Source organism: Pistacia vera, unplaced genomic scaffold (genome assembly GCF_008641045.1).
Source record: "Pistacia vera cultivar Batoury unplaced genomic scaffold, PisVer_v2 Contig75, whole genome shotgun sequence".
NCBI lineage: Eukaryota > Viridiplantae > Streptophyta > Magnoliopsida > Sapindales > Anacardiaceae > Pistacia > Pistacia vera.
The window spans coordinates 38,025-110,113 of NW_022196612.1; the positions used below are offsets into that span (position 1 = coordinate 38,025).

General features: G+C 38.9%; 1 protein-coding gene and 1 pseudogene across 1 annotated transcript; one reads left to right on the forward strand and one right to left on the reverse strand.

Moving 5' to 3' along the window:
• The first annotated feature begins 37,596 nt into the window (after positions 1-37,596).
• LOC116115674 lies at positions 37,597-40,331 on the forward strand (annotated as a pseudogene).
• A 13,023-nt stretch (positions 40,332-53,354) lies between these two features.
• On the reverse strand, positions 53,355-59,568 carry LOC116115675 (endoglucanase 16-like). The gene is given in 9 exon segments (XM_031401804.1): positions 53,355-53,678; positions 53,776-53,939; positions 54,033-54,141; positions 54,219-54,368; positions 54,501-54,578; positions 54,675-54,713; positions 54,992-54,997; positions 58,880-59,248; positions 59,347-59,568. Coding segments are annotated over 9 exon segments (1,461 nt in total).
• Between the last annotated feature and the right edge of the window lie 12,521 nt (positions 59,569-72,089).

A 72,089-nucleotide genomic window follows, 5' to 3' on the forward strand; every position in this document is an offset into this window, starting at 1 on the left:
CTTGAGCTGTAGACCTTGGATTGTGCTGATTCTTGAACTATAGAAATTTAATTGAAAGGACTACAATTTATATGTTTAACACTTTTCCAGATTCAGACTCTATCATGCTAAAATTTGGCTCGAAATTTCCTCGCCGCGGCGAAACCTGCATCAGTTGTAAAAATAAAACGACACGTTTTGGCTTGCTAGGGCTTCATCCTTAAGTGAGAGAGGTATAAATTAGAGCCAAAAGAAAGAGAAAAGGAGCTTGGTTAGTCATTTGGGAGGCAACTCATGGAAGGAGAAAATTATTGAAGATTTGGGCTTCAAATTAGAGAAGATTTCTCCATCTTTTGCTTGTTTTTCAATGATGAATCTTGATTTAAGTTGTTTTTGTTATTTTATTTCGTTTTTGAGTATGAACTGAGTTGTTTAGCTAGGGTTTGATGTAACCTTGATACAATGATTCAAATTTATATGAGTTTATTTACTTTGAGTTTTAATTTCATGATTGAGTGTTTATCTCTTTGCTTAATGACTTTTGGATGTTTGATCACCATTCAAATGTGTGTTGTTCACAATGAGACTGAGAAGTGATTTATGATTGTGCCTCTTAGGATAAATACTGTAGATTAAGCAAACGCTAGAGATAGGTTTTGCAATCTATGAAATCTTGATAGAATTCCATAAAGTTTAAAAGACTTTGAATTATTAATCTTCATTTTGTTGGGTGCGGAAGCTTAATAGGGATAAGTATGGAAATGTAGCCTGAGAAGGTATGTTTTATAACTTAAGAAATTCGATTTTCAATCAAGGAATTAGAACTTGGGTAATAGATTCTATGATTTGAGTTAGCGTATCTAGGTAAATTCAACACCCTAGCAATTTTTAGCATTGTTTAATTAGTTAAATTGTTGGGTTTTCCTTTAATTTCATTTTCATTCATTTATATTTTGTTAATTTGTATTTAGTTTGATAATTTTCCATCAATCCAATTTATTATTTCTTCAATTAGGACTTAAACTAGAGAAATTGGTACTTAGTAACACTATTCTCGTGGGAACGATACTCACTCATCACTCTATTACTTGTGCGACTAGTATACTTGCTACATTTGCATGTTGTAGGAAACACGCATCAAAAATCAACTTCTTAGAATCTGAAAAGGATAAACAAAAAATGTATTCCAGCCGTAAATGATGGTGACATAAAACCTAACCCAATATTATGATTTTTTTTTAATGTAAAGTTTTAACGCCTGATTAATGTCCAACATTTCTTCATCACGATTCAAGAACAACAAATCCTCCGAAGCTAAAGATGTAGAGAGAAAATTACTTAGAAAATTTTTATATCTTTTTCTTCTTTGAACCTTCACTCTCAAACTAGCAAATTGATCCTATGGGTATTCTTGTCTTTGTGTGGATTACTGTTAATTTACTTCTCCTTTTGAAGTGGTAGCATTTTCTATAATCAAAATCGAAGGAACCACCAATCGAAGGTTTGATTATAACATTTTTAATCTTTTATAGATATGTTTGTTTTCAATGGGTTATTAACATCAATCTATGATTTGGGATTAAATAGGTTTCGAACAAACTTTTTGTTTATTACTCTGTACTTTATTCGATTAAATCTCTATAGTTGTATCAGAGACTTGGATTAGATGTTGATAATCTATGGAAATATATATATATTTCCTTTGATTGTGATGAAAAGAGCATGCATTTGATTTGTTGATTGAAATAACATGTTTTGGGTTTTTCATCATATTTGTTGATTTTCTTGAAATTGATTAATTTTTTTTTTTTTGAAATTGATTAATTAAAATTTTGATGTATTGGTTAGTGGACTAGGGTTTGAAAACCCCTAAATTTTTGGTGGTTGATTGTGGGACTGTGCAATGCCACGCGCAACCACTGTCCATGGCAAACCACGACTGCACATTGTTGTGCACAACTGCTTGGGTGATCGTGGTTGCGTGTTAAAGTGCACAGCCTAATGGGAGCAGCCCATTTTTAGGTTGTCGAGAGGTTGTCAGTTGTTGCCAACAATAACCCATTCGACTGGCATTTTCCCACGAGCTTTTGTGTGGAATTGGGAGGGTAACAAAACTTTTCACATTGTTGTGGGACAACAGTCTTTTAGGGATAGTAGAGCGGGCATTTTCCAAGCCATCAAAAGGGAGAAGTGGGTGCTGTTTTGGACTGTTCAATTTTGTTTGAACTGGGTAGGGACTAAACTGCAAAGTTTGCAAGTTTAGGGACCATTTAAGTTTTCGACATTATTCAAGGGTAATCTATAATTTATCAAATACCAAAAAAAAAAAAAAATCAGTTTTTATTTTTATTTTTATTTTGATTGATAATATGAAAATTCCATGATGGTTGACATTGCATTATGTTGGTACATGAGCCTAGGACCTATGGGATTATTTTAATTTTGGGAATGAATGGTTGTAAAATATTATTTTATTAAATAGGACTTGTGTATCCTGTATTCTTCTAATAATCTCTTTGTGATTTCTTTCCTTATCTGATTCCCTTCGATTGTAAATCGAGGTTTCTATCCTTTGTAATTGTATTTATGATGTAAAAAAATTGAGAAGAAGATGAAGCCAATCTTGAAGATTTGTTTTAACAGGATCCTTAGGTTTACCAACATATTCCCCTTGGCTCATGGAGATCGGTTTTAGATAGGCCATGTACCAGAACATATTTATTATTGTTGTAGAATGCATGCTATGATGTTTTCACATTTTGGAAAGCATGCAGAAAACAACAATGTATGATAGATGTGATAACAAAGCCCTCATAAAAGATATTAAGTCAAACAAAAAAACCAAATGCCTTCCATCACCATAAATTTAATCAAACAGTTGTTTGTCGTTACCTTGTTTGCTGTTAAAGTAGGTGCCCTTGAGCCAATCTTATTGTTGTATGTTAACTTTATGGATCATGATTATTCAATCTATAAAGGCATTGTTTATATTATGTAAAGCATATTCCATATGTATGCATTAATATATTCCCTTCGAGTGGTTAAACTATGATGAGGGAATCAAGTAGTGATAAGTCTTGATTATGAGATCCTTACGATCACTTATGGTGACCATTCTAGAAATGTATGTAGCCCCAGTATTATCTTGACCTAGGGCATAGATAATATTGTGAGGCTATCATAGCGTCGAACGACTCTACCGGAAGGTGATGATAGATCTCACTTGTCAATGTTGTTTGACAACTTGGTGCGATGCATGGGTGCTTGTTATTCAAGAGTTAACTGGACTAGCCCATCAGATGATTCCATATAGATGATAACACTAATGTCCATGGAATTAGAGCTGGGCATTTGGGACCGGGCCCAAAAGCCCAGCTCCAAAAACCAGTCCTAGGACCGGTCCTTGGGAGGACCGGTCCTAGGAGGCCTGGTCCCAAAACAGGACCAGGCCTAAGGAGGAGGGCTCGGGCCCTCCTCCAAGGCCCGGGCCTGGGCCCAGTCCCAGGCCTAGGCCCAAAAGTTTTTTTTTCTTTTATCAATTTAATCCTTTGTAAAATTATGTTAAACCCCCTAAAATAAGTATAAATTGAAGGACTAAAATGAAATTTTACAAAATTTATTAAAAAAAATAAATAAATAACCGTTGGCAGCCAACGGTAACTGCCAACGGTTACATTTATTATTTATATAATATAAGTTTTTTTTTTTCATTTTCCCCCCCACAACTACACTATAAATAACCCTAAAACCTTTAATTTTTTTCACACCAATCTCTCAATCTCTCATTCTTTCATTCTCTCAATTTCTCTACTCCAAATCTCCAATCAATTTCTCATTCAATTTATATTTATTATTTATTTATATTATTCAAATTTTTTTCTATTTTTCAATATCATCATAATTTCATATTATTATTTAATTTCTTTTCATTTTAATTATTTATCATTTTATCATAAATTTATAATGTCTTCCCCAAATGAGTTTTACGTTCCATCCACCGAAGAAATTGAAGCCTTCAATCCATTTTCACCATTTCCTCTAGAGGATGTAGTTGTAATTCCACAACCACATTCGGCCGGGACGAGGTGTAGCCAAACACATGTGAGCTGCGAGTCAACGGGCACGGACATAGCCCAACCCCCCCGACCGTCAAAGAGGGTCGTGTCCGATGTCTGGCGATACTTCACCAAATCAAAACGGCCAAAGACAAATGGGGAGGGGGAAGAATCGTGTGGGATATGTAATTTATGTGGAACCATTATTGGGGCTGAGAAGGGGACTTCGACGATGCGACGACACGTAGAGAAGAAGCATCCCCAAATAAATGCATCTTCAAGCGGATCAGGTAGACAAATTCAAACTCAACTTAATTTTAATCCACAATCCTCAACTCTCTCAACATGGCAATACAATACACATGTTGCACGAGAGGAAATAGCAAGATATATAGTTGCTACAGACTCTCCCATTTGTTTATCTGAAAATCCTTTTTTTGTTAATATGGTTAAAACTGCATTTTGTCCAGCATATACCCCTGTTAGTAGAACTACAAGTAGAAGAGATATACTAAAACTTTATAACAAAATAAATAATAAACTTAAAAACGAATTTCAAAATTTTAGGAATATATCTATTGCACTTACATCAGACATATGGGCTTGTAGATCAAAAACCGATTTTTTAACTGTTACAGTACATTTCTTAGATCATAATTGGGGTTTACAACAAAAATTGATAGGTTTTAAACCATTATATGAAAAACATAGTGCTGAAACTATTTATTTTACAATTCTTGAAGTTTTGCAAGAATATTTATTAACTGATAGAGTTGTAGCGCTAACGCTTGATAATGCAGCTGCTAACACCGCGGCAATATCTTTATTTGAAAAGAAATTGGATCCGCTTGGTGAAGGCAAATTTTATCACCAGAGATGTGCTTGTCACATCATCAATTTGATAGTTAAAGCAGGTTTAGATGCTATACATTCAAGGATTGAGAGGGTGCGTAGAGCTATCGGATTTATCGTCGGCGGTAGCAATAAAAGATGGCAGGAGTACGTCAAATATTGTAAGCAAGAGGACCCACCGGTTCGACCTTTGAAGTTATGTACATACATGCCTATCCGTTGGAACTCTACCTACTTGATGTTGGAAAAAGCTTTGCCAACCGCGAAACAAATTACAGATTTCGTCAACCGGAAGAACTATCTAGAGGAAGTTGTCAACTATGATGATTGGGCGGTTTGTGAACTTTTTTATTCATTTCTTAAAATTTTTTATGATGCTACTAATACATTAAGTGGTATTTATTATCCAACTACTAATTTAGTGTTAGATATTTTAGTTCAAATTGCTAAAACTTTTGATCAATATAGATATGATAACATTTTTAGTGAAATTGTTTCAAGTATGGAAGAAAAATATAAGAGATATTGGTTAGATATTCCATTCTTATATGGATTAGGCCTTTTTCTAGATCCTAGGTTTAAATTATCCGTAGTTAACGGTGTAATTACTGAGTTAGGCCATTATTTAGGACATGATTATACGTCTTATTTGACTGACTTTAAACACAAATTGGATAGGCTTTTTTCTTTATATGAGAACAGATACAATGGAAGTAGAAGTGGAAGTGGAAGTGGAAGTGGAACGTCTAGGAGAGGCGATCAGGACCTTGATGTAGCCCCCCCTCAAGGATCGAGCAAGTGGGCGTATGTGGGACGTGGCGGAAGCTCCAGCTCTAGCTCCAGCTCGTACATACATAGACCAAATGAGATGACTCGCTACCTACAGGTGGACTTGACCTTTATGACGATGAAGGAGCAACTTGACATGGATATTCTTCAATGGTGGAACCAACAAGAAAGTCAATTCCCCATTATATCCCAAATGGCACGTGACATTTTATCTGTGCCGGTTTCTACAATTGCATCCGAGTCAACATTTTCAACGAGTGGTCGGATTGTTGAAGACAGAAGATGTTCTTTAACCGATGAGATGATTGAAGTGATAACGTGTTTACGGGATTGGACTCATGCAGAAAGAAGACTACAACAGCACCCTGAAGATCCCGAACTACTCGAACTCTTTAGGAATACAGATTTGAATAATGTAACTAGTGTTGACGATGAAATTGAAGATGAATAATTTAATAAAAAAATTATTTAATTGTTTATTTGTGAAGCGTGAATGTGTGAAATGTGAATAAAAAATTTATGTTAAAAATTAAAATTAACTATTAATTTATTATTTTTTAAAATTAATTAATTTTTAGAAACTTACTAATCAACCCCTAAAAAAATACTAAAAACCCCCTATAAAATTTTATTTTGCCCCCAAAATATAAAAAAAATTGAGGGGGGAAAATAAAATTTTCCAAACCCCATGGGACCGGTCCTAGGACCGGTCCTGGGCCCATGGGACCAGTCCGGACCAGGCCTAAGGCCTGGTCCGGGTCCTGATTTTTCTCATGGGCCTGGGACCGGTCCCAGGCCCATGAGAGACTGGTCCCATTTGGGACCAGTCCCAAACGGGCCCAGGCCTGGGCCTGCAAGGGACCGGTCCCTTGCCCAGGTATACATGGAATACATCCTCTAACAAATGGTGCTACATGTTGTCTTTAGACTTAAGATCACTGGAGCGTCATGTATTAGAGTAGGTGCCTAAAGCCAATCATATTTGACTCTTCAAAATATCAAATAAAGGCATTTCTCTATATCGTTTAAATCATATTCTTATATGGTTTGATATATGTCCTTAGATTGGTAAAATCATGACGAGGGAACCAAGTGTTTTAAATCTTGATTGGCAGGACCCTATGATCACATACGGTGGCTATTTTAAAAATGTCCATAGCCCTAATATTATTATGATCTAGGGTACAGATAATACGGTAAAGCTATCATAGCATTGAACGACCCTAGTGACAGATCTCACATGTCACACTTGTTTGGTGACAACTTGGTGCAACGCATGAGTGCTTGTTGCTTACAAGTTTACTAGACCGACCCACTAGAGGATTCCATATGGATGGTAACCTAGTGTCTATGGAACAAATTCTCTAATGGATGGTGGTACAAGTGATCCTTAGACTTGAGATCACTGGAGCATTTTTGTACCTATTGGTGTAGTTTGACACTGGCCTAACATAGTCTTATTTAGGGCTATTAGTACAGTAGTGATTGGCTATATTAAGAAGTATATTGAGGCTATGATGGATCAATATAGAATTCAACACTCTTGAATATAGGAGAGAGTTATCCCATAGTGCAGTTTGGTTAAGTGGACACGACACATAAATATATGGCCATAGTGGGATTGAGTCATTGCTCAATCCAATTTTAATTTGGTTGTTGATCCTATAACTAGATATTAACACATCAGGATAACATCTGAAGTTGACACTATTTATATGCTTCAGCCTGATGGGATAATAGTAGATGAAAAGATTTGTATTGCATAGGAACCATACCATTGACAAGTATCAGTTCTTCACTGATCTCTACTTGTTGGGTGGCCATGATGCCTTGTTAGAGGCCAATCTTGGTCTGTGAATAATGAGACGATCAATTGGTGGTTAATCGCAATATTGCTCATTACCCTCATGATAGAAAGCATACAGGTTACACACATAAGGAGAGTTGATTGCAGAATGTATATTTAATCAAAGAAGGGTTATAGGCTATTTTGTCTTTTCACAAAGACAAGGGTAATAAGGTAATTCTACATGGGTAGGCACCTATGTGTATTTATTGTGTAATAAATAAATTACCTAATTGATATTTAATATATTTATTAAATAAATTAGTATTAATCGTATTAATTAAATTACCCTAATTAATAATTAATATTTATATTTAATATTAATTGAAAAATAAATTCCTAATTAGTTGAGTAATATATTTGATATATTAATGCTATTAGGAAACCTAATTAATACAATTCTTATTTGGTTTAGGATTAAAACCAAACAAGGGAAAGAATAGTATCCTATTCCAAAATTGGAACAGGGCTTTAAGTTGCCTATATAAGACAACTTAAAATTAGGTTTAAGTGAGGAATTCATTCAATCAAAAATTAAGAGTATTTTTTCGAGAGAAAAAACCCAAGCTGCCATACACTCCCCCTTTAGCAATTGGGATTTTCTTTGATTAATCTTCAAGGCTCTTTGTGGACACTAAAGCGCAATTCTACTCTTGAATCGGATTACAAAGAAATCATGTTCTGGTGAACAGTACCTGTGAACAGTGTCCATGCACAGTATTGGCGAACAGTACCAAAAATTATACATGAAGGAGCCTCCAAACATTAGTATGTAATCAAATCCTTGAATGGATTAAGTTTTAATACATGTAAACGTAATAATCTATGCCCAAATTCGTTGGGTTCATAGGTTTAATCGAAAAAAATTTATTTTCCGCTGTGTTCTCAACGATTAATTCCTTACAGTATGTGTACCTATTAGTGTAGTTTGACACTAGCCAAATGTAATCCTGTTAGGGTTATCAGTATGGTAGTGATTGGCTACATTGAGAAGTACATCATGACTATAGTGGATCAACAAAGGATTCATCACTTCTGGGTATAGGAGAAATTATCTCGATGATATTTTCAGTAAAAGACAACAACCTTGAAATCTGTGACCACATTGGAATTGAGTTGATGCTTGGTTAGTTGATTGGTCCAATAACCAAATTTGAATATGTTAAGGTGGTTTATACTTGAAGCTGACATTATTTCTATGCTTCAAACCTTGAAGAGATATAGAATATGAAAGGATTTGATTGCACGGTAACCATACTATTGACAAGTAGTGAGTACACTGAATGTGAATTTGTTGGGTGGCCATGATGCCTTACTAGAGGTCAATCTTGGTCTGTGTGTAATGAGACGATCAATAGGGTATTGATCGCGATATTAGTCACTACTGACATGATGAAGAGCTTACGGGCACACACATAAAAAAGCAATTTAAAGTAGATAACAAATGAGGAGCATTTTCATCATTTGTTGACAAGGGGTATTTTGGTAAATCTTACAAAGCAATTAAATTTGCTGGAAATGTTGTTGCCTGGATCCAATCCTATATTAGATTTAATATGTAAGATTGGTTTTTTATTTAATTATGTATATTGTTGTATATCTATTATAAATAAATAAATCGTCATTATATATCTATTGGTGTATATATGTTTCAAATATTGAAAAATCATTATTAGATGAATAAAATAATAATGGCCTAAAACGCAATTTATGATTTCTTTAGGAAATCATGGATATTAATTAAAAAATTAGTGGAAGGGTATATTTGTAATATACTAATCAAGGGAAATTAGGGTGTGCCTATAGAAGAGCACTTTTCCCCAAATTTCCCAAAGAGAGCTTCATTTGGCTGCCTAAGAGGAATTCCTTGAGCAAGTTTTCTCTCAATTTCTCTCACTCACCTCTTCTTCTATGAACTTCACAAATCAAACTACTAAAGTCATTGTGTGTTGATTCTTGCCTTTGTGTGGATATCATGGTTCACTCTTATCCTTGAAGTGTGAGTGTTTTTCAATAGTTGATAAAGAGGTGGAGCCATCAACATGGGTAAGAATCTAAAACCTTGTATGGGTTTTTGATGATCTATAACATGTAAATATCATAACCCTCATATATGGATTTTGGGGATTGTAGGGTTTTAATTGATAAATATCTGTTTTCCACTACCTATTTCTTTGATTAACTCCTAATATTTGCCCCAGCGAAGAGTATGCTTCTACCACTGGAAGGTTAAAAGGTCATTGGAGTTTTTCCTTAATGGTGACAGGTCTAACTTAACTGAGTGTGTTTTGCTTGTTTGCCACAGTAAAGGTTGATAAGTACACTAGAGGCATAATAGAGAAGTATATTTACCAAAGTATATGTGGGGCACGTAGTGTTAGGAAACGACCCATTGAGGCAGTGGAAAACAAAAACAATAATAACAAGGATCATTCCCATTGAGCCAAGATCAAAGGTACAATTTTACAGTTTATATAAATACAAGAATCTGCAGAAAATAAATCATGAGCTAGAAAAACATACGCACGTTGGAGGCTCCTCCAAATTTGTCAATGAACATTTTGCTACCGATCCAAGTATAGGATCGAACCGATGTAGTCCACACAAAGACCATCGCAAGGAATTAAGGAGGGATTTGCTAGATCCTCCTTAGCCTTAAGAATCCAAGAAGAAGAAAACAAAGGAATTTGATTTAGGTTAAAACCCAAATCTGGCATGAGTGCTTCTTTCAAGGGGCTACTGTGTGTTTTTTTTGTTTTAATGAAAAAACCTTACTACAATTTCAGACACACTTTCCTTTTATATTAAAACTTAATTGCCCTATTCCCATATGGAATAGGCTTGGGCTCCAACCCAAACACCACATGTTACCAAACACTCCTAATTAGATATTTTTTATTTCCATCATTATCCCAATTAAAATCAATATATATATATATATATATATATATATTTAATATATATATTAACATTTAACAATAATGATAATATATTTAAATATATGCGAACACATATTTAAACGTAATTTCACTAATTTAATTTTTCTAACAAATTAAATAAAGGCTACGACCTCAGTAAATTTAATTACACTATGAAATTATCAAAATACCCTTTCACCCCAAAAAGATGAAAACGCCATTCTTTCTTCCTGGCTTTTAAATTATCTTTTATGTGTGTGACCCATAGGCTCCTCATCATATCGACAGTGTATAGTATCATGATTAACGCCAATTAATCGTCTCACTAATACACAGACCAAGATTGGCCCCTAGCAAGGCATCATGGCCACCCGATAGATTCAGATTTAGCAAAGTAGCTACCTGTCAACGATATGGTTACCGTACAATTCGATCCTTTCATCATACGTTATCTCGACGAGACGAAGGCATAGAAATAGTGTCAACCTTCGGTTACTCTCGATATTATTTATTCAGTTTCTGGACCAATGACCCGTATTATAAACTGGATAGAGCAACAACTCAATCCCACTGTGGCCACAGTTTTAGTGTCATTGCCATATACTGAATTGCGCCGTGAGATAACTTTCTCCCGTACCCGGGAGTGATGAATCCTCTGTCAATCCACCATAGTCTTGATACACTCCTTGATGCAGCCAATCACCACCGTATTGACAGCTCTGAAAAGAACTGCGTTAGGCTAGTGTCAAACTACACCAATCGGTGCACAAGGCGCTCCGGTGATCTCAAGTCTAAGGATCACATGCACCACCATTCGTTAGAGGATTTGTTCCATAGACACTGGGGTTACCATCCATATGGAATCCTCTGGTGGGTCAGTCCAGTGAACTTGCTGTGGTGTAATCGCCTACAACAAACACCCATGTGTTGCACCAGGTTGTCACCAAACAACCTTGACAAGTGAGATCAGTCACTGCCTTTCGACAGGGTCGTTCAACACTATGATAGCCTTACCGTATTATCTGTGCCCTTACTTCAAAATAATACTAGGGCTACGGACGTTTCTAGAATGGCCACCATATGTGCTCATAGGGTTCTCACTATCAAGATTTGAAACACTTGATACCCTCGTCATGGTTCTACCATTCTAAGGACATATATCAATACATATTGCAATAATAATGATTTACGCGATATAGAATAAAATATCTTTTATTGATTAATGAATATTATTACAATGAGTCAATTCTACAATAGTTGATTGGCTCTAGGGCATCTACTCTAACACGTAGTGTCCACTTTATTTACACAAGAGTTACACTTGAGGATGATGGTTGGTGCCATCAGATTGTGTACCGGGTTTGTTGACTCAATTTATGCTTGAGATTAATGGTTGTTGCCATTAACTAGTATAAGATTGAGTTTGTTGGCTACCTAATTAACCCATTCTAGCTTGTTTGCCATAGCGAATGTATGGAATGGAATTAATGGGATCTCAACCCACTAGGAAGTCCAATGGACCTTCCCGAGTTTGATAGTGAAGGCTATTGAGACTTGAGTAAAACAGTGGGAGTAATTATTTATAAATTAGACCTTATTAAAAATTAATTAACACGTTTTAAGTTTATTTATTCTGCACTTGTAGATTCAATTAAATGAGCAAACAATAAACTTGTCACTGTGATTAATCATTGAACAGAAAACAGGCTAGATGGTAGTAATTTTATAGACATCTGTTGAGATCTTCATATTGTACTTGAGTCTGAAAGTAAGTTATACCATCAGGTAGGCTCTGTCTCAAGAGCCAGGTGATGACATCACCCATGAACAACAAGATAGATGAGGGTGCCAAAGTTGGTCCTCACCTACTCAAGATGATTGGGTATATTGATAGATTTGAGATTTTTGATTTTTGATTTTGGTTTGGCCAATGACTTGGCAATCAACTTAGTCTTGTAGTCTTTAACTGATTCTTATTTCATAGATAATATGAAAATAAACGAGAAGACCCTAAGCTCTTTTAAAGACTATAAAGCAAAACATTAAAAGATCGAAGTCAGTTGTGATAGTAGCTGCTAACACTAGTAAAGAGCATGCAAAAGTGAGGGTAACGCTAACACCAAACCCAAACCCAAGTCCAAACCTCAGGATGCTCTTAAGTCTGGGTATGACATCAGGATGGGAAGGTAGTTTTCTTCTATTGTGGCAAGCCTGGCCACTGGAGGAAACATTGCAAGGCCTTCCTAGCAAGAAAGAAAAAGATTGCATCATCTTCTTTAGGTATGTTTATGATTAAGATAAATTAATTTCCTATTACATCTTAGGTCATTGGCATTGGATGTGGTTCTCACATTTTTATTAATGTGAAGGAACTGTAACAAAGAAGAGCGCTCGATTGAGGGGAGGTGGACCTACATCTTGGAAATGGAGCCATAGTTGTTTTATTAGCCATAGGAGTTTATTATTTATTGTTGCCTTTGAACGTTATTATAGAACTGTAGAACTATTATTATGTTTCTTCTGTTTTGAAGAATATCATTTTTGTGTCCACTTTGGACGATTATGGATATCATTTTAAGATTGATAATGGAGTGATGTCTTTTAGTTTGAATGGTATTCATTATGGAACTGCTAGATTACATAATGGTCTTTATGTTCTTGATTTAAACAATAAAGAAATTCTTAATCTTGAAAACAAGAAAGCCAAGCATGGAGATATGAATCAAACTTATCTTTGGCAATGCAGACTTGTTCATGCGAACTAGACTTGCATTGCAAGACTCCATAAGGACAAAATCTTGGACCCATTTGACTTTCAATCTTATGAGGCATGTGAGTCATGCCTGTTGGGCAGATGACAAAGTTGCCTTTCTCTGGAAATATTGAAACGGCTACAAAACTGTTAGGCATCATCCATAGTGATGCATGTGAACCATTAACAATGCAAGCCAGAGGAGGGTACTCGTACTTCATCACATTTACTGATGATTATAGCTTGCTCCCTGTGGATTCGATCCTGCTTACCGCTACTACGGTATTTAGGTTTAATTTTTAGACTGTGACGATCGGTCTAAATGCCTAGAGGCCTAATTGAGGACGTTTGTTAAGGTTGAGGAACTATATTTTCCGGTGGATTTTCTTGTCTTAGACATGGAGTATACGAGCAGTGGAAGTATGCCACCGATTATTTTAGGGAGACCTTTTCTAGCAACGACAAATGCTTGCATTAACTGTAGATCTGGAGAGATGGAAGTGTCTTTTGGGAATAGGAAATTGAGACTTAATGTGTTTAATGCTGGGTTAGGACCAATGCGTGAGGACGATAACGAGTGTTTCATGGTTGATGCTATTGAAAGTCTAGTGGAGGCTCACGCCCCACAGATGTTATGTGATAATGCAATTTACACTCTTATGAATCCATTTGTTGAAGAGATATCTAGCTTGAGTGTAGTATCTGAGATTCAGGAGGTTAGTGCGTATATAGCTAGGTCGCCCACTCTAGAGCGTCGACCTTGGAACATCAAGTATGAAACCTTACCACCTTTGTCTAAGAAGACACAACCGAGGTCCATTGAGTCTCCACCAGTCTTAGAGTTGAAAGCCTTGCCTGATACTCTAAAGTATGTTTTCCTAGGACCCAACAAGACCTTACCCGTGATCATTGCCGCCAACTTAGATAGTGAGCAAGAGGAGAGATTAGTGGCGGTCTTGATAGCACATAAGGAAGCAATCGGTTGGTCGGTAGCCGATTTGCGAGGGATTAGCCCTTCTTTGTGCATGCATCGCATATTTTGTGAGGAGAATGCTAAACCGGTGCATGAAGCTCAAAGAAGGTTAAACCCGAACATGAAGGAGGTAGTGAAGAAAGAGGTGATCAAATGGCTTGATGCGGGTATCATTTACCCTATATCCGACAGCCAATGGGTGAGTCCAACCCATGTTGTACCTAAGAAGAGTGGCCTCACTGTTGTTGAAAATGAAAAAGGTGAGCGAATTCCTACCCGTACTCCCACAGGATGGAGAGTTTGCATTGACTATAGGAAGCTCAACCTAGCCACTAGGAAAGATCATTTCCCGCTCCCATTTATTGACCAAATCCTAGAAAAACTTGCAGGGCAAGCTTTCTATTGTTTTCTGGATGGCTATTCCGGATATAACCAAGTACCAGTTGCCCCCGAAGACCAGGAAAAGACCACGTTTACATGTCCTTTTGGCACGTTTGCCTTTCGTCGCATGCCCTTCGGGTTGTGCAATGCACCGGCAACGTTTCAAAGGTGCATGTTATCGATATTTTCTGACATGGTGGGTCAATTCCTTGAAGTCTTCATGGATGATTTTTCTGTGTTTGGTACATCTTTTGATGATTGTCTCGAAAAACTTGAGTTGGTGTTAAAACGTTGCAAAGAGACAAATCTTGTTCTTAGTTGGGAAAAGAGCCATTTCATGGTTCAAGAGGGAATTGTCTTAGGTCATGTAGTTTCCAAGGAGGGGATATCAGTGGATAAGGCAAAGGTAGAGTTGATTTCTCAACTACCCCCGCCTTCGTCGGTCAAACAAATTAGATCTTTCCTAGGCCATGCAGGATTTTATAGGCGTTTCATCCAGAATTTTAGCAAGATCTCCAAGCCTTTGTGTGATTTGCTTGCTAAAGATGTGCCATTTGTTTTTGATGACTCTTGTATGATTGCCTTTACCATTTTGAAGGAAGCGTTGACCACAGCACCCATTATGCAACCTCCTGATTGGAACCTACCTTTTGAAGTGATGTGTGACGCGTCGGACTATGCCATTGGTGCAGTCCTTGGCCAACGGGGGAATAAAAAGCCCGTTGTGATCTACTATGCAAGCAAGACCCTCTCCGATGCTCAATGTAATTACACCACCACGGAGAAAGAGTTGCTTGCAGTAGTGTTTTCCCTTGATAAGTTCCGGTCTTATCTTCTTGGGTCTAGGATAGTTGTCTTTACAGACCACGTTGCAGTTAGGTATTTGTTAGCCAAGAAAGACACTAAGCCTAGACTAATTCGATGGATTTTGTTGTTGCAAGAGTTTGATCTAGAAATCAAAGATAAAAAGGGTAGTGATAATGTGGTCGCCGACCACTTGTCTAGACTCTTTACAGAGTTTGTCCCTGGTCAATGTTTGAATGAATCTTTCCCGGATGAGCAATTGTTTGCGATATCCCAATCCAAAGCACCTTGGTATGCCCATATAGTCAATTACTTGGCCGTAGGACAATTACCATTAGGGTGGACCAAAACTCAGAAAGATCATTTCTTTGCAACCATCAAGCATTATTTTTGGGAAGACCCGGACCTTTTCAGGGTGTGTGCAGACCAGATAGTTAGGAGATGTGTTCCCGACCATGAGTTTAGTAGTGTACTTGCATTTTGTCATTCTTATGCTTGTGGTGGTCATTATAGTGGCAAGAGGACCGCTTTAAAGGTCCTCCAGTGTGGTTTCTATTGGCCCTCTCTTTTTCGTGATGCATTCTTTTATTGTCGTGCTTGTACTTCATGTCAAAAAGTAGGGAATATTGGTAGACGAGATATGATGCCCCTGAATCCTATTTTGATTGTGGAAGTGTTTGATGTGTGGGGTATTGATTTCATGGGTCCATTTCCCTCATCTTTTGGCTTTGAATATATCTTGCTTGCAGTTGATTATGTGTCTAAATGGGTAGAAGCCATTGCCACTAGGACCAATGATCATAAGGTGGTCGTCAACTTTGTTCAATCGCACATCTTTAGCCATTTCGGTCATCCGCGCGCCATCATCAGTGATGGTGGCTCACATTTCACCAATAGGCACTTTGGCTCTTTATTGAAAAAGTACTCAATCACCCATCGAGTTGCCACACCTTATCACCCTCAAACTAGTGGACAAGTGGAACGTGCTAATAGGGAAATTAAGACTATCTTAGAGAAAATGGTACGGCCCGATCGTAAGGATTGGTCAATGCGTCTGAATGATGCACTTTGGGCCTATCGAACCGCATATCGTACCCCTATTGGCATGTCCCCTTATCGGTTAGTTTTTGGGAAAGCATGCCATTTACCTGTAGAACTTGAACATAGAGCATATTGGGCCACAAGGAAATTCAATTTTGATATGACCACGGCCGGTGACCATAGGAAACTCCAACTTTCAGAGTTAGATGAGCTAAGACACGAAGCTTATGAGAACTCTCGCATCTCTAAAGAGAAAACTAAAGCTTTTCACGATAAACACATTGTTAGGAAGTCATTCTCTCCTAATCAAAAAGTGTGGCTCTTTAACTCTAAGCTTCGCCTCTTTCCGGGGAAGCTTCGGTCACGATGGGATGGCCCTGTTATTGTTCTTAATGTTTTCCCTCACGGAGCTGTTGAAATCCGAAACACAAAAACGGGACAAGTTTTTAAGGTGAATGGCCAAAGACTTAAACCTTATGTCGATGGCATTAATGATGGAGAGGTGATTGAGGAGTGTTCTTTATTAGAACCACATTAGCCATGTCAGTGCATTGAGTCTAGTTAAAGACTTTAAACTTAGCACTTGTGGGAGGCAACCCACCTTTGTAAATATGTTTTTATTGCTTTTATGTTTTTGTTGTTTTTGTCTTCGCAGGATTGTCATGTTTGGGAACTCATTAACTAGTCCAAGGCTACGCTTATGCATGCTCCACAAACTCTGTTGATGACAGCCCCACCATTGTTCCTCAGGTTGTATCTCTCCACCTTATATGCTGTTATTATTAGACTTCTTGTTTCTCAAATATGTTGGACAATTTTTATATGATTGGTCATATTGCCATTTGAGATCATTTGATGCTAAGTTGGGGAGGATGTTTGTAGTTGTGGGTCATTGAGGACAATGACATTTGAAGTTGGGTCCACTGGGTTGCCGTGGGATGCTCGGGTTTCAGACATTATTCGGGATGGTTTGTGGGACTTTCCTTCGGGCAGTGCAGACCTTCAGCATATCTGGGACTCTATTACAGTGCAGCCTTCAACGAGTCATCCTGACCATCTTGTGTAGAAAGGCCATCCATCTAGACGTTTCTCTATTGATTCAGCCTGGAATGTGTTGCGAGACAAACGAGTTATGAACTCGATTCATCATCTCTTGTGGTTTCCCAGGCATATTCCACGTCACTCTTTCATTCTCTGGCTCGCTTCTCTTGGTCAGCTTCACACCATGGATCGGCTCAGCTCTCATGGTGTCATTACGTCCTCCCGATGTGCTTTATGCATATCAGCTACAGAGACCCATGAGCATTTGTTTTTCAGTTGTGACTTTTCCAGTTATGTTTGGCAGGAGGTCACTACCAGGACGCTTTCTACATGGCCTACNGTTTTAATTTCACTATTTCATTATTTGCATTTAGTCTATTTAGTTTCATCAATCATTTTGCCAATTTCATTTCCGCTACTTAAAATAAATTAAGTTGTTAGTCTTGCTCCATGAGGATTAGATCCTACTTACAGCTACTACGGTATTTAGGTTTAATTTTTAGACTGTGACGATCGGTCTAACACTAACTCCATACAGGATCAGGCCTAATATGCTGATTTTCAACTACAAGTTGGTCACGCCGACTCGTACACAAGGCTTAATACTTTGAATTTCAACTACAAGTCGTCACGCTGACTCGGCCACAAGGTTTAATACATTAATTTTCAACTACAAGTCGATCACGCCAATTCGGCCACAAGGCCTAATGCTTTGAATTTCAACTACAAGTCAGTCACATTGACTCAGCCACAATGCCTAATTCCTTGAATTTCAACTACACGTCGGTCACGCCAACTCGGCCACAAGGCCTGATGCTTTGAATTTCAACCACAAGTCAGTCACATCGACTCGATCACAAGGCCCAATGCCTTGGGAGTTCAACTACAAGTTGGTCATGTCGACTCGACCATATGACCTAACACCAAGGTTTTCTATTACAAGTCGATAACTCCTCCCAACCCAGGTTGCTCGAGCGAGTCTCCATATTTCTCCCAACCCCGGTTGGTTGTGCAAACTTCTTCCAACTCCGATTGATCGAGCATTCACCTCCCAACTCAGGTTGGTTGAACAAACTCCTCCCAACTCAGGTTGGTCGAACAAACTATTTCTAACTCAGGTTGGTCTAGCGAACTTTCTCTAGATGACGGTCCATCCGACCTAACGAGTTGCTACCGCTGATCCGCTCAATTTGCACTCATTCGATTAAATCTACTCTCTAAGCTAAATTCCCTTTAACTTAGAGAGTGAGGGGCTGACTGTATGGGCAAAAAATCGTCTTGGGCCTAACGAAGTCCAATAACAAAATAAACATGTCATGGCCTAAGGCCTTAGCCCAATTCCGATTTGGCCTACGCTTAAAGTCACCTTATGAACTACCTACTCTATAAGTTGGGTTATCCTACAAGTTAAGCTAAACTGGGTTCCGGCACATTAGCCTACAATAGTCCATAAATAGGAAATCAAAATCTCATTATATTTCCTCTTCTACTAAGATTCTGAATCTTACTCAAACTAGTAAACTTAATCTGATAAAGGTAAAAAATCATATTTCTTTCCTAATAGTGATTATCTCCCAAAATAGGACTCAGTGTCCTACTAGGATTCTAACCCATTGGGTTCACTATATAAACAAAGGTCTACCGGCTCATGAGGGAGGGAATCTCCACTACTCAAAATCACCAACTTGCTCCTAAGTTCTTGCTCTAGAGAATTTTACACCCTTCGTCGTAGTCCTAGCCTCTGACAAGACTCTGGTAATACTTCTTTCACTTATCTCTTGTTAAAAAACCTCTTTCAACCCTATAGCAAACACCATCTAGTGTTTCCTGTAAGCTTCATGCTTGTCTCTTTATATGTGCAAGTCCAACGGATTGTCAATGGTCTCAACCTCATAAGATCATACCCTATTTCTGTAACAATATATTTTTTGCATCTACATAATGTTTGCGGGATGAATTGTTGTGGGCTTCAACATGGTTGTACCTTGCCACCAAGAATGCTAAGTATATTCACTACATTAGAGAAGACGCCATCAGCGCTGGTGTAGCCGAGTTTAGCTGGGATCTTAAATGTGCTGGAGCCCAAATTCTGCTCTCCGAGGTTTGTTATCTTAAACACTTTGTCTGGGATTGTAATTATAACTCTATTAATTTCTTTCCCTTAAAATGCAGTTCTTCTTTCAAGGAGACAAGACCTTGGCAACCTACAAGAACCAAGCTGACAGTTTTATTGGTTCAAATCTTCCTGATAGCCCTTATCACCAAACTTTCATCAGTCCGGGTACATAGTACATTCAAGATCTTCTATGTGCCAGCTGATTAATTCACCTGATTGGCATCTATTAATTTAAAAGTTTCTTTAGAGTAAAGGTGGCATGCTTAACGTGAGGGATGGGGCCAACAGTCAATATGTTACAGGCGCAGCTTTACTGTTTAGCATATACAGTGATACACTTGCCAGCAGGGGCGGACCCAGCCCTCACATTTTAAAAAAAAAAAATTATTTATATAGACCCGTAAAAAAATTTATATATATATATATAGATCTATCTTCAAATTTAAAAAAAAAAATATATATATTATACATATATCCAGGCTCATAAAAAATTTGTTATTAATATATATATTCCACACCTACATTATATTAAAAGTTTAAAATTCTCTTCACTTTTTTCTACGTCTATTCGTTTTTTATGATTTTATCCCTAAAATTCTTTATTCTTTCATTCTCTCTTTCACTTTTTCAATGTTATTCGTTCTTAAAACTTTTAAAAATTGAAATTGTTGAAACTTTCACACATCAAGGTGTCACAATTAGCTTCGTTTTCCATTTTCTCAATTTTAGATATGTGTATTACTCATTTCATTTTAATTTATCTTAGAGTTGAATCATGTTTAGTTTTTAGAGGTTTTTTTATTTTAATTTGATGGAAAAAGATATAGATCTTGTGAGTTTATTTTGTATTTTATGTTTAAGAACGTTCATGTTTTCCCAAATTAAACCTTAATTATTTTTACTAAACGTTATTCTTCGCCCTTCACCCACCACTTTCCAACATTTCAAATGACACCGTTTAGCTACTCAAAATTATTAAAGAAGTTTGAGTTATTATCTATGTTTATACTAAAAAAAAATTCCCTTTTTTTATTAATTCATATTAAAAGTCAAGACAACGTCGACTTAATTTAAGTTTTGGTTGACTTTAGCTTATGCTAGACCTGATCAAAATCATGAAAATTTATATTATAATCTTTGAAAAAAAAATTAAAAGGAAAAAAAGGAGGAGAAATAAAAAATTTTTATAGAACATTTTTGGTGGATTGTGATTATTGTAAAATCTTTTAATTATATTGGATTTAAGTAAATCGTTAGATTCTCATGGTATTTTGCTCTCTTTAATTAAAGAGATTTTTCTACGTAAAAATTTTCTTGTGTTTCCTTGTGAATTGAATGTTATTTTCAACATAATTTGCTCAAGGTTTTGCTTTTCATAAATTTATTCAAGTAGTAAAGTATTGTGTTGTTACATTATTTTCTTTCAGATTATTGATATTATATTATTTCTTTTGCTTAAGGTTTGTTGATTTTTTAAAATTTTTCACTAATTATTTGACAAACAATGGTGGACCCACGGAGACCCCTCGGGCAAAAATCTTGGATCCGCCACTGCTTGCCAGGCAACCAAAAGGTAAATTGCGGCAGCAAACAATTTGACTTTAACCAGATCATGGCTTTTGCTAAGCAGCAGGTATATATATACTCTAAAATTGAAGCACAAAACCGCTCTTACAATAGCTATATAAACAAATAGTAATTTGATAAATTATTTGAAATTGCTGATGGATTACATCCTAGGGAAAAACCAAGAAAGAAGATCACACATGGTTGGATTTGGCAAGAACCCACCAACACAAGCGCATCATAGGGGAACTTCAGTCCCAAAAACAGTTGTAGACTCGGCCGTGATGTGTTCAATGAGCTTTTCAACTTGGTTCAATAAAGACGGGCCGAACTTTAACTAGCTAACAGGAACCATTCTGGGAGGACCAAACCAACATGATAAGTTCAATGACAAACGTTGGGATTCATCAAACACTGAGCCATGCACTTATGTAAACTCACAGGCAGTCGGTGTCTTGGCTAAACTTGGCAGCTCCACCCAAGTCTTTTAAGTCTTAATTAATTTGATTAGTTGTCTTTTAGATTGATTATTCTAATACCAACCAATTAAGGACGCCATATGCAGACTTTCTACTCAATCTTAAGAAGCTCTCCAAGTGTATTTTTTATGTAGGAGCTTTGGATTGTAATTTTCTTTTAAAGTGCATCCAATTAATATTTCAGTAATTCATTCCTCAGCGGAAAGTTAGTTAGAGATGATTAATAAAACTTTATTTTGTTTCAATTTCTTGGACTGTTATATGGATATGCAAAAATATTATTTGTAGTATCCAAATTTGGCAGGGTACTTTTGGTAAAACCAGGGTGTTAGGGCCAAAAATCGCCCTTGGCCCAAATAGGAAAACGGGCTTGATTGTGTGGAAGAGGCCAGGCCCAATCCTGGCGCAAGCCCATTTGATTCGAGATACAGCCGACCCAAACCATCTGGGCATAAGCCTCCCAATCCCAGCTCACTTCTTGGACCTATGAGCGAGTTCAGAGCCCACGGCCCCCACAGATCATTTTCTTATTCCAAATCAACCTCCTATTCGATGTCACTTTCCTGTTCAGACCACTTTCCTACTCGAAGTTACTTTCCTGTTCGGGATCACCTTCCTATTTGAACGCTGGTAAGACAGCTCACCACCGCCCTAACTCCTCTAGGGTTCATATCAGAGTCACACTAGGACTCATACTCCCACCAGGATTGGTAGACCAGACCAGACAGTCACTATATAAGCAGGGGCCAGCCCTCTTAGAAGACACATGACATTACACCTTCTCACCCGAAGCTCCTACTTGAGAGCTACACATCACTACCATAGTCACAGTCCCTGACTAGACATCTGGTAATCTCTCTACTCCCTAGACCTCACTAAATTAGCCTCTTTCAGCCTTACTGACTTGAGCGTCGGAGTGCCTATGGCAAACACCACCCTGGTGTTTTTCGTTCGCTTCATGCGCTTGTTTCTCTACGTGTGCAGGTGCAGCGGATCGCTAGTGGCCTCAACCTCACGGGATCAGACCCCCTTTTCATACAAGTAAATTTTTACGTCTACAGTTTGGCGCCCACCATGGGGCCTCTAGCAATCATTCGGCTCGACGAACCTTGCTACGTAGAGGAACGTTCCATGGCTGACAATTTGGACAACGCTAACTCCAGCCTCGAAGCCAGACTGGAGGCTCTGACCGCTCTCATGCAATAGAATTCAGACAAGGTGACCGCACTGGAAGCTGAGAACAATGCAATCCGGACCAAAAACGCCTCCATCAGGGCCGAGAATCAGTCTCTAAAAGAGAAGGTGAGTCAGTTTTACGATCTGGAGCTTTTTCCTAGCCAGGTACCTCCCAATCGTTTCCGCACCCCAATCCCATCCATGCAACCTCTCCAAAGCCTAGAACACAGACCCTCGACCTTTGGTAAAAGGCCGCGTCCATTAAGTTCATCGGCGGTCGACGATTCGGTCCTGACTCATAGAGAAAAAGATATGCCAACAAAACCCTATTCAGCGGATCCATCTTAGTCTCGGGATCAAGGCGCCCCAGTGATAGAAAGCTCGCACCAGCAAGACCAGTCCCTTCTTACCATCCAACCTCACCTCCAGTCAACCATCCCCACACAAACGCCATTCAGCTCGGCTCACCCTCACGGGTTGAACGGCCAACCCAACCTGACCACAACAATCGAGCCCACCCATCCTGACAGACCGAATGACTATCAAACAACTCCCCTGACCATCCATGTAGGGTGAAACACCAGATCAGTTACCATGGGAGTCATCCGACCGGAGGGAGTGGATGGAGAACCAGGCTACCAGGGTATACACGAAGGAATGATCCACCAAATTACACCGCGTGGCATAAGCCAACGGAATATGCTGAGGACGAATGGGATGGCTGATCCAGCCACACGGGATGACCTAGTGGTCTCCCCTTCCCCTATGGAACACGTACTAGCAAAAAGGTTGGCTGATGTAGAAGCAGTGATGAGACGCATCCCGGGAATGCCGGTCTTGACCAAGAAGAGCAGGCCTTACTGTTATGCAGATTCACCCTTTGTGGAGGAGATCGCCCTCGCCGACATGCCCCAGAAGTTTACTATCCCTAGCATGAAACCCTATGACAGCACGACCAAACCAGATGATCACATAGCCTCGTACAAGTAGCGGATGTTCACCGTCTCAATACCCCGACCGCTAAGGGAAGCCTGCATGTGCAAGAGTTTTGGTTTAAGCTTGTCTGGTCCAGCACTCCTATGGTACACGAATCTTCTGAACGGATCTATCGACTCATTCGCCCAACTCACCGACACCTTTGTAAAGCAGTTCGCCAATAGCAAGAAGCTCGAGAAGCTATCGGCCAACCTATACAAAGTATACCAGAGAAGGGGAGAGCCATTGAGAGAGTATGTCAGCAGGTTCAACAAAAGAGAAGATCTTCATCCCTTCGTGCAACCCCAAGACAACTGTGGACGCCTTCAGGAAGGGCCTCCTCCCGGACAGAGAACTTTACAAAGAACTTACAAAGTTAGGTTGCACCACGATGGAAGATGCTCTGGCCCGAGCACTGATTCAGATAAGATGGGAGGAAGATGAGATAAACCGAGCAACTCACGCCAGATACGACCCGAGACGAAATGACAGGAAGCCAGAGTACAGATCGGTGGAACATTGCTACCAACCCCCAACGCGTAATACGAGTAGAGTCAAAAAGCCGTATGATCGCCAACCAATGAGAATGGACAACAGATAGTTCGGATCGAACTGGTATAAAATGCCAGAGTATAACCTTAACTTGAACCGACCCAAGTCGTCGCAATAATTAAAGGAATGGGATCCACCGTTAAGTGGCTAGGCAAGCTCAACCTTGAGGCAAGGAGAGATACCACCAAGTTGTGCGAGTTTCACGGCGACCATGGACACAATACCACAGACTGCATCGCCTTACGGCTAGAGGTCGCTGCACTTCTGAAGAGGGGACATCTCCGAGATCTACTGACAGATATGGGGAAGAACACCATTAGCCAACAGAGCTCTAAAGAAACATCACCACCTCCGCGGGAACCCACACTGAAAAGACTCTGTTCGCTCATCTCCGGGGGATCAGAGATCAACGGGGTCAGTTACTCGTCAGCCAAGCGACATGCCAAAGCCAACCGCCACCATGAAGTCTAGTCCATCCATCCAATTTCAAAATCTCATACCCATCAGGTAATTCAGTTTGAAGATGACGAGCCGGTCACCTTGGCCGCTCCTCATCACGATGCTCTAGTCGTCTCCCTGCAGATCGCTAACATCCTAGTGAAGAGGGTATTCATAGATGGAGACTCCTCGGCAAACATCCTATTCCTTGAAGTAGTGAAGGCTATGGGTTTAGAAGAAGCAAACATCAACAGACGGCTGACACTGCTGGTTGATTTCAATTCAGAGCAGAAGTACACCATCAGAGAGATCATCCTCCCCATTTATGCTAGCGGAGTGAACAAACAGACCGTCTTCCTGGTGATCGACTGCCCTTCACCATACAACGTCATCTTGGGCCGACCCTGGATCCATGACATGCGAGCAGTCCCTTAACTTTCTATCAGACGATCAGGTTTCCTACCAAATAGGGAGTACGAGAGATCAAGGACGACCCTAAAGCTTCCAAAGACTGCTACAAGAATGCCTTCAAGGGTAAAGGTAATACTTCATGGCAATTACAGTCTCATCTAACCCCTCTAATCGAGCCGGACCAACCATCTATGGAGAAGTTAGATGAAGTGCAGATACATCCGGACAACCCTGAGAGAAAGACCCACATAGGTTCCCGCCTCAAGCTTGATACAAGAGAGAAGCTGATAGAATTTCTCAAGCAGAACCAAGACTGTTTTGCCTGGTCCCACACCGACATGACCGAAGTCAGTCCAGAGACAATGGTCTACCAACTCAAGGTTGATCCGAATCACCCACCAGTGAAGCAGAGGAGAAGGAAATTTGTACCAGAGTGTTACCGAATCATCAATGAAGAGATAGAAATGCTCCTGAGCAATGGAATGATCAGAGAAGTCCACTACCCCGAATGGCTGGCAAACATCGTGGTGGTAAAGAAGAATGGAAAGTGGAGAGTATGCATCAACTTCACAGACTTGAACAAAGCCTGCCCCAAAGACTCCTTCCCGCTCCCGCATATCGACATGATGGTTGATGCGACCGCAGGCCATGAGCTCCTTAGTTTCATGGACGCCTTCTCAGGGTATAACCAGATCTTAATGCACCCAGACGACCAAGAAAAGACAACCTTTATCACAGAAAGGGGAACCTATAATTACAAGGTGATGCCATTCGGTCTCAAGAATGCCGGGGCCACCTACCAGCGACTAGTCAACAAGATATTTGTCAAGCACCTCGGGGACACTATGGAAGTTTACATAGACGACATGCTCATCAAGTCCTTGATAGCCGAACAACACCTTGACCACCTCAGCCAGGCATTCGCCGTCCTCAGAAAGTATAATATGAAGCTGAACCCAGCCAAATGCTCATTCGGTGTCTCATCAGGTAAGTTCTTAGGATACATGGTAACTTAGCGAGGGATAGAAGTCAACCCCGACCAAATCAGAGTAATCCTCAGCATACCATCTCCAGTTTGCATCAAAGACGTCCAGTGCCTAGCCGGACGGGTAGCTGCCTTAAGTCGCTTCATCTCCAGATCCGTCGACAAGTGCCATCTCTTCTTTCATGCCCTCAAGAAATCCAAGAAGTTCAAGTGGACCACCTCTTGTGAGGAAGCCTTGTAACAGCTGAAAATATACCTGACCTCCCCTCCCCTCCCCTCTGCTCCTTTCCAAGCCTGTGGACGAGGAGAAGTTTTACTCTTATCTGGCGGTCTCAGAGACAGCAATCTCAGCAATGTTAGTTCGGGAAGAAGAGACGAAGTAGCTACTGGTCTATTATATCAGCAAGTCACTCTTCGACGCCGAAACACGATACAGTCAGCTGGACAAACTGGCTCTCGCCCTCATCCATGCATCCAGAAAGCTCAGGCCGTACTTTCAGTGCCACTCTATAGTTATACTCACCTCCTTCCCACTCAAGAAAATACTGCACAAACCAGAGCTATCAAGCCGACTCATGCAATGGACAGTAGAGCTCAGTGAGTTCGACATATCATACCAACCTCGCACCGCCGTCAAGTCCCAAGCGCTAGTAGACTTCATTACTGACTTCACCCTGAGTACCACCACCCATACAGAAAAAGAGCTGTTATGCATGAACGGCGGATCACCCTCCAAATGGACTCTTTTAATGGATGGCTCGAGTAACGTGAATGGAAGCGGACTCGGTTTAGTATTGATTGCGCCAGAGGAAAATATCATCCAGCAAGCAATACGGTGCTGGTTCAAGTGCACGAACAACAAAGCCAAATATGAGGCCCTTATCGCTGGACTTTCCTTAGCCAAAGAAATTAGAGCAAAGAGACTGGAAGTAAAGTCCGATTCCCAACTCGTGGTCAATCAACTGCAAGGCACGTGTCAAGCACGCGACTTGAAGATGACGTCCTACTTGAACATGGTCAAAGAGTTGCAGGCCCAATTCGAGGAGTTCTCTAACGTCCGAGTCTGTAGAGCAGAGAACTCTCACACTGATGCCCTTGCCAACCTTGGCTCAGCGCTCAAATGTTTTTCCCAGTCATCCATCCCTCTATTATTCATGCAGTGGCCGGCCAACTGGAAGGAGCAATCATCAAACAAGTCACCCGGGGAAGCCATGGGTGTTGAACTAGCCGACTGCTGGATGACTCCGATAGTGAGATACTTGGAACACAATGAACTCCCAACTGACAAGAACGAAGCACGCTGACTGAAGGCAAGAGCTGCTAGATTCACCATACATAAGTGCCAACTCCTAAGAAAATCATTCTCAGGTCCTTATCTCAAGTGTACGAGCCTAGAAGAGGCCCAACGTGTACTCGCTGAATTACATGAAGGCGAATGTGGAAACCATGCTGGGGGACGCAGCCTCGCACACTAGGTGATCACTGTTAGGTATCACTGGCCGACCATATGCACCGATTCGGCCGCTTATGTAAAGAAGTACGACAGTTGTCAGAGGTTTGCTCATGTCTCACACCTCCCACCGGAGCGACTCCATTCCATCCTCACACCTTGGCCCTTTATGAAGTGGGGAATGGACGTAGTGGGAAAACTATCGACTGCACCTGGGCAACGAGTCTTCATGTTAGCTGTGACAAACTACTTTACCAAGTGGATCAAAGTTGAAGCCTTCACTCAAGTCAAAGACTAAGAGGTAAAAGCTTTCATCTAGAAGAATGTCATTTGCAGGTTCGGGATACCGAAGGAAATCGTCACTGACAATGGATCCTAGTTCATCAGTTCAGGTTTCAGGGATTTCTGTGACATGTAGGGAATAAAACTGAGCTTCTCAACCCCCCGCAACCCCCAGTCTAACGGCCAAGCCAAGTCATCCAACAAGCCTATCATTCAAACTTTAAAGAAGTGATTACAGAAAGCGAAGGGCGCATGGGCAGCTAAGCTACCAAGAGTCCTATAGTCATATCAAACCACAGCCTGCTCGTCAACAGGCGAGACCCCCTTCTCCCTCACATACGATTCTGAAGCAGTTATCCTAGCTGAAGTATCAGTCTCGTCCACCAGGCTCCAATGGTCAGACGAGGAAACAAACAATCAAAACCTTTGCCAGAACTTGGACACCCTTGACGAGCTACGCAAATGGGCGAGCATCCACAACGCAATCTATCAGCAACAGGCCGCCCGACACTACAACCGCAACGTGAGGATCTGAACTTTCAAGATAGGCGACTGGGCCCTCCGCAAGGTCTTCCAAAACACCAAGGAGATCAACTCTGGCAAACTCGGCCCCACCTGGGAAGGTCCATACAAGATTACCAAAGAAGCAGGGAAGGGCGCTTACAAACTCCAATCCCCCGAGAGCAAAGACATCAGTAACAGTTGGAATGTCGTTCACCTCAAACGCTATTACTTCTAGGTGAACTTGTTTCTTTTTGGTTTCTCTGTTTTCCCTTGTTTTCATTTAAAAATGATGAGTGAGCCTATCCACCTCCTCATAGATAGTTGGCCTAATGGCCAAGTATTAATGAAGTATTATTCAAAAAATTATGACATCTTCATATCGACTTTGTTCGATCAATGGTTCATCACACCTTCGAATCGACCCTGCTCGGTTCACGAAAACACCTTCGAATCGACCCTGCTCGATTCATGACAAACACCTTCGAATCTACCTTGTTCGGTTCACGAAACCACTTTAGAATCAACCCCACATGATTCACGATAATACCTTCGAATCAACCCTACTCGGTCACGATAACACCTTCGAATCGACCCTGCTTGGTTTACAAAAACACCTTCGAATTGACCCTGCTCGATTCATGAAATCACGCGCTCGGATCGACTGTGATCCGCGAAGTTACACTTTCAGATCGGTCCTGCCCGATCTAAAAACCCACACCATCGGGTTGACCCCGCTCAATCCACGAAGCCACATACTCGGTCGGCCAGACCGAGTTTCATATTCATATACCCTCGATCAGGAAATATAACCAATAGAGCCCAACAAAAGGCCTACGTGCCTTAGTCACTAGGCCGCACTAAAACCACAAAAACTACATAGAACATCAACAAGTTGAGAAGCAATCAAAAACTCATTCATCCATGAAGAAATGATCAAAAGTTAGAACAACCAAGTGTAATACATACAGCCTTAAACGGCTCAGTTCAGAGTACAAAAAACAAAAAAGAGGGGGCACAGACGCCAAGGAAAAGGGAATCGCAGGCCCCAAAATACATAAACAAAAAAAGCTAAGCTAAGTATCTTCAGTACGAGTCATCTCCTCCATCTCCGATTCGGCTGCCCTGCCTGTACCACCCGTCCTCGCAGCCTGGTCGCTCGCATCCCAGGCACCCAATCGGCCCTAGCAGACCAGCAACATCAGGCATCTGTTCCTTAACCTGCCCCCCCCCCCCCCCCCCCTTCCCCCCCTCCCCCCGGATAACCGTCTCCTTCTTCCAGCAACTCTCGCATTAGATGGATGTCTTCATCTGCATCCTAGTGAGAGGTCTTCCCTTTCTTGAATTCAAGCATGAGTTCTCCCCGGGCCTTGATAATAGCATCATCTGCAATGGAAAGACACTGCTCCTTGAGAGACTCGACCTCTGCGGTCCTCTTGGCCAACTCACCCCTCACTCTCTCCAACTCACGCTCATAATCCCGTAGCCGCTGCTCATAATCCCTCAGACGTTGCTGACTCTCTTGCTCAGCCTTCTGGGCTGTTGCCTCTCTCTGGCGCAAGCTAGTGTTTGCCTTGGACACATCTTGTATCCTCTTCTCCTGCGCCACCACAAACTTCCTCAGATGAAGACTGCTCGTGAAGGCCTGCACAACAATACACCGTCATCAATACCAAAGTTAGAAACAAAATGAAACAAAACTCCTGTCATACTTGAAAGGCGCGGGATACCCCTTAGTCAGCAGCGGCAACTGTGCCCATCTAGTTCAAATACGCCTCATCCGTCAGGAATAAGAATGAGTCGGCCAGCTTGCTCATGGAAGTCGCATCAGAATAGGTCGACGCGGTAGTCAGAATCTTGAAAGTAATCGTCTCGGCCTCCTCATCCATGACTGCCGTCTAGAATGCTCCAGCTCCGACAGCGGGCTGCTGACTCGACGGCATTGCCAACATATCCTCTACTCTCCTATCTTCTCTGGCCGAGGATTCCCTCCTCCTCTTATCTCGACGCCAAGCGATGGACTGGCTCGCATTGGGGACGGACAACTTCTTCATCAGTGTCTCTGAAAGTGCAAACTCTCCAACGGTTAGTGGGTTCAGCCTTGACTCACCAAAAATGATATGATTACAGTACCGAGTCTACTTCAACGAAGGAAAGGGAATACCTCGCTGAATCGCCTCTACTCTGACCCAAAGATGGCTGGTCCTGAGGTTGGACTCTGCCAATACTACCTGTCAATCCCTCTGCGTCTTTGGAATGGCTAGCACCCGCTGGGTCACCGCATCCAAGCCGTCTCCGCTCTGCCCAGCCCAATTGTACTCAAGCTCTGCAAGCAAAAAATACAATCAAGATTTAGTAATCAAAGTGCAAAAAACAACAAAGTTCTCACCAGTAGCTCGCCAACTGCTCGGGATGTCGCCCTGTCCTCTCTCCCCAAAAACAGCCTGACCCTTCACAAAGAAGTATCGGTCCTTCCAATTCTTGTCGCTGGACCGCAGGTCGGTCACTAGTTGAGACCAGTCATGCCTCAGGTTAATTAGATATCTGCCCTTCTCTTTTTCATTCTCCTTCAGAAAGTATGAGTACAACAACTCGTGCAGCCTGAACATCACCTGGTGCTAGATACAGAGGTCCTTCAGGGCCATAAGCAACCTCCAACTGTTCGGCATGAGCTGAGACGGGGTAATCGTAAAGTGGTTCAACACCTCCCAGACGAGGCAAGGAACAGGTAACCTCAACCCATCATAAAACCACTTCTCGTAAACACTAACCCAGCCTTGGGCCTCCCAGTCGACCCGCTCGTACAATCGTGGTGCCCGATCTTAACCAAAATCAGAATGTGATACAAAGTCTGGATGCGCCAAACATCGCTATCCTTAAGCACGGGAGGATAATCCTTGGTCAAGATCCCACTGCCCTGTTGGCTCGGCTCTTCCTTAGAGCCACTACTAGATGAAGACGAACTACGAGCCGCTCCGGAGTCTTCCCCACTTCCCCCATGCCTGCCCGAACCACTCGGGCCGACAGCACTCATCCCTGGGGCAGCTACACTAACTCCAATCGGTACTCCGATCGGAACGCCCCCCTCGGGCATCATCACTATGGTAGAGGCACGTTCGTACTCGTTAACAGTATCTGCCACAACCCCGCTCGAACTAGCCGACTCAAAGTCAGACATATTGACCTACTCGTCCGACCCGACTAACCAACTCGATCCCAGTTTCAAAACTCTCTAAAACCTAAGTATCAAGCGACCACTTGCCCTGACCTACTGACCGAGTAAGTCTATAACACCCACTAATTACTCGTCCTTCAGAACCGGTCGACCTGTCACCATCAAAATTGTCAACTCCTAAACTCTGCTCGACCTTCGCTACCGACCAATTGTGTCCCAGATTCAACAAAGCTTTTTCTCGCTCGCCCCAAGCAATCAACCTATCTTCAAGCTCACCTCTGAATCAACCCGTCCTTGGTCAACAACTCGCCAATCCAAACATTCACCGTACCACCTACTCGGCCTAGGTTACCGATCCCTTGTCCAAGTTGACCCTTCCCACAATCAACTCGCCACTCGGTCGGATGGACCGAATGACCTACCCGTCCTACTAAACCCTCAGGTTATCCCACTATTCGGTCATTCAGACCGACCAAGCCCTGTTCGACTGAATCAATCATATGATATCCTTCCTACTCGGTCGGATGGGATGGACGACCGACCTAGACCACTTAGATTACAACTGTCAGCCCGTCGCTCGATTCGATCGAATAGACCGACTGAGCCAAAGAGTTACGTAACCCGGCGTCTCCCTTGTGCCATCCAAAAACCCAAAAAATACTAAAACTATTGGCAACTCGTCGGAAATCCACCGGAAAACCCAAATCTATGCCTATTCTAAGAACCCTTATTCTAAAACACTTCAAAACCCAACCAAAACCTACTCAAAACTTAAAAAAACTTCATCCTATCTTCCAAAAATTCAGCAAACAACCCAAACAAAGCAGAAAATATGCCCAAAGAGAAGAATGTTTACCTTGAAAGACTGCAGAAAGAGAAACCTCTGTCGCTCAAGAAACTGGAACGAAAAGGAAGGAATGAAGGAAAAGGAAAGAAATTTTTTTTAGGAAAATAGAAGGAAAACGCAAATGGAAGACGAACAGTCCGTTCCTCAAATTTTATAAGAAAAAAAGGGACACGTGGCAGCTTGCAATTGGTCAATGGTTAGGGCGTCTTTTCGTTTTCCCGCTCTCAAAAAGACAGGTCGATCGCTACCGTACACATGGCAGCGATCCAGGGCACCTAGGAAACCATAGCATAGTACGAAAGCTACAGCTCAGCCGTCCTGTGCTTCTGACCGACTCAGCTCGTGACTTCTGAACTGGACCCGACATGCTCCCAGGCTTTACAAGCCCAGGAGGTCCTCCCAACTGGTCGATCAGCTTGGAACGGCCCAGCTCGCGCTCACTCTCCAGACAATCAAACCAGGATGCCTTGCTCTTTCGGTCATCTATAGCGAACGAATGGACAACCAGAGGTCGAACCTCTCGCATCTCACCCACTCGACCACCCGAGCTCCCCGACTGACCGAGCTTTTAGCCCGATACTGTCTCTACATTTCAGCATACTGAGCGGACACCCCCACCATGGGATACTAACTCACTCCTCCAATCGGTAAGACACAACGAACGAGCACATGAGTCCCAGAAATTGTTCTCAGTCCCTTCGACCCTTCACACCGATCGAGCACACCCTCTTGGGATGATGGCATACTTCAGATTGGTAATGGATACCAAACGACGTAGGACTACGAACCAGCTACGTTAAACTCTTCAGCTACACCGACGATCGATCATCAGGAAGGGAGACCGAGCGTGCCTCATTCGCTTCCTACTTTCTGACTTAAAAAATTCTTAACTCAGAGAGTGAGAGGCAAACTGTTAAGGCCAAAAATCGCCCTTGGCCTAAATAGGAAAACAGGCTTGATTGTGTGGAAGAGGCCAGGCCCAATCCCGGTGCAGGCCCATTTGATTCGAGATACAGCCGGCCCCAACCATCTGGGCACAAGCCTCCCAATCCCAACTCACTTCCTAGACCTATGAACGAGTTCAGAGCCCACGGCTCTCACAGATCACTTTCCTATTCCAAATCAACCTCCTATTCAAGGTCACTTTCCTGTTCAGATCACTTTCCTACTCGAAGTTACTTTCTTATTCGGGATCACCTTCCTATTCGAACGCTGGTAAGACAGCTCACCACCTCCCTAACTCCTCTAGGGTTCATATCAGAGTCACACTAGGACTCCAACTCCTACTCCTACCAGGATTGGGAGACCAGACAGTCACTATATAAGCAGGGGCCAGCCCTCTCAGAAGACACATGACATTACCCCTTCTCACCCGAAGCTCCTACTTGAGAGCTACACATCACTACCGTAGTCACAGTCCCCGACTAGACTTCCAAGAACCTCTCTACTCCATAGCCCTCACTAAACTAGCCTCTTTCAGTCTTGCTGACTTAAGCGTCGGAGTGCCTATGGCAAACACCATCCCGGTGTTTTTCGTTCGCTTCACGCGCTTGTTTCTCTACGTGTACAGGTGCAGCAGATCGCTAGTGGCCTCAACCTTACGGGATCAGACCCCCCTTCCGTATAGGTAGATTTTTACATCTACACAGGGCAATGAATATTTCAAAATTTATCCTTTGACAATCAGGGCCGAGCTAGGATTCAAATCTTGGAGGCCGAAATATATTTTTATATTCAAAGGATAGGTTAGGGCTACAAACGAAGTGAACACTAACAAACACTTCCATTTGAAAATCATTCGATAAGCACAAAGGGTTGTTCAAAATCGTGTTCGAACTCGAACGAACATAGAATGGTCGTTCGAGTTTGTTCGATTAACAAAACTAGTTGTTCATGATCGTTCGACTAATCGTTTGATTAATTGTTCGAATAAAAAATATACACCAAATTTGGGCTAGGTCGGGTTAGTTTGTTAGTTATTGGGTTTTTATTATATATATATCATAATATTTAATTAATGATTGCATTTGGAAAAATATGAAGCTATTATGTTATTAGATTTGCTATGTTATATATCATTTGATTAGACAATCTATTATGTTATTAAATTTGTCACGCTATATGTCTTAATAATTTATTGTTTATTAATTAAAATGCTATACACTTATGTATTTAGTTATTGATGACATTCGAAAAAAAAAATCCAAACATATTTTATATATATATATAAACATCATAATATTTTATTATTGATTACCATTAAAAAAACTCATCCAATCTAAACCAATTATTATATAAAAATGAAAAAAAATATAAATATGATATTAATACAACTCGAATTAAGGACCTTAAAAAGTCAAAAGAATTGCATTTTTAACACTAAGCCATTGAAAATCCTTGATAAACTTAGCACTATATATATATATATATATATATAATAATTAAATATATATATATCATATATATATATATATATATATATATATATATATATATGTTTTCGAACATAAACGAACGAATAAGCGAACAGGGTGTTCGCGAACGGGTGGATCACTTGAACGCAGTAGTATGTAACATAACAAACGAACACCCCATGTTCGAAACTCGAATCGAACACATTATCGAACGAACATGAATTGTTCAACAATTTGTTATCGAGTCGAATCGAGTTGTTACCGAACGAACATCGAGCTAATACGAACGAACATCGAGCTGTTCGCGAACAACTGGTTCATTTGCAGCCTAAGATGGTAGAGGGTTTGGCCAAATAATATAAACTCCCATATGGTACTAGTAAATACCCTCAACCTCCCTGTGGTACTAATAATGACTCCAACCTTGCGTCAACATTTCTTTGTTACCTTTAACCGTAGAAAGGGTAAATGATTAATGCCCTCACCTGCTATGCCCATCAATTTAACCCACCCCTTTACTTTCACTTCACCTCTAGAAGCCCCAAATGCCCATGTTAGGCTTAAAAAATTATTAAATTATGTAAAATATTACAAATTTTAATAAGAAAATATAAATAACTAATAATAAATGAATATGAAAAATATGAATAAATAAATATGTCAGAAAAACGGAAAAAAAATATAGAAAAATGAGAAAAAAAATACGAAGGAATGAAAAGAATAAGAAATATATGAAAAGGAATCAAAAGTAAAATGATTAAGAATTGAAAAACTTACTGTTAAAAAGTTAAAACATTAATACAAATCTTAAAAAAAAATAGAACTTGGCAAAATTTTATATGAAAAGGAATCAAAAGTAAAAGATCTAAGAATTGAAAAACTTACTTTGCAAAAAGTTAAAACATTAATACAAATCTTTAAAAAAAAAATAAATAAAATAGAACTTGGCAAATATTTTCAGATTTGTTCTTTTTTTTTTTTTTTTTTTTGACATGTTGCTTAATTTTTCAAAATCTATATTTGTGTTTTTAGGTTAAGGATTTGTGTTATTTAAGTTTTTTTAAATTTTTATTAGCTATCTTACCATTTTTATTTAAAAATGAGTTGTTAGTAAATTTTGGGGTAAATTAGTCAAGTTCAAAATATAATTTGGGTGTTTCGTTATTGTGTTTGGTCAAATTCAGTTAACTCCCATATTTGTTGGGGTTTATCTGGTAGTTTCGCTAGTTTTTGGGATAAAAGTTAGTTTTGCAAATTTTAGATGGATTAAATGTATCAACTCTTAATAATTATAAAAATTTAGGTGCATTTTATTCTTTTATCCTTGATTCTGTTAAAACTAACGGAAAAAGTTTCAGGGAGTTCACAGTAGGGGGTTTAGGGTCATTATCAGTACGACCGAGGGTTTATGATTTGGCCAAACCTTGGGGGGTTTAAAATTACCTATCCTTTATATTCAACTATAAAAGTTTTTACGTTGTATATCATAAGTTTTATAATTACTCGTTGAGCGTTTTCTCTCCTATATTACAAATTTTAAGGTAAAATTTATTACAATATTTATAATCTAATATGATTTTTTTTTTTTTTTTGAAATATAAATTTTATCTACATTGATTCAAGAGGCGTATTATTGAAAATTTTAAATTATCTTTAGTCCTCAAAATTTAATCTACCTTACATAATTAATTACCTTATAAATTACACTAATTAAAGATATAATTGTGACTTTTAATATGTTTGAATTATTGATTAGGAGGGAAATTTAAAAAACCAAAAAAAAAGGGGGATTTTATCAATTTGCGGATAATTTTTTTTAAAAGGCACCAAAAAAGGACACAAGTTCTAGAACATATTGAAAAGGCACAAACGGCCTTAAAAGCCTTTTCAACATTTACTTTAACATTAGAAATTGAAATTTTTTTGTAAAGCGTTGATAGTACTCCTACTTTGTTGATTTGTCATACCTAGGGTGGGAAGTAGGAATAGCAATGGGGTGGAGCAAGGCCGGATTTCCCATTCCTTACCCTCGTCCCCATTGATTAACCCTAAACTCATCCCCTCCTCGTCCTTGCTACAAGGATGACGAGGAACCCCCGTCCCTACCCCACCCTGCCCTAGACTAAGGGGAAAAATCCCCGAATTACTGGGAGAAAATCCCTGCCTTATTCCCACATTGTAGCCTTTGTAGGTACAAAATCCCCGTCTCATTATACTCACACATTGTAATATTTTAATCTAATATAATTATATTATAAATATGTAAAAGGTTAATTTAGTAATTTTATATTGGGGGTTTAAGCGAGGCAGGTACAGGGCAGGGAGATATCTATCCCTATCCTCGTCCTCGCTTATTTCAGGGAATCCCTCTACCCCGTACGAAATGGGTTAGTGTGAATCCCCAGATTTTCGAGTATAATTAACATCCCTATGCGAAAGTTAATTCTGCCAAACATATATTATCTTAGAAATAAAATAAGGATATTTCATGAGAGATATTTTCTAAAATACTCTCCCAAGTTTGTTGATAGTTTCTTGATCTGGTTTTCATTTTTTTATGAATTTTTTTTGTTAATATGTGGTGGAGGATTTTTGTCTTTTGATTTGTAATTCATTTTTTTTTTCCTAATTGTAAACACTGGTAAGTGGTAGTCGTGGGCTTGTGATGGTTGGGGACTTGCCATTAGAGGGAAGAAATAGGATGGGTGGTATGGGTTGGCTGGTATGTGGAGAATGAAGGCATTAAGGTTAAGGTCATTGGACTCAATTATGTTAAAACTAACAAAAAGATACAAATGATGGGGGTTCTAAGTTGTTACTTATACTTGAGGGGATTTATGGATTCGCTAAATCTCGAGGGTGCAAAGTAATTATCCCTTTTTAATTACAAATGAGAAATGAAAACTACGGTTCACTATTTAATTATTGATAAATAATGGAAAAACAAGATTCAATTATATAAGAATGATTTAGTTAGTTTTGGTCGATTTTATAACAATATTATTTTATTTTATCATTAGATACATGAGATTAACACTTGATTAATAGTAAAGAAATTGTATACTTATATAACAATATATTTTTTTATAAAAATAAAATATTATAAGACTCAATCTTTTAGATTAATTTAAAATTACTTTCGTAGTGTTTCAAAAAATAAATCAATACCGAAGGATAATAAAACATCTAGTAGGGCTTATATTGTCCTTTTGGAAACTATAAAAGGGCAAAAGGATATTTTAGTAACTTAATCGGTAAGTAAGGAAACATCCATATTTAAGATCGGCTATTTTTAAGTAACCAAAATGAAACAGCAAAGTTTTCTAATTCAAGGAACTAAAAACAAATATTCACTAAAATTGCAGCCAATACCAGCTATTAATTGTTGCAAACACAAAAACTAAAAACAGAAAACAAAACGCTATTTATCGTGGCTTTATAGTTCGAAACATTCGAGTCCTCAATCATTCAAAGCTCTTCATTGTTTAACGTCTTCAATAATCTTTTCTCTTTTCATTTTTTTTTTTTTTTTTTTTTTTTTTCTATTTTTTGTTTACATATTTAGCGTTTATGGGCACTCACTAAGCGCTTTATGCATAATCCTGGCATGGTTGGTTTTTCAAGGACTTTTGATTGCTGTAAGCTCATGATAATTTCAACTACAAGGATGCCCTCACAAATCCCTCTTTCTGAGGCACAAAGATCAGGAAAGCTTCCTCCAATAACAGACTACCTTGGAGAGGAGATTTGGTCTTAACGAGGAAAAGATGTTCATGGGGGCATGCTTCATTTAAAAATAAGATATCAATTTAATGAATAATGTACTATATATATTAATTATGTGTTTTGTGGATGCAGGGATCTTGTTGGGGGATATTATGATGCTGGAGACAAGTGTAAGTATGGATCCCCATGGCTTTCACATCACCACTCTGGCATGGTCTTCTCACTATGAATCCGAGTTTAATCATCGGAGAATATCAAAATGTTTTGGCTATCCGTGGGGCGATTATTTCCTTAAAGCCAGCTCTAGAAAAAGCGGTTATGTGCAGGTTGGAGACCCTGAAGGATCATGAAGTTGGGTGCGACAGAAATATGAATACACCAAGAAATGTTTTATGATTGATTCAATATCCTGGAACTGAGATTGCAGCTGAAACTTCTGCGCGATGGCTGCTTCTTCCATTGTCTTTAGGATGTTGACCGTCACTATTCGTCTCTCCTCAACAAAGCCAAGCTGGGTTATATCATCATATGTTTTGTCTATCTTAATTAGTTTCTCCTCCAGTTTAAATTTGCATTATGCTAAATTTTTCTTCTTCTTCAGTTGTTTGAATTTGCAAATTCCCTAAAAAACTTACGATGGAGATGCCCCTTCTATTGTCTTATTCTGGCTATAATGTACTACTCACCGTGTAGTCAATAAAATGCCTCTAATCTAAATATGTTTATTTAAATAATGGAAAACAAAATCAAAATTATCTTAAGATGTTTTGGGCGATTATATTTAATGTTTTCAGGATGAGTTGTTATGGGCTTCAACATGGTTGTACTTCGCCACCAAGAGGTCTAAGTATATTCAGTACATTAGAGAAAACGCCATCAGCGCTAGTGTAGCCGAGTTTAGCTGGGATCTTAAATATGCTGGAGCCCAAATCATGCTCTCTGAGGTTTGTTATCTTAAACATTGTAACTTCATTAATGAAAATTTCTGAAACTCCATTATTTTCTTTCAATGAAAATGCAGTTCTTCTTTCAAGGAGACAACACCTTGGAAAACTACAAGAACCAAGCTGACAGTTTTATTTGTTCAAATCTTCCTGAAAGCCCTTATCACCAAGTTTACATCAGTCCAGGTACATAGTACACTCAAGATTTATATTTTCTGTGCCAGCTGATCCGATCACTTAATTGGCATTAATTAACTAAAAATGTTCTTTTGATTAAAGGTGGCATACTTCACTTGAGGGATGGAGCCAACACTCAATATGTTACGGGTGCAGCTTTACTGTTTAGCGTATACAGTGATGCTCTGGAGAGACATAACAAAAAGGTGAATTGCGGCGACAAACAATTCGACTCTAACCAGATCATGGCTTTTGCTAAGCAGCAGGTATATAAATATATATATTGATGACATCAAGCACAAAAATATCTTAAAACTATTATATAAACAAATAGTAATTGGAAAAATATATCAAAATTGCAGATCGATTACATACTAGGGAAAAACCCAGAAGGAAGATCATACATGGTTGGATTTGGCAAGAACCCACCAACACAAGCGCATCACAGGGGAGCTTCAGTCCCAAAAACGATAGAAAACTCAAACGTGAGTTGTTCAATGAGCTTTGTTTATTGGTACGGTAAAGATGAGCCAAACCCTAATGAACTAACAGGAGCCATTGTTGGAGGACCAGACCGATCTGATCGGTTTATTGACAAACGTTGGGATTCATCAAACACTGAGCCATGCACTTATGTTAATTCAGCGGCAGTCGGCGTCTTGGCTAAACTTGCAGCTTCATCGTAGTCTTTTAACTCTTAATTAATTTGATTAGTCGTCTTTTTGATTGATTAGTCTGATATCGGTTTCCAATTAAAGCATGCCATGAACGTAACGATTGTCTATTTAGAACCGTTTGTTATTTTTATTTAAATTTGATGTTAATTTGTATTATACAGTATAACCTCTATAAATCAATACTCAATAAATTAATAAACTCTATTAGATAATAATTTCTTACTGTTCCGATTTAAGTTAGTAGGTTAAATTAATAATTTTGATAAATTAATAAAATAATATTTTTCTGGAAACCATACATAACTCTGTGGTCCCATTCATATTATAAATAAATAATTTGTTAATTCTTATTTTTTTCTTGAAATTTAAATCTTGTTGGCTTGAAATTTAAATCTTGTTGGATCTTATCTCTAATTTTTCTCATTGCATCTAGAAGTTTTAGGGTTGAATTCTCGAATTGCAATAAAAAAAATATAAAGTGCTGTTGATGCTTTGAATCTTGTTGGATCTCATATCTAATTTAAATCTATGTTCATTGAATTGTAAATACACTCTATAAATTAATAAATTATTAATTGATCGATTAACTAATACTTCTTTTAATTAATATAATTTATATGGTCCCAAGGTTACTAATTTATAGAGGTTATACTACATATGTCAATAAGTAGCTCTCTATATATATTTTGTATGGGGGAGCTTTAGATTTTAATATTCTCAGGGGCTGTTTAGTTGAGAGTGTTAGAGTAGGTGCTTTAGAGCCAATCCTATTTTGTTAATTGACTCTTTGTAATCATGTTTTTTTATCAATAAAGACATCTATCTATATTATGTGATCTGATTATATTCGTATAAGAAAATGATATATGTCCTTAGGATGGTAGAACCGTGACGAGGTTATCGAATGTTTGAAATCTCGATAATGAGAACTCTATGAGCACATATGGTGACCATTCTATAAACGTCCATAGCCTCAGTATTATCTTGACCTAGGGCACAGATAATACGGTAAGATTATCATAGTGTTGAACGACTTTGTCGAGAGGCAATGATAGATCTCACTTGTCAAAGTTGTTTGGTGACAACCTGGTGCAACACATGGGTGCTTGCTATAGGCAAGTTGACCGGACCGACCCATTGAAGGATTCCACATAGATGGTTACCCCAGTGTCTATGGAACAAATCCTCCAACGAATGGTGGTGCATGTGATTCTTAGACTTCAGATCACCGAAGTGTCTTGTGCACCGATTGGTGTAGTATGTCACTAGCTCAACGTAGTCCTCTCAAGACTATTAGAAAAGTAGTGGTTGGCTGCATTGAAAAGTGTATCGAGACTATAGTGAATTGACATAGGATTTATCACTCCCGGGTACGAGAGAAATTATCTCACTGAGTAATTCGGTAGATGACAACGATATTAAATTTGTGGCCACAGTGGGATTGAGTTGTAGCTCAATCTAATCTATTCTGGTTATTTGTCCAATTACCGGATATCGAGATATCAAGGATATCCGAGATTGACACTATTTCTATGCCTCAGTCTTGATGAGATAATAGATGATAAAAGGATTGGATTACACAATAACTATATAATTGATAGGTAGACGTTTTGCTGAGTCCGAATCTATCGGGTGGTTATGATGCCTGGCTAGAGGCTATTCTTGGTTTGTGTCTAGTGGAACGATTGATTGATTGTCAATCACGATAAGATTCACTGCCGATAAGATAAGGAGTCTTCGGGTTGCACATATAGAAGACAAATTAAGAATAAAATTCATGAGAAGGGTATTTTCGTCATTTATGATGACAAAGCATTTTTTTTCTTTTAAAATGAAATGACATTTTGTTAATCTCACAGTTTAATTAAATTTACTGAGGTTGTTGTCTAAATTTAATTTCATATGAAAATTAAATTAATGAGATTATATATATTTAAATATTTGGTGTATATATATATATATATAAAGGATAGTATCCAATATTAATATTTATTATTAATATTGATAATGTGAATTCAAATTTTGTTTTTAAATTTGAATTGAAATGCCATGTTTGGTTGTAAGGATAATCTATTCTAATATTCCAATTGGAATAGATGGTTGTTACAATTTGGAACAGGGTTTTAGTGTTCACTATTTAAGTGCAACTAAAAATTAAAATGAATTAATTTCATTCAATTAATAAAACCCTAACCACCCTCTCTCTCTCAAAAACGTGAACCCCTTTGTGAGAGAAAGAATTTTTCTTCCCAAGAAAAATTATGCAGAAAATTATTCTTGAAGTTGAGAGTTTTTCCTAGCTTAAAAATCCCTCAACGATAACCATCCTGTTTTCATGTGGATACTGCAAGTGCACTTCTACTTTAGAGTGGTAGCAATTCCAACCTCAAATCGAAGGAGCCTCCAACGTTGGTATGAAATTTTATATCCTTTGATTTGGTTAATTTAAAATAATGTAAATCGGGCATAAGTATCTTGGTTAAGGTTTGTTGATCTAATTAAAATTTTTTAATTTCTGCTGCGTTTTGTAGATCCGTTAACCAACAGAGTGTTATCTCCCATCCAGTAATGTCATCTTATATTATTGACATTATTATCATGTTTGAATATCAAGTAATATAAGATTTCATTAATATTTCAAAACCAATAGTAATCAATGTTGGTTATATAGGTAGCAATCTGAATACTACCATTTTTTTAAGTATTCTGAAATTACTTGGTAATCTTATTTTTGTTACAATTTTACCCCTTATTAATAAAATTTTAGGACAGTAATACCCTTGTTATCTAAACAATTTATAAGAATTTTCATTGACAATTTTAGCCTTATACAAAAAAATCAGCACTAACCTAAGGGGTAGGTAGTGAGCCACCTGCCTAGGTCTTCAAAAAAATAGGGCCTAAAAGGGCCCAAACTTTTTATAATTTTTTTTTAAAAATATATTACAAAAATAAAAATAGTGTATAATTTCTTATCTAGGCTGGCTCAAAAGGCCCCCCAAAAAAGCCAAAAAGACCCAAATTTATTATAAACTTTTTACATTTTTTTTTTTTGGTAAGTAAACGTTTCATAGAAAAGGAGAAATAATGTATAAAAGGCCTAAAAACCGGCCAACCTACCTCAAGACAAGCCTTGGGTTAGGAGCAAAAGAATGATACTATTAAGACAACTCCTAATCCTTTTTTTTTTTTTTGTTTTTGTTTTTTTTCCATTTCTCTTGTCAAAGAAATAGAATCAAGTAGAGATTAAAGATTATAAAGAAACCCACCTACCACAAGACACGCCCTTGAGTTGTATAGCCTCGAAGGTTACCACCCTTTGGTATGCAATGCATTGTGAAGAGTTGGGGAGGTTTTTGTATTTTACCCCTTATTAATAAAATTTTAGGACAGTAATGCCCTTGTTATCTAAACAATTTATAAGAATTTTCATGGACAATTTTAGCCTTATAAAAAAAAAGCAACACCAGCCCAAGGGGTAGGTAGTGAGGCACCTTTCTAGATCCCCAAAAAAAATAGAGCCAAAAAGGGCCCAAACTTTTTATAATTTAAAAAAAAAATATATTACAAAAATAAAAATAATGTATAATTTCTTATCTAGGCTGGCCCAATGGACCCCCCAAAAAAGCTAAAAAGACCCAAATTTATTATAAAATTTTTACATTTTTTTTGGTAAGTAAACGTTTCATAGAAAGGGAGAAAGAATGTATAAAAGGCCTAAAAACCAGCCAACCTATCTCAAGACAAGCCTCGGGTTAGGAACAAAGGAATGATACTATTAAGACAACTCCTAATCTTTTTTTTTTTTTTTTTTTTTTGGTTCAATTTCTCTTGTCAAAGAAATAGAATAAAGAAGCAGAGATTAAAGATTATAAAGAAACCCACCTACCGCAAGACACGCCCTGGGTTAGGTTCAATAGTATCCAAAAAACAAAAACCTCCCCAACTCTTCACAGTGCATTGCATACCAAAGGGTGGTCACCTTCGAGGCTATACAACCCATCCACCCCCAAAAGCCAAACCAACAAGAACATCTGGATCAAAGTATCTATTGAAGGAAGAATGCAACAGTCCCCCCCCCCCCCCCAAAAAAAAACCACATGCCTCCCCAAAGAATGAAGCCAAACCTCCTTAAGAGCAAGGTATCGAGAGCCCTCTCCAAACCACACATCACCTCTACACAAACGCCTTAGAACCCAAGAAGATAGAATTAGGCAGCCCCAAATTATGAGCAAGCCTCTTATTAATGGGGACTTCTTCACTTTAGAAAGCTCCATCACCCTCCCCCTCAAGAGCAAGGTATCGAGAGCCCTCTCCAAACCACACATCACCTCTACACAAATGCCTTAGAACCCAAGAAGATAGAATTAGGCAGCCCCAAATTATGAGCAAGCCTCTTATTAATGGGGACTTCTTCACTTTAGAAAGCTCTATCGCCTTCCCCCTCACAATCCGCTTAATCACATTCTCCAATGTTATGGCATTAAGGTAATCACACCTAAAGTGTCTATTATTTCTCTCTCGCCAAATGTGGTAAACAATAGCTCCCAAGCAAAGTCTACTAATGACATACTTGAGCTTCTTAGGTTTCCATCTACAAGATATATGACTAATATAATCTTGCCAAGGTCGGACCACATACCCTAAGTGACACACATCAAGAACCCGACACCAAATATTTCTAGTGAAGTTACAAGAGAAGAAGAAGTGAACCAAGGATTCCATATAACAATTACAAAAATAGCAAGTTCCAGTTGAAGTAACTCTATACCTTACAAGTTTGTCCCTCGTTTGCATTTGACCTTTAATGGCAAGTCATAAGATGAAAGACTTTTGAGGGATAGCCCTTGGAAACCAAACAAGATAATGCCAATCCACTCGATCCTTATGAGTGCTAGTAACTTCCTAAGCTGTTTTGACTGTGAAAGAACCCGAAGGGTTTGGATCCCATCTAACTCTATCATCTTTACACAAGGGGAGGAAGTCTACCAAATCTTTAACTTCCATGAGGGCCAAGGATAATATGAAAAACCTTCTTGCCACAGGCCATTTCCATCTAGTTCCATCACAAATCTCACCAACCTTAGCATAATAGGAAATACATGAGTCATGAACAGTCCTAGGGTCGTACCTTTGCACTAAAGGCCCTTTTGGGTGCCAATTATCATGCCACAAGTGAATATTTTCCCCATTGTCGACAATGTAGTGGATTCTATTCCTAACTTCACTTCAAAGTTTCAAAATGCCCTTCCAAGCCCATGAGGCATTGCGCGGGATTGAGATATCCCAAAAGCTTTTCTTACCAGTCAAATAGCTTTTAATCCACTCAGCCCACCCCGAATCGCCTTTAACTTGGGGCAAGGTTCCACACATGTCTCATCATTGCCGCTTGATTCCAATACTCTTTGCTTTTTAAAGAATAATACTACACATACATCATTTCCATACAACATTTCTCATACAACATTATGTGGCAATGTATGATTGGGTGAAAGTTTAATTTTAACTCTAAATTAGCCAATCATATCTTGCTACATAATGTTGTATGAGAAATATTGTATGAAAATGATGTATGTGTAGTATTACTCCTTTTTAAAATGTTGAGACCTCTCTCTTTCTTAGGAACACACACCTCCTCCCAATTCACCTTGGCTTTAGTACTCTTCACCTCCGATCACGACCAGAGGAAGTCTCTCAACTTAGAGTCAATTTCACCATGAACTTTGAAGGAGAGCATAAAGACCATAGACCAATACACTTGGATACTAGAAAGGATGGATTTAATAAGCATAACTCTACTCGCATAAGAGAGAAACTTACTTTGCCACGAATTAATTCTTGCCAAGATTTTTTCCAATAAAGGTTTACAATCCGAGTACTTAATCTTCTTAGTGATGAGAGGAATACCAAGATACTTCATTGGAAGCTTTCCTTCTTCAAACTCGAAAACAAATAAGAGATCTCTTCTTTCATCAACATAAACCCCGGAGAAAAAAATGTTACTCTTAGATTGGTTAGCTTGGAGGCCAGCCCACTTAGAAAACTCATCCAAAGCTTTCTTTAAGAGAATAATGGACTTTTTGTTGGCATTACAAAAAAACATCAAATCATCTGCAAAACAAAGATGGGTTAGATTTAAATCCTTGCATCTCCAATGGAACTTGAAATCCTTGTTGGCCGACACTTTTTCCAATAATCTAGAAAGGACTTCCATGGTTATGACAAAAAGGTAAGGGGAGAAAGGGTCCCCTTGCCTCAGTCTCTTAGAACCTCCAAAAAAACCCACAAGCTCCATATTTATTACTATTGAGTACCTCGGGGTTGTGATACATTGTTCCACGCAATTGATGTATTACATAGGAAACCCAAACAATGTAAGCACCTCCAAAACAAAACCTCATCTCATCGAATCATAAGCCTTCATTAAATCGACTTTAATAGCACATCTCCTTTCCTTAGCCGAATCTCTATCATAAAGGTGCAACAACTCCTGGCTAAGTAAAATATTATCCCCAATTTTCCTTGCCCTTACAAAGGCCAATTGTGCTTTATTAATAAACTTGGGTATTACACCTTTAATTCTATTAGCCATTATCTTGGAGATGCATTTGTAAATGGTGTTGCAACAAGAAATGGGCCTAAACTTATGGCAAGATGACAGATTCTCACATTTTGGAACTAAGGCAATGATAGTGCAATCAAGTTCCTTAAGAAGCTTACCCGAGATGATGAAGTGTTGAATAGCCTCGTTAACCTCTTTACCCACCACATTCCAAGCTTTTTGAAAGAATAGGGCATTATAGCCATCTGGCCTCGAGCCTTTATCCTTATTCATAGCAAACATAGTCTTGGTGATTTCCTCCCTAGTGACCTCGACCACCATATCGTTAGCTTCCACCATTGAAATAATAAGCTCAATTACAATTCTCTTTATCTTTTAACAAGTCTTCATAAAAATCCACAAACTCATTCTTAATTCTCCTTGCATCATTGGTGTAACTATCATTCCCTACCTTCAAGGAAACAAATTCTATTCCCGTTTCTCCATCCATTAACACATTTGAAGAAATAGGAAGTATTAGCATCTCCATCTCTAAGCCACTTGATTCTTGACTTTTGCTTGGCTAAGGACTCTTTATCCTTGAAAAGCTTAAACAAGTTAGTAGTCTTGACCTTTCCTCTTGGATGATGTTCTCATTAAACGGATCCCCTCCTAAATTCTTTTGGCACTCTATCAACTCTACCCTAGCCACCTTAACCCGTTCGGAGATATTCCAAAATTCTTGTTTATTTAACCCTGTAAGCTTCTGCTTTAAAGCTTTGAGTTTGGAAAAAAGCCTAAACAAAGGGTTGCCACACACTTCCATCTTCCACACTTTTTCAACTAAAGGAAGAAACTATGCATGTTATGTCCAACAATTAAAGAATTTAAACGGAGTTCTCTTACCTATAGTTAGTAATCCACAATCAAGAATCATAAGGCTATGATCCGAAACACCTAGGGGGAGAAACGTGGCACACAATGAAGGAAAACACAAACCCCATTTTTCATTGGCCAAGACCCTATCCAACTCACACCAAATTCTTCTATTTGCATCTCCTCTATTATTCCAAGTAAAGAAATCCCCAACAAAACGGATATCATCAACTTTAGCCCCTTTACACAACTCCTCTGAGTCACCACAATGAGGCTTCCGATTTGTGGAACCACCCATTTTCTCCCCCATCCACCCAAAGTTTGACAAAATAATAAGTTTGTACCTCTAGTTTCATATATTCCAATTTACACCTTTAAATTAACACATTGAATTTCTTTTAACAATGAAAGGCTAAAATAGTCATTTACATGTCTCAAATTACTCACCCCCAATTCAATCCCAAAATTCGACATTCACATAAATCATCTCCACCCCTCTTTCGCCGTCGGCTGTCTGGAGCTAATTCTGACTGATTTTCTCACCAAAATCGACTGGAATAATCACTTTATCATTTCCCAAGTGTTTCCCTAGCCTTGATAGCCCTTGATTTGACCGATTTTTTGATGAATCTCGCAACCTAGCTCCACCGCGTGCAACAACCATTTTCAGCCTTTTTGACATGTAGTAGACGTCGTTGGCCTTCCCCGACACCACCATCTTCCTCCCCTCAGCCCTCTCACCAAAACCCCTATCATACCTCATCTGTTTTCTCTGCCAATCGTCGGCCACTGATACCTTTGGGACTGCGACTTCTCAAGCCTTTTCCAGTCAATCCTGGCATTGGAAATCACCCATTTTACCATCCATCGTTTTTCCAGCATCTGCTCTCCAATACCCCCCACCAACCTAACCTCGTTAGCCTGTCGGGTGCCGTCCACCTCTCCTAGTGATTTTGTATCTCAAAAGGCAAGAAAAATAAATTTGAAATAATTTTTTTAATATATTCTTATATTATTAGAAGGCCCCTAAAGTAATTCTTGCCTAAGATCACAAATATTCTTCAGACGGCCTTGAAAAAAATATTAAGACATTTATACCCTTGCACTCTCACCAAATTACTCAGAACTCAATCGATTGCTGGCCGCCACTATCGACTGTCGGCGTTCGTTGTTCAAATGGCTCAAGATTGACCGAATCTAGCCGACCATGCACCGATTTGATTGGATGATCAAAAACAGCTAGATGGTCATGAATTTGGCCAGATCCGTGGTCATTGACAGCCACAAATTTGACCATTAACAGCCATGGATCTAGCCGAAAAGGGCCAAATCCATGGCTAGAATAGATCTAGCCATTTTCGGGCATCGATCTGACCGAAAATAGCCAGATTGGTGCATGACTAGCCATATCAAGTCAGTTGTGCGTTGTTTAGGCCATGGCCGGTGGCCGACAATGACTTAGTAGGGTGGGGTGTTTTTATTAAAATTTAAACTTTTATCATGTTGTGGTATTTTAGCAAAGTCTCAAATGTAGAGGGTAAAAAAATAATTCAAATAATAATAATAATAATAATAATGATAATAATAATATAATATTAAAAGAGAAGGACAATTCAATAACCTATATAACATGCCCACCAATTTATTCCTCCCAACCAAACATATGAATATAACATACCCACTAATTTATTCTAATCTAACCAAACACATTTAATATAACATTCACAGTCATCTTCAAGGTAATCAATCTTCTCATTAATATAACTGTTATGCCTCAAAAGTCACGCTTATGTCAGCCTAATAAATGTCTTTTTGTACTAGCTGTCAAGCCCATATCTCCTCAAAGATATTCATACCAAACCTATCTCCTTTCAAGAAATGAATGGATGAGAGCCTTCCATGTGTCAAGGTAACTTGCAAAACACTCATTACATTGAGTGTTTAGGTGCATAAATTGGCACTTCTCTTCCCGAAGAGGGGGGTTGGGCATATGAGAGCTAAAACATAGATTCAAGCTCAATTCTTTCTCTCTGTAAACACTGTATTTCTTCATCTTTGTATGCCTTACGGGCAATGTCATAAAAATAGTCAGAGATCAATAAAATAACAATGGATGTAGGAGTCGCTTGTTTAAGCATCCGAACCGCTATAAAAACCCCTCTTGTTAGCCTATTATTTATGTTTTCTATAACATATATAATCTCAGCTCCATATTCAAATCTCATGGATCCATCACGTGTAATTTTTAAGACACTCTTAGCACTTTGCATGTGTGAGTCGTTGGTGTCCAAAATCAAGTGTCAACAGTTTGGTGGCCCATGCAGGTCCGATTCTCAAACCTGCGTCCAAGTTCCCTGATGGCGTGCTCAGATCTCAAACCTGTGTCAGAATTCTCCAATCGCGTGGCTAGATCGCAGATCGTACACGTTAGAATTCTCCAATCGCGTGGCCAGATCGCAGATCGCACACGTTAGAATTCTCCAATCGTGTGGCCAGATCGCACGCATCAGAGCTCCGATTGCGTGGCCAGATTGCAGATTGCACGAACATGTCGTCCTGTTCCTCGGCTTCAGATCACTGATCTTTAGCTTCAAATCGCATGTTCAGATCGTTGATCACACGTTGAGATCGCTGATCTCTTGTGCTCTCAGGTCGAGCTCGTTATGCTTAGATTTAGCTCGTTTTGCTCAAGTTGAGCTCGTTTGCTCAGATTGAGTTCGTTATGATCTCAGATTGAGTTCGTTTAGCTCAGATTGATCTCGTTTTGCTCAGGTTAAGCTCATTTTGCTCTTAAGTTGAGCTCGTTTTGTTCAAATTGAGCTCATTTTGCTAAGATTAAGCTCGTTTTGCTCTCAAGTTGAGCTCGTTTTGCTCAGATTGAGCTCGTTTTGCTTTCAGGTCGAGCTCCTAACAGATTTCAGGTCGAGCTCCTAATAGATCGCGATTAGCTCCTAGATCTCAGCACTCGATCGCGCCACGAATAGTTCAAGCTCTTTAGTTTGAGACTGCAACCATTCAGATTAAAGACCTTAGTTTCTGAAGCACGATTACACACTCCAAAAACTGAGGGGCTTCTGTTATGCCTCAAAAGTCACGCTTATGTCAGCCTAATAAATATCTTTTTGTACTAACTGTCAAGCCCATATCGCCTCAAAGATATTCATACCAACCCTATCTCCTTTCAAGAAATGAATGGATGAGAGCCTTCCATGTGTCAAGACAACTTGCAAAACACTCATTACATTGAGTGTTTAGGTGTATAAATTGACACTTCTCTTCCTGAAGAGGGGGGCTGGGCATATGAGAGCTAAAACATAGATTCAAGTTCAATTCTTTCTCTCTGTAAATACTGTATTTCTTCATCTTTGTATGCCTTATGGGCAATATCATAAAAATAGTCAGAGATCAATAAAATAATAGTGGATGTAGGAGTCGCTTGTTTGAGCATCCGAATCACTGTAAAAACCTCTCTTGTTAGCCTATTATTTATGTTTTCTGCAACATATATAATCTCAGCTCCATATTCAAATCTCATGGATCTATCACATGTAATTTCTAAGACCCTCTTAGCACTTTGCACGTGCGAGTCGTTGGCGTCCAAAATCAAGCGTCAGCAATAACATTTTCAATAATACAAAATTCCTTGAACCAAACACACCCTTAAGGTTTATCCATTTAATATTATTAATTCTTTCCTTCAGTGGAGGAGGATATAAGAGATGATTAATAAAACTATATGATTTTCTTCAATTTCTTGGATTATAATCTAGATATGCAAAAATATTCATTACTTTCATGATATTTTATTATTAAATTTAGTGTTTAAAAATCTAGCCCTACTCGGTTCAACCAAGACTCGGGGCCTTCACTATGTCGGATTACAAATTTTCATATTCATTGAAAACCCTAGAAATTAGGCTATCAATCAATGAACAATTGAAGGCTGAAATGTTAGGGCTTTTGAAGAGGAATGACCGTTGAGTACAATGGTGGCGACGACGGTGATTTCTAGTGAGTGAATTGGTTGGAAATTGCAAAACTATGTTATCGAAAAAGTTCACTATTACCGACAATTGGGGAGGCAGACGGGGGATGGGTGAGATGGGTTTTGAACAAGAGGCTCAGAGGAGTGTTTGCTGGTGATGGGGAGTGTTGTCGTCGCCAGAAACATGCCCTATTTGTCGACGTTGACAGTGGTGTTTGAGGTGTTTTTGAAAGATTTCAAATTTATATGGAATTACATGTAATTTTTTGGGGTATTTTTGTTAGATTTCAAGGTCAAACCAGTTAAACCAATCAACCCGAGACATGGCCACTTTGTTGGGTTTCACCCTGGCTTGGGTTTTAAAACACTGATTAAATTTATAAATATTGTTGTAAAGATTATGTTTAAAAGTAATGTAATGTTTTATTATGGTATCAGTATAACTGATATCCCATAAATATTAAGGCTATTGTACTTTGATAAGAAAACTTGTTAATAAGTTTTTATATAGATAAAAGAAATGGTTAAGTTTTTAGTGTAAAAACTTAAATAATTAGAGTTGTGGATCGATTTGAAATGGGAAAAAAAATGTACTAAATCATACAAAAGTTCATTATATTAAAAAATAATCATAATAAACACCTCTCATATTCTTTCCTTGTTTTCAGGCAGAAACTCTGTTTTGTAGGACAAGTAGCCATCAATCCAAAAACCAGAGGTGGTTATAAAATACAGAGCGGAAAGACAAAGTCAGATTAGTGATTTCCAATTTGGTGCAAATTTTGGCATTAACATTGTTATTGATATGATTATGATAGGGATAATATCAATTTGTGGACACTTTTTTTTTTGAAAAATAATTTATAAATATTTCAAAACTCTACTTTTTTATTATTTTACACTAAAAACCTATTCCTTATTTTTATCTATAATAATGCTAGACGTACAAATCTTACAAATATTTTTGTATCAATTGATGTGATAGGAAAATGAATGGAAAAGGAATACAAAAAGTCAAACTCATCATATTCACGCTTTCATTTATTTTCTGTCACGTCTCTTTGTATAAATTTTTTTATAAGATTCTGTTTGTACCTCTAGTATTACTCTTTTACCTATAAAAACTTATTAACATATTTTTTTAATCAAAGTACAATAGCCTTAATATTTATGGGATATTAGTTATAATGATACCATAATAAAACATTACATTACTTGTAAACATAATCTTTACATCTAGCAGTATTTATAAATTTAATAATAAAATAGGATAAAAACAAATGCAAGTAAATAATATTTTTGCACATCTCGATTATAATCCAAGAAATTGAAGAAAATTACGAAGTTTTATTAATCATCTGCAACATCCCTCCTCCCCTGAAGGAAAGAATTAATAAAATATTAATTGGATACTTTAAGAATATTACAATCTAAAGCTCCTCCATACCAAATATACATAGAGAGCTTCTTAAGGTCGACATATATAATAAAAATTAACATGAATTTAAATACAAATAATAAGCGCTTCTAAATATACATTCGCTATGTTCATGGCAAGCTTTAATCGGTAATAGATATCAGACTAATCAATCTAAAAGACGACTAATCAAATTAATTAAGAGCCAAAAGACTACGGTGAAGCTGCAAGTTTAGCCAAGACGCCGACTGCCACTGAATTAATATGACAGCATGGCTCAGTGTTTGATGAATTCCAACGTTTGTCACTGAATCGATCATATCGGTCTGGTCCTCTAAGAATGGCTCCGGTTAGGTCATTAGGGTTTGGCTCATCTTTACTGTACCAATAAACAAAGCTCATTGAACAACTCACGTTTGAGTTTACTATCGTTTTTGGGACTGAAGCTCCCGTGTGATACGCTTGTGTTGGTGGGTTCTTGCCAAATCCAACCATGTATGATCTTCCTTCTGGGTTTTTCCCTAGTATATAATCGATCTGCAATTTTGATATATTTTTCCAATTACTATTTGTTTATATAGCGATTTGAAGAGATGTTTTGTAATTGATTTGATCAGTATATATATTTATATACCTGCTGCTTAGCAAAAGCCATGATTTGGTTAGAGTCGAATTGTTTGTCTTCGCAATTCACCTTTTTGTTATGTCTCACCAGAGCATCACTATATACGCTAAACAATAAAGCTACACTTGTAACATATTAAGTGTTGGCTCCTTCCCTCAAGTGAAGCATGCTACCTTTAACCAAAAGAACATTTTTAGTTAATTAATGCCAATTAAGTGATCGAATCAGCTGGCACAGAAAATATAAATCTTGAGTGTACTATGTACCTGGACTGATGTAAACTTGGTGATAAGGGCTTTCAGGAAGATTTGAACAAATAAAACTGTCAGCTTGGTTCTTGTAGTTTTCCAAGGTGTTGTCTCCTTGAAAGAAGAACTGCATTTTCATTGAAAGAAAATAATGGAGTTTCAGAAATTTTCATTAATGAAGTTATAATGTTTAAGATAACAAACCTCAGAGAGCATGATTTGGGCTCCAGCATATTTAAGATCCCAGCTAAACTCGGCTACACTAGCGCTGATGGCGTTTTCTCTAATGTACTGAATATACTTAGACCTCTTGGTGGGGAAGTACAACCATGTTGAAGCCCATAACAACTCATCCTAAAAACATTAAATATAATCGCCCAAAACATCTTAAGATAATTTTGATTTTGTTTTCCATTATTTAAATAAACATTTTTTTTAAGAAATTAGAGACATTTTTTTATTGAACTGCACTGTGTGAGTATGTACATTATAGCCAGAATAAGAGCAATAGAAGGGGCATTCTCCATCGTAAGTTCTTCTATGGGAATTTGCAAATTCAAACAACTGTTAAGAAAGAAGAAAAAAAAAATTAGCATAATGCAAATTTAAACATGGAGGAGAAACTAATTAAGATAGACAAAAACTATGATGATATAATACCAGCTTGGCTTTGTTGAGGAGACGACGGGAATAGTGACGGTCAACATTCCTAAAGACAATGGAAGAAGGCGGATCCAATTAATTTTGAAAAAAGTCCACATCTTATATTTATTTAAATTTCACACTTATAGAATTATGAGATTTTGGAAACAGCCCCCACAGTTAGTTTGGATTTTATTTTTATAAAACTCTATTTTTAATCCTAGTATATATATTTCATATTTTTTGTGATTTTTATTTTTATGCAAGAGGATCTGTTAGTTTTTAAAAATTTTATTAAGAGTAAAAATAAAAGGAATAAGAACTGTTGGGTTTATATTTAACTGAGGGGAGAAATTTGGATATTTTTACATCAAAAAGCTAATGTGGCAAGGTCATGGTGAGAATAAGAGAATCTTGGGACAGTTTCATAATTCAAAGAAGTTGTTTTATATATAAACTAGGTTGTTTGCTAAAAATGAAGAAAAAGAGAGAAAAGCTCATAAAGAAGAAAGGAAGAAGAAGCAAAGGAAAAGGAAAAAGAGAAGAGAGGGAAGAATAGGTTTGGTCAGTTTTATCCATTTGATTTTTCTGTACTTGAGTTGATGGTACTTGAGAACCAAATTGAGATTTATGTTATTGACATACGTTCTTGTAATAAATTTGCTGAGTTACAAGGAATTAGTGATTTGGTTAAGAAATTAGTTCAGTTTAAAAAAGAATTTTTGCATACGTTAATGTATAAGCTTGTGAAAGTTGCATTGGTTTTTTCCATCGTTAAGACCAGAATCTCCTCTCCAGGATAGTCTGTTATTGGGAGGAAGCTTTCCTGATCTTTGTGCCTCTAGAAAGATAAGGGATTTGGGGAGGGCATCCTTGTAGTTAAAATTATCATAAGCATTATCAGCAATCAAAAGTCCTTGAAAAATAGCCAACCATGCCAGGATTATGGCCATAGAAGCTCTTAGTGAAGTGCCCATAAACGCTACAATTTGTGGAAAAAAAAAAAAAAAAATGGAAGCTGGAAAAATTATTGAGACAATGAGAAGGTTTAAATGAGTGAGGACTGGAATGGTTTCGAATTTCAAAACCAAGGGAAATAAGGAGGTTACTTTTTTGGTGTGAAGTTGTTTGAGTTGTGCGACAATTAATTATAGTTGGTATTGGCTCCAGTTTTAGTGAATATTTTGTTATTAGTTTTTCGAATTAAAAAACTATACAATGGGTAGCTCTTTGATTTTGGATACTTAAAAGATACTGATTCTTTAAATATGGATGTCTCTTAACTACCTTTTAAGTTACTAAATATCCTATTGCCTCTTTATAGATTCAACCAAAAAAAAAAAAAAAAAAAATCCAATTGAAGCCCAACTAGCTGATATTATGTAACCCTTCATATTTTTAAAACTCACTTTATTACACTTTAGTATTCATTTAGTTTTGCATATTATAAATGAGGCGTTTGAATCATATAATGTTTTATTATAAAAAATTTTATATTAACGGAATAAAAAATCACCTTGAAGATTATTGAGAATGTTTAAAAAATGTGTTTCATTGGTTCAAATAAATTGATAAATAATATGTTTGGTTGGGAGGATAAATGGGTGGGTATGTTATATAGATTACTAAAATGCCCTCCTTTTTAAATATTTGTATAATAGTATTTTTTTATTATTTTTTGAATAGTTTTTTTTAACCCCCTACTTTTCAGATTTAGCAAAAACACCGTAATAACAAAAAACGTTTTAAACTTAACAAAAACACCCATACCTGCCTCAAGCCACTGTCAGCAGCTAGCCACCACCATCGGCGACTGCCAACAGTGCCACAAATCTGGCTGTGACGCTGGCAATGCCATAGATCTGGGCATGGCCGTTTCACGGCCAAAGACTTGGCCATTTCATGACCACATCATTGGCCGTGAAACGGCCATAGATCTGGTGTTAACTAACCTTATGTCCATGTGAGCTCTCCACATGAGCTCAGCTCTTAACTAATATGAAGATTGTACAACTCAAAAACAAAACACACACCTCACAAATACATAATGCAAAGACGAGATAAACTAGAAATCTAACCCAAGAATTTGTGGCGTAGCCAAAAATTCAAACGATGAGGGGCGTATTTAAAAAAAATGATATTGTAGATGCAAAAAATCTACCGTCATGAAAATAGGGTGTGATCCTGTGAGGTTGAGGTCACTGACAATCCGTTAGACCTGCACACATGAAAGGGCAAGCGTGAAGCTTCCGGAAAACACTGAGGTGGTGTTTGCCGTAGGCACTCCGACACTCAAGTCAGCAAGGCTGAAAGAGATTTAATAAGAATTAAGTAGAAGAAGAATTACCAGGAGTCTTGTCAGAGGCTAGGACTACGGCGGAGGCGTCGGGTTCTTGGGAGCAAGAACTTAGGAGCAAATAGATGGTTTTGAGTAGTGTAGATTGACTATGGGAGATTGCATCCTTAATGAGAGGGCAAACCTCTGTTTTTATAGTGAACCCAAGAGGTTGGAATCCTAGTAGGACATTGAGTCCTCTTTTGGGAGATAATCCCTATCATAAAAGAGATATGATTTCTTAACCTTATCAGATTAAGTTTAATAGTTTTAAATAAGGTTGGAATCTTGTAGGACACTAAGTCCTTATTTGGGGATAATCCCTATCATGAAAGAGATATGATTTCTTGACCTTATCAGATCAAGTTTAATAGTTTGAGTAAGATTTGAAATCTAGTAGAAGAGGAAATATAATGGGATTCTGATTTCCTATTTATAAACTGTTGCAAGCTAATGGGCTGAAACCCAGTTTAGCTTAACTTATAGGATAGCCCAACTCAGAGAGTGGGTAAGTCGCAAGGTGATTTTAAGCGTAGGCCCAATCGAGATTGGGTTGAGGCCTTGGGCCGTGACATGTTTATTTCATTATTGGGCCTCGTCAAGCCCAAGACGATTTTTGGCCCTAACAGTTAGTCCCATACTCTCTAAGTTAAAGAGTATTTAGCTTAGAGAGTATATTAAATCGAATGAGTGCAGATTGAGCGGATTAGTGACAGCAGCTCGTTAGGTCGGATGGATCGTTGTGTGGATTGGGTCGATGACTTATCGATTTGAGGTGTAAATCTGTGGATCGAGCAGGGTCGATCTGAAGGTGTAAATTTGTGGATCGGCAGACCGATCCGATTGTGTAAATCCGTAGATCGAGCAGGGTTGATCTGAAGGTGTAAATCCGTAGAAGGTGTAGATCCGTGGATCAAGCAGGGTTGATCCGAAGGTGTAAATCTGTGGATCGGGCAAGGCCGATTCGAGGATGTCATTGTAAATCGATCAGGGTCGATTCGAAGGTGTACGTACATTTATCGGGTAGGGCCGATTTGAAGGTGTCAGTACGTTTATCGGGTAGGGCCGATTTGAAAGTGTCAGTACGTTTATCGGGCAGGGCCGATTTGAAGGTGTCTGTACGTTTATCGAGCAGGGCCGATTTGAAGGTGTCCGTACGTTTATCGGCCAGGCCGATTTGAAGGTGTCCGTATGTTTATCGACCAGGCCGATTTGAAGGTGTCTGTACGTTTATCGGGCAGGCTGATTTAAGGGTGTCCGTACGTTTATCGGGCAGGCCGACTTGAAGGTGTCCGTACGTTTATCGGGCAGGCCGACTTGAAGGTGTCCGTACGTTTATCGGGCAGGCCGATTTGAAGGTGTCCGTACGTTTATCGGGCAGGCCGATTTGAAGGTGTCCGTACGTTTATCTGGCAGGCCGATTTGAAGGTGTCCGTACGTTTATCAGGCAGGCCGATTTGAAGGTGTATGCCAGGTATAGCTTGTATGGAGCTTGCGGTCAAGTCCGCGTGACCGACTTGTAGTTGAAACCTTTTGATTGAAGCTGGAGTAGTGACTTGCATGGCATGCATGTTTTAAGCAAAGAGCCGAATGGAGAGTTAATATGCATGATGTGCATGTGTTATGGACTGAATAAAGAGTGAGCTGAATGGAAAAATGGGCTGCATGTATTTAAGTAATTGGCTGAATAGAGAAAGATTTAACCAAATAGAGTGGTAGTTAAAATGAGATAATGACACATACCTTTCCCCTTCAAGTGTTGCCACCCATGCTTGCTGAATCAAGTGGAGTATTTGATTTGACTTTTAAGGAGGTGATATGAAATACCATTAGTCCACTCGGAAAAGCTCATGCAGCCAGAATGANGACGGGAATAGTGACGGTCAACAGTCCTAAAGACAATGGAAGAAGCAGCCATCGCAGCAGAAGTTTCAGCTGCAATCTCAGTTCCAGGAGTATCTGAATCAATCATTAATACAGTTCTTGGTGTATTCATAATTTCTGGTCACACCCAACATTCATGATCCTTTATTGGGTCTCCAACCTGCACATACAACCGGCTTTTTCTAGAGCTGGCTTTAAGGAAATAATCAGTGCCCCAGCGGATAGCTGCAAGAGCATTTTGATATTCTCCAGATGATTGTAACTCGGATTCATAGCTGAGAGTAGACCATGCCAGAGTGGTGATTGTGAAAGCCATGGGGAGTCCATACTTAACATTGTCTCCAGCATCATAATATCCCCCAACAAGATTCACCTGCATCCACAGAAACCAATAATTAATTAATATATATGTACATTATTCATTTAAATTGATCATCATGTGATTATTTTAAATGAAAAGCATGCCCCTACATGAACATCTTTTCCGTCGTTAAGACCAGAATCTCCTCTCCAAGGTAGTCTGTTATTGGGAGGAAGCTTTCCTGATCTTTGTGCCTCTAGAAAGATAAGGGATTTGATGAGGGCATCCTTGTAGTTGAAATTATCATGAGCGTTAACAGCAATCAAAAGTCCTTGTAAAACAACCAACCATGCCAGGATTATGGTCATAGAAGCGCTTAGTGAAGTGCCCATAAACGCTAAAGTACATATGTAACAACAAAAACTAGAAAAAAAAAAAAAAAATGAAAGATAGAAAAGATTATTGAGAGAGAATTGGAAACAATGAGAAGCTTTGAATGATTGAGGACTCGAATGGTTTCGAACTATAAAGCCACGATAAATGAGGCGTTTTGTTTTCTGTTTTTAGTTGTTTGGGTGTTGCAACAATTAATAGCTGGTATTTGCTGCAATTTTAGTGAATATTTTGTTTTTAGTTTCTTGAATTAGAAAACTTTGCCGTTTCATTTTGCTTACTTAAAAATATGCTGATTCTTTAAATATGGATGTTTCTTTAACTTACCAATTAAGTTACTAAAATATCCTTTTGCCCCTTTATAGTTTCAAGAAAAGACAATATAAGCCCTACTAGATATTTTATTATCCTTCGATATTGATTTATTTTTTGAACACTACGAAAGTAATTTTTAAATTAATCTAAAAGATTGAGTCTTATAATATTTTTATTTTTATAAAAAATATATATTGTTATATAAGTATACAATTTCTTTACTATTAATCAAAGTGTTAATCTCATATTATCTAATGATAAAATAAAATAATATTGTTATAATAATCGACCAAAAACTAACAAGATCATTCTTATATAATTGAATCTTGTTTTTCCATTATTTATCAATAATTAAATAGTGAACCGTAGTTTTCATTTCTCATTTGTAATTAAAAAGGGATAAATTATATTACACCCTCGAGATTTAGCGAATCCGTAAATACCCTCAGGGGCAGTTTGGTTCAGGGTTAAGTGGCATTACTGGGGTAATGTCATCTTATATTACTTGATTACCATGTTTGGTTGTCAAGTAATATAAGATACCAGTAATCTTCAAATACCAATAATGGTTACTATTGGTAATATAAGAGGTAATCTGATTACCTCCATTTTTTTAGGTTTTTTGAGATTATCAGGGTTATCTTTTTTTGTTACAATTTTATCCCTTATTAATAAAAATTTTGGACAATAATACCCCTACTTTAAAATGAATTTACATTAATATCCTATTTCAATTTTACCCTTGTTTAATTAAAATTTTGGACAATAATGCCCTTATATTTAAAATAATTTACAGACCACCACTGCCACCACCACCACAGCCACCCAGCCACCACCGCCGACAGCGGGTCAACCACCACGGACCACCGCCGGAAAATTGCCGGAGTCCCTAAAAACACTGGAAATTCTGTGGGAGGCTCCGGGAGGCTTCGATATGGCCGTTTTTGGCCATATTGATGGTCAAAAATGGCCATATCGGGCCAGATCCGTGGCCGTTAACAGTCAGATCTGGTCCAGAACTGGCCGCTAATGGCCAGATCCATCGATCTGGCCATTTCCGGCCAGATCTGGCCTGATATGGCCATTTTCGGCCATCAATATGGCCGAAAACGGCCATAACGAAGCCTTCCGGAGCCTCCCACAGAATTTCCTTCTTTTTTAGGGGCTCCGGCGATTTTCCGGCGGTTGTTCGCGGTGGCGGCAGGNTATATATATATATATGTCATAATATTTAATTATTGATTACATTTGGAAAAATATGAAGCTATTATGTTATTAGATTTGCTATGTTATATATCATTTGATTATATAATCTATTATGTTATTAAATTTTTCACGCTATATATCTTAATAATTTATTGTTTATTAATTAAAATGATATATACTTATGTATTTAGTTATTGATGACATTCGGAAAAAAAAAAATCCAAACACATGAAGAGATAAGCATGAAGATTACAGGAAACACCAGGTGGTGTTTGCCGTAGGGTTGAAAGAGGTTTTTTAACAAGAGATGTGAAAGAAGGATTACCAGAGTCTTGTCAGAGGCTAGGACTACGGTGAAGGGCATAAAATTCTCGAGAGCAAGAACTTAGGAGCAAGTTGGTGATTTTGAGTAGTGGAGATTCCCTCCCTCATGAGAGGGCATACCTTTGTTTATATAGTGAACCCAATGGGTTGGAATCCTAGTAGGACACTGAGTCCTATTTTGGGAGATAATCACTATTAGGAAAGAAATAAGATTTCTTGCCTTTATCAGATTAAGTTTACTAGTTTGAGTAAGATTCGGAATCTTAGTAGAAAAGGAAATAGAATGAGATTTTGATTTCCTATTTATGGACTGTTGTAGGCTAATGGGCTGGAAGCCAATTTAACTTTACTTGTAGGATAACCCAACTTATAGAGTAGGTAGTTCATAAGGTGACTTTAAGCGTAGGCCCAATCAGAATTGGGTTAAGGCCTTGGGCCATGACATGTTTATTTTGTCATTGGACCTCGTTAGGCCTAAGACGATTTTTTCCCATACAGTTAGCCCCCCACTCTCTAAGTTAAAGGGAATTTAGCTTAGAGAGTAGATTTAATAGAATGAGTGCAAATTGAGCGAATTAGTAGTAGTAGCTCGTTAGTTCAGATGGACCGTTGTCTAGAGAAAGTTTGCTTGACCAACCTGAGTTAGGAAGAGTTTGCTCAACCAACCTAAGTTGGGAGGAGTTTGTTCAACCAACCTGAGTTGGGAGGTGAATGCTCGACCAATCGGAGTTAGGAGAAGTTTGCTCGACCAACCGGGGTTGGGAGAAATATGGAGACTCACTCGGGCAACCTCGGTTGGGAGGAGTTATCGACTTGTAATAGAAAACCTAGGCGTTAGGTCATATGGTCGAGTCAACATGACCAACTTGTAGTTGAACTCCCAAGGCATTGGGCCTTGTGACCGAGTTGGTGTGACTGATTTGTGGTTGAAATTCAAAGCATCAGGCCTTATGGCCGAGTCGGTGTGATCGACGCGTAGTTGAAATTCAAGGAATTTGGCATTGTGGCCGAGTCAACGTGACCGACTTGTAGTTGAAAATCAATGTATTAAACCTTGTGGCCGAATTGGCATGACCGACTTGTAGTTGAAAATCAATGTATTAAACCTTGTGGCCGAGTTGGCGTGACGACTTGTAGTTGAAATTCAAAGTATTAAACCTTGTGGCTGAGTCGGCATGACCAACTTGTAGTTGAAAATCAACATATTAGACTTGATCCTGTATGAAGCTAGTCTTTGAAGTTGGAGGTTGTTTACATGAGGCTGTCGATGTTCGTTTGAAGGTGACAGAGCTGAATGGAGAAGTGATTTATGGCGTGCATGTGCAAGACCAAATGAAAATAAAACTTAGATGGAGAAATGAAATGCATGGAGTGCATTTATCAACAATAAACCGAGTAAGTCAAATGGAGAATAAGTCACAGGGAAAAATAATATGCATGGCAACATCAAATGAAAACTAAAACTTAAATAGAGAAATGATATGCATGTATCTGAGTAATAAGCCGTATGGAGAAGTAATAAGCCAAATGAACATATTGCCGAACAGAGTGCTAATCATAAAACCGTATTTTCATTCTTACGCCGAGCCGAGTGACGACTTTTATAGTTGTTACTTGGGCGTACTTTTGTCACATGGGGTGATTGGGTATGTGTTGAATGGAGTTATCTGGACTTGTCCCAAGTATAAATAATTTGAGGGATTATATCCTTGTTGTGAGGTAGCTTGAAATCCACTCGGCTCGACCCACTATATCGGGTAGGGAAGGTGTGTTGAGTCAAATCAAGTTGACAAGGAAAACCACTTTCGATTTTTTATTTCTCCCACTCGGTTGACTGAGTCGAGTGGAGAGAGTTCTTGTTGTAGTGTGATCAAAGCTGCATGGAGACGAAATTGAGTGGGAGTTGTTAGGCCCATTGAGATGAATATTCACGTGTTGCCCGCTCGGCGAACCGAGCCGAGTGGGGCCATTGTGCATTCTGTAAAGCGAATTAGATTTCTATAGAATTCCAAATAAAACTATGATCAAAGCATGTGAGCACAAATATGGAATATGGGCTCATTGTGCAGGAGGTCGAAAATAATAAAAAAACTCACCTTTCCAAAATTTTGCCATATGGCGTTTTTAACCAAGGTGCATTAAATGCCATAAAATAATGTTTTGGCATTCATTCAAGACCTGTAACTTTTTTTTTTCTTTTTCTTCTCTTTTTGAGTTTTACTATTTCCAACCGAAGGTGGGGGTGATTTCTCCTGAGATTTCAAAGTGATTTCTCTTGATTCTTTCATTTTGTTTTTCTCTGTTCTTTTTGTGTTCTTAAAACCTTCTATGCTACTCTTGGATGAATCTGAGGCAATTTTTGACGACTTTTGAAGAAGAAAAATTTGGGTTTGTCTTGAATACGAGTTTTGAGTTTGCCGAAGATGACTTTGGCATTCTTTTGAGTAGTTTTTTGATGGATGCTGGATAGAACACGGGATGAGCAATTTTTGAAGGACCTTTAGTATTTGGAAGCGTTTGGCTTTTGTGGTTTCGAAAGAGGATTTGGGAGGGGAATGGGATTTGGTAATTATGAAGGGGAGTCAGTATAGTTGGGCATTTCACTCTCGGATTGACTTTGCTTCAAATGAGCTGAGTGGTATCTTGGCATTAACAGCAGGAAGTCGAAACTAGTCAGTGTATATTTTTACCAGTTGCCATGGATTGAGGGGGTTCGATTCAAGGTTTGTGGGATTTGGTAATTCGATATGGCTGCAACATTACCGTTCTGTAGATAGACGTTTATGCCATATTGGCTTTTCAGAGCATATTCACTATAGATGGAGGCCAAAGATGGAACTATTACAAAGATCAATGTGTAGACGTATGCACCAGTCGCAACTGGAAGGCCCAAAGTAGTTGCCCCTTCCAACAAATAACATAGCTTCAGATTGCTTAGCATTTTTATAGTTGCAGGATTGAAATATAGCAGCATGATGAACTTTACATAGTTATTGATTGCATATAAAAATGCTGGAATAGCGAGAAGAACATTGTTGCGAGCTGCCTGCAAAAATATGGATATTGAGAGGAGGAGCTTTTCTCCAACTTTTTGATGGCTGGCCAGCAACAAGGAAGACGTTGAGAACGCGTTGCTTTAAGGACACCATGTTCTTGTGTCGATCGTCAGCCCTCGATACAGATTTGGTAGTGGGGGAAACCAATCTGGAATGGCAAACTCTGCATTCTATTTTCCCGTTTTTACTGATTTACCTCAAAAGAATCTTTTACTCTATACAAAATTGAATCAAGCTAGTAATAATGCTTCGAGATTGAGCTTTGTCATAAATTCAAAGCTTATTGGTTTGATTTGATTTTGAACTGAGGTGGTTTAAAATGTGAGTACGAGAGAGAGGAGAAGAAGAAAAGATGCGAAGAATATGTAGACAGAGAACGAGAAGTGTGAGTTGTGTTTTGATGCTTCAAGGTATCATATTACATGCTGAATAGATATAATATGCATGTTAGACCGATCGTCACAGTCTAAAAATTAAACCTAAGTACCGTAGTTAGCGGTAAGCAGGATCAAATCCAAAAGGAGCAAGACTAACAACCTAATGTATTTTAAGTAGCGAAAATGAAATTGGCAATGGATTAATGAAACTAAATAGACTAAATGCAAATAATGAAAAAGTGCAATTAAAACTAATAAAAACTTTATAATAAAAATATTGCCGTTACGGTTTTGGTTCGACACGAGACCGACTCACACAATTCTTCTCCACCCTCTACGATCCCCTAAACCTACAAGGCAAGGTAAATCAATGAAATGGTTTCCCGACACTCTAGGTATAATCTATCCTGTCTCACCCGATCACTCAAGTTCGATTGGTTAAAGACTATCATTGAACGTCGATAAACGCTACAAGGCAATACCACTAGTTGGTACGCGATTAACAAATACAATCTGTCAACACGTAATATCCAATCAACCAACTTCACAATAAACGCAACAATAGTAGAAATTAAATTAAATCCAAACACAACTCAATTACAATCGATGCGAAGTAATGTAAGCAATATTCATCATTTAATTATTCCAAACCAACGTTTATCATTCAGCAAGTTCTATGAAAACATTAAATCACAATGGACAACAATATTCATCACAAGTTATGCCCAAATCATATTAAAGTATCGAAATCAATCATGAAACGAAAACAAATATAATCCGAAGCACAATACTACCAAATGTCCTATAATCGGGCTCATCCAACTAGTAGAGAGCTGATGAGGAGAGTCGTGGAGTCAATCCCGATCTCGCCTATGCCGTAACAGACAACCGGGAGCTTAGCCGCTCATGGTGGTGATGACGGAGGCTGAAACGGTGGAAACGGAGCTGACCATGGCAGAGAGGAGGTAATCGACAGTGATATGATGCGAAGAAGGGCCGAAAACGACCAACGGACAGCCCGGGATACGAACAGCCGCGGTTCGCCGGAAAACATTAATTTTCCGGCAGGTCTCCGGAAAACGGTGGCGGAAATGGGATCCGAAGGTACCGATGGAAAGCTCTGGTGATGGGGAGTTCAGATCAGGTCCTGGGGAGGTGAGAAGTCGCCGGAAATGAGTAGGATCTGGCCTGGAAGATGAAGAGTCGAGGCGGCTAAATCACGGATTCCGGCGGTTTTCGCGGCGGCTGAAGCAAGGGAAGTGTAGATCTGGGCGTGGGGAATGAAGATCTACCCTTGGGGAGCTGGAACGTCGCCGGAAAATGGCCAAAATTGGTCGGGAAGACGAAACGACGCGATGGAAGATGAAACGCCGCGGTGGTGCTTGGTTCATGGTGGTGATGGAGGGATGATGGTGACCGGAGCAAGGGGGAGGTGAATCGTCGCCGGAAAAGGAGACCACTCGTCACCGAAGCTTGATCGGAGAAGGTGAAGGGTCGCCGGGAAAATGAAGATGAACAGCCCCCTGGACGCGATCTGCATTTTTTCTTTTATAGCACGTATTGCAAAATTTCAGTTTAGTCCCTGCACAATTAAAAAGTGACAAAATCAGCCCCTTAAAACATGACATTTTACCCCCTAAACAGCATAAATGAGACAAAATCACCCTTAATCCATAAACCACAACCTAATATCAACTCATATATTTTCCAAAATCATTCCAAACACGTTAAATTCATAAGAAAAATATTAGGAAGCGATTTTCGTGAATAAATTCATAAATTCTTTAATTGTCTCAATATACTTCAATTTAATCACAAATGGGGTATTTTTATCACCAAAATAGAGTCACTTTCATGACTCTAACAATGCATAAAATAGATTATGATATGCCGAATAGATATAATATGGCATGTGAACATATAAACAAATGTGGAAAAGTAAAAAAAAAAAAAAATTCTTATCGCGATGGAACTTTTTGATTAACGATGTCAGTCAGAGGGAGTTCTGTGCCTCCTCTCATGTTGCAAGTCATCATTGGTAGATGATTGTCAGGGCCCCATGGTGGGCGTGAAACTGTAGATGCAAAAAATCTACTGTTACAGAAATAGGGTCTGATCTCATGAGATTGAGGCCATTGACAATCTGTTGGACTTGCAGACACGAAGAGACAAGCAAGAAGCTTACAGGAAACACCAGGTGGTGTTTGCCGTAGGGTTGAAAGACGTTTTTTGACAAGAGATAAGTGAAAGAAGGATTACCAGAGTCTTGTCGGAGGCTAGGACTATGGCGAAGGACGTAGAATTTTCGAGAGCAAGAACTTACGAGCAAGTTGGTGATTTTGAGTAGTGGAGATTCCCTCTCTTATGAAAGGGAGGACCTCTGTTTATATAGTAAACCCAATGGGTTGGAATTCTAGTAAGACATTAAGTCCAGATAATCACTATCAGGAAAGAAATAAGATTTCTTGCCCTTGTCAGATTAAGTTTACTAGTTTGAGTAAGATTCAGAATCTTAGTAGAAGAGGAAATATAATGAGATTCTGATTTCCTATTTATGGACTGTTGTAGGCTAATGGGCCAAAACCTAGTTTAGCTTAGCTTGTAGGATAACCCAACTCATAAAGTAGGTAGTTCACAAGATGACTTTAAGCTTAGACCCAATCAAAATTGGACTAAGACCTTGGGCCGTGACATGTTTATTTCGTTATTGGGCCTCGTCAGACCCAAAATGATTTTTTGCCCATACACATTATCATCGCCCAAAACATCTTAAGATAATTTTGATTCTATTTTCCATTAAATAAATAAACTTCTTTAAGAAATTAGAGACATTATATACTTAACTGCACAAACTGAGTATTTACATTTGTTGATGCGTGATTTTGACACCAACCAAACACAAGTGCAAAATGCTGAGCTGGCCCAGAAGACGTACTTGGATGAGAGAGTGAGAGTAAAAGCAATGGAGAACAGTGTTTAAAGTGGTTTGGATGCTCAAGGAAGCAAATCCTACGTCCACTGATTTTGTATTAATAATAGTAGCCAGGTCGCGTTCAGTAAGCTGACTTACAAATGATTACACGAGAGAAAGAATGCTATTTTTCTTTAGAGAGATTAGCTAATCCCCCAAATGAGAGAGGAGCTCTCAATTTATAGTGGGATGGGTTAAGGTTATAATTACTAAATGTGTGAGTTGGTGGGATTATCCGTGCAAATCCTTTTTTATGTCCCATTGCCCATCTTCTAGAGCGATTTACACGATTTGGTGTAGGGATTAGACACGTGGAATCACTCTAGCTCTTGGCTGGTCTGACGCACACCCACTGCCTTGACAGGAGCATGCCGTTCATGTCATTGTGTGACGTGGCTGCCTCTGACTGGCTGCAGACCTACCTAAGCTCTGACTTTTTATGCTGACTGGGTTTTGCTTCAGCCCTACTTTTTCAGGTATAATAGAAGTCCCCTAGTTTTTAAGGTTTGAGGATCAAACCTTGGAAACTATAATTCATGCCGTGACAAGACGCCTTCGACCAAATTATGGTGATTCTGACCTGTTTGAAAAGAGGTTGAGACTACGCTTTTGTACGCGCGACTTGATATAGTCTTTGTTCAGGGATGAACGACCTTATTATACTTGGAATTCTCCTTTGGACAAGGGATTGGCCTGTTTTGGAACTGAAAACTAGTCAAAAGTCACGTTGCTTCGCGACCAATAGGGTAGAATCGAGGAGTCACATCATTTCATGACTGGCCAGACGAAGAGTGTTCTACATAACGATCTCTTCAGACGTTACCTGTCATATTTTCATAATGGATACATTTAATGAAACGCCTTTTACTCTGACAGATGTGTCCTGTGCGCAATAAATGCCAGCCATGCGCATTAAATGTGTGACATGCTAAAATGATATCCCTTATCAGAGTATTAAATGCAGATTAGGGGGCATTTAATGCGGAAGGAGAACATTCCGTCGCTTGAGTTTTTCAACAGAGAAGGACGACGATTTGGTTTTCTTGGAGCGTGACGGTCACCCTTCCCCGCGGATCTGTGACACGTGGTTGTGATCAACGGTGAGATACATTTTTCCGTCCAAACGTCGTTTGATTTCAGGAAAACCAAGTGCTAGTTCTTTTGCTATAAAACCCAGGTTCATTTCAGGCAATGTCACTATACTCATCTTTTCAGAGAGAGCAAGAGACTTTTGCAAACTTGGATTCTTTGCCTTCCAAACTAGCGCGTATCTGTTATTCGAAGCAGAAGGATTCATCTTCATATTCCGAGAGGTAAGGGTCACTCTATGTTTTTATTTCTTACTCCTAGTAGTTGATAAATGATATCAGTCTGTCGGTAGTTGATCGGAGACGAAATGTTCTTGCTGGGTTTGAGCCATGAATGGTGGCTCGAAACATTCTGTTAGGGTTTTTCTGGGATTTAGGAAGGGAAGTGTTTGCTTTCCTCCACGTCATCATACGAAATAGTGTACAAGGGCTAAATGATTCCCTGCATGTTGCTTTTACAGACTGCAATAAAATGGACCCCTCAACGACCAGATCTAAGGAAGAGACTAGTTCGTCTATGCAGGATGCTCCTGCGAGTCCTGTTCGAGAGATCTTCTCGATACTTATTGAGGATGAGCTCGAAAGGGTGATAGACCAATACGCTATCCGCGTGGAGGTCTTCCGCGATAAGAAACGCACAGCTTGGTATCCGCCACATGGGTTGGCCGCGATCTCTGAGGATATCTTCAAGGGTGAGGGGTTGATCCCTTTCCACTCTTTTGTCAGGTCGGTCCTAGATCATTTCGGGATCGCGTCCATGCAACTCACGCCGAACGCGTACATGATTGCCACTACCATGTACATCACGTGTCGTGAGAATAGGTTGGGTGAGCTAACTGTGTTAGAGCTCGGTTGCTCGTATATCCTAAAAAAGAGCAAGGACAAGAATTCCTACTACTTGTCCAGGCAACCTACTATAGAGGCGGGGATACACAGTTACCCTAGCAATGCGGGGGCCTACGAGACGAAGTTTTTCTTCTTTTGTTATAATGACCTTTGCCGCTCCCAGGACCCGATTAGGTTCTTTTCCCTTAATGAATTTATTTTTGTTTGTCCTTTGCTAACAAGCTGTTTATTTTTCTAGTAGTTAACAAAACGACTAGTTTAGAGCTGCTTACGGACCCGGATAGAATCATAGCTTTCGGTTTCCTGCTCAAACTGAGTCGTGATGTAAGGCTGCTCGTGACAACCGCGAATCTGCGGAGATACGATTTCTTACACGTAGACGCGACGTTAGAGCCCCCATCGAGTAAGTTGTGTTAACTGGGTCTTTCTCGATTGCGCAATGAACTATTTTTACTAACGACGTTCATATGCAGCAACCATGCCTCCGAAGGTGCCAAGGTCGCCACGACAAAGGCAGTTTACTTTCCCTCAAGCGAGGACCGCTAGGACACCCGATAGCTGCTCCCAGTGGTCCCCCAACCGAAGGGGCAACATCGGGGGCTTCAGTGCATCCTGCTGAGACTTCCCAACCTTCGACGGGCGCCCCTGTCTGACCTACGGTGCTTCCCAGCCATCGGCTGCTTGCCTGAAGCAAAAGACAACGGCTCAGCGACCTAGGAAGAGGAGACAGATTCAGGCCGAAGAGATAGAGTCTGAACCGGAGGATCTGGGTGTTCAGCCCAGAAGGTCACAGCTAGGCATTCCCACTGCTTCGGGAGCATCTCGAGCAGGGCAAAGTGAGGTCGCAGGTATTGGAAAGAGGTCGGGAAAGGAACCTGTAATAACTGCTTGATACTACTATACTCATAAAAATATAAACAATAAAATACGAGTACATTAATAAAAATAGTTGGGCCCAAATTTTCTTTTATTTAATATACATATTCTTTTACAAAAGTCAGTATCCTTTACAAAAGTTCTCAAAAGTGTTGTGGACAGTGTAACTACTCCTCTTTGCCTGCCGACATCCATCCGACTACGTCCTCACCTGGAACCTGCAAAAGCATAGAAAAACAACAAGGTGAGCAAAATAATGCTTAGTAAGTAAATCCTCTATTCGTCTATCCCCATAACTCCTTCTCTTAATTCTTTCCTTACACTCTTCTTTTCTCTTTCTGTTCTCTTTCTGTTTTTGTTTCTCATACTATTTTCTATACACTTTCTGGTGTATGTCATGGCCTCATCTTACTGGAGGCATGGTTGGGGACTCAACCCACTCTTCGTGACTCTACTCATTTTCTCTTTCTGTTCTTTCTATTCCTCTGTTTTCCCATTTTACTCATGGGAATGTCACGACCTTATCTTACTGGAGGCACGGCTGGGGATCACAAAGCACCCACTCTTGTGACTTCTACTCATTTCTGTACCGATCGGATTTGGTTATGCATGGATTCGGAACCCTTGGCCATGTGAGTGTACATTCTTTCTCTCTATCTCTCGAATGTCACGGCCCCTTCTTACCAGAGGCACAGCTGGAACCTCATGTTCCACTCTTCGTGACGGTCACAGCCCTATCTGACCGAAGGCACTGCTGGGGATCACAAAGCACCCACTCTCGTGACTTTACTCATCACTCACGGGTTTCCCATCGCACAACCTACTCTATTCTCTTGTTTAGCTCTTAGAGTAGTTTCAGCACAAAGGTCTCTACTCTTTCTCAAGCTAATACTCATAGTGTAGAAATTCTCTACTCTTTCTCAAGCTACTTCTCAATGCACAATTAATGCATATGGATGGTTCATACTCATTAATGCACTTAGGAAATGCCAATATGCAATGTTACAAGAATTAAGGTTCATAACTCATTCCCATACTTCTCTTAGGCATTTCACCAAACAACTCATGTGCATACAAAAACTCTTCTCTAACTACAATTCTCTTTCTCTTTGTAACCATCCAAAATGGGAAGAAATTCCCTTCTATGGACATAACTCCTATCATAGAAGAACACTCCCAAATATTTACTCAATCTCCTCCAAATTCATCTCAACTCATCACACATTAACACTTCCCATAAAGAGAGCATATCCAACACCACAACATAAATACTCATCTCAACACCACAACATAAATACTCATCTCAACTCAATTTCTCAACAAACAACATATATCTCTACTCAATTTCTCAACAAGCATCATTTATACATGCATAAAAAAATCTCTACTCAAGGATTTGTTAAACTTTAGCTTGAGTTGGATTTACTTACCTTGTGATGGTGTGATTCGACTAGCACTTCT